A 68568-nucleotide genomic window follows, 5' to 3' on the forward strand; every position below is an offset into this window, starting at 1 on the left:
TGCTGTCCTGACTGATGTGACCACTGGAGTCAGCTAAGATATTTGGGTATGAACAAGGGAAAAGGATTAATAATCTGGGCTAGAGTGACATTTCCTCATACACACACACACACACAAGCCACAGACAGTGCCCTTGGGGGCTGGGACTTTGAAAGCTAGCCAAAAATTTCAGGTGCCCCACCTGCCTCTCACAGAGGTGGGTGTCCTGTTCTCACATCCTCATATCTACATGGCACACTGACACCAGCAGTTTGTGTCTTCCTCTCTCACACAGTTACCGGATCTGTTCCTCTCTCTCACAGACACATTTAAAAGCACAAATTTTCTTAAAACCAATACTGCTAATCCCTGAATGTCTCTGTCATGGGCCCAAACAAGGACAGACTCCAGCTCTGTCTTTCTTGATTCATGTCTTCACAAACAAGCGTATGTGCAACCCCTTTCCAAAGAGCATTCCACATGTTCCAGCTTTGCTTTTGTACAACAGTGTCCTTTTTCCCCATGCATCTCTTCCCCTTGCATGGTAGAAAGTCAGCAGATCCATATTACACTAAGACCTGTGCATCTTTGCTTCTCAATGCACCCCAAGTCAGAGAGAAAAGAGGAACAGATGAGAAAATGGGGGGGTCTGCCTACCTTTAAGAGCTCTTCTGGCAGGTCTTCTCCATTGTCAATGCCTCTGTTGATGGCTACAAACCTTTCAAAAGGGGGCTTGTCTTTCACATTGGGGTTGTGCAGGCTGGTGTTAAGCATGATGATAGAGAAGGAGAGTACATAGCAGGTATCTGGCAATGAGAAAGAAAACCAGGGTGGGTGGCACTTGTCTTAGAGTGCAGATCAGTCCACACCCTGGGCAAACATCCACATTTCCAAGTGCTTTATGAATAGAAAAGGAAGGCTTCTCTCTGTAGCAAACAGTGGAGCTGAGCTTTATAGGCCTTCTTCCCCCCATAACTACCTGTGGACTGGAATACTCCTGGGTTACACTTGCAGTACCAGTTGGCAAAGGCTTCCATCATCCGGTCAATCTTCTGTGCTTCCCCAGGCAGCCGGAAACTCCACAGGAACTGCCTATCAGGACCAGCATGCCAGAGATTTAGCCAGGTTGTGTGCAAGGGCCATTTACCCTTTGCCTCTGTCCGTGGGACACCACAAAAATAAGTCACCTCATCTCATTGGGAAGACAACACAGTGCATGAAGCAGGAGGTCTCCTTCTCTATATATAAATTGCCTGGACTCATCAGCCTCAGGCACACTAAGAGGAGGAAGCAGAGTAAAACATCCTGGAAGTCATGGCTCCTGTTCCTTAATGAATGCCCTGCAATGCAGCAGAGAACTCAAGAGAGAGTCCAGCCAGGAGGCTGGGCTATCAGAAAACAAGATGCCCTAAGGCAGAGTCACTTTGTCACTGAAGTGATGGACACTGTGGACAGACATGTTTTCTGATGCAAAAAATAACTTACCCCATACCCCCAAGCACTGAAGCCATGATGACCCACATTGCTTTCCCCATCTTCTCTGCATATGGCCAGTCCCATGAAGGGACTATGAAAGAGTTTCGTAGGAAAAGGTGTTACCACCTCATAGAGCAGCAATCTTGGAGCCAACACACCCAGCAAGACATTGGAGATCCCTATTCCAACCCAGCAGGGCTTCATAACTTTCCTGGGTGGTAAGACATAGTAGCTGAGAAGTCTTCTCCTCCATTCCCTGCATCCTGCATACTCACCTCAGTGCCTGCACCAGGTTGAGGTTGGCAAACTGGTGACATGCCACAAAGGCTTGGAGGGTCTGAATGTTTGTGGGGTCTCTGGAAGAGGACAGGGGCATAAGGTCAGAGGAGAGCTTTAACCCTGCTCAGTTTGAATGTCCTGTGTTGTGCTGACATGCACCTGGTTCCATGCCACCCTCCACATTTCCTCTGACCAACAAGAAGCCAGGATGCATGTTCTTGTCTAGGAAGACAGACCCCATTACAGGCAGGATGATAGGCAGCCCATACAGCCAGACTCAGCCACACTCCAGTGCCCCCCACCCCAGGGTTAACTACACACTCAGGCCACTGCAGTTCTATAAATGGTTAATCTCAGCACCTGACTGAAGTCTACCTGGGATCATCTAAAATGGTAGTTGAGAGGGTCCAGGCAGGACAGGGCCTCTAACAGGTCTCCTCATCCTGGTTGGGTTGCTTACCTCCCACCCAGGTAATCCCCAATGGCTGTCTTGTTCAGGCCTTCACCCTTGTGGAGAAATCTGGCAATCTCCTGCAGGTCTGAGGACAATACCTTGTGCTCAATCAAGTACTGGATCCCCTAGGGAAACAAAAGCAGGCCAGTGAAGTAAGACAGCTCTGTGGGCTGATAAGAAAGTACCCCAACCCCAAGAAAGACCCCAATCACCCTGATATCAGTCTCCTTTGTCTTTAATGAGACACCTTCTCTGTTACTCTCCAGCCTCTTCATGAGAGACCACTTTTCCACCCTTATTCCATCCCTCTTCGTCTACCATGGTGAGTCAGTCCCATTTCATCCCAAGATTTGGATAGATGTTTTGCTTGGGTGGAAACTCAAGCAAACAAAAAAGGGCAATGCAGGTTAGAAGTCCAAAAGGAAGGTAGATTTAAGGCAAAATCAAAAGAGTTCATTTTAACAGTATTAATCAAAATATCTCTATGTTCTGTTCCTAAATATCTTTTTTTCCCTTCTGAATACAGTAAAATTGAAGGAAAAAAATATTGTTTGCTTTTAAAAAGACATAATAAAAAAATGCACTCAGGCAAAAGTATGGGCTTGAGACAACTCAAAATAATTTTTTGCTAAATTTTCTTCTATGACACAGAACAGAAAAGTCTGCAATTTTTAAATTTCATGGTCCCCAGTCAATAAGAATGGAGTATGATTTTTATGGAATACAGAGGGTCTGAGTTGGGCTGTTCAAAGAGTGAACACTATTTCAGAGGGGATTTCATGATTTTCAAAGTAAGAGACAGTTGAGGTTTTGTTCAAACTCTCAGTAATATCTCAAAACACTGCAATTCTCCAGGCCACATTGCAATTTTCCTCAAAAAGTATGATAAAGAAATGAAAATTGTTGTATATCCATCAAAATGTTCTCTTTCAACAGAATGAATTCACTTTTCCTTGTAATATATAAGAAGCTATTTCTAAAATGCCCCAGAGAAAAGGGAGTTTCAAAAGAAGAAACTGAAATGTTTGTGAGATTTTTCCACATCCATTTTCCTTTCTTTTTCCCCAGACAGATTTTTGGTGAGTTCAATTTAATCTCGCGAAGAATTGCGAAGATGACAGGGCTCCATTTCCTAGAAGAAAATGTCTCTTCCAAAAGGTTTTGTTCAGGATTCCTAACACTTCCCTCCCCTAGCCTCAGGAACTTGCCCTGAGGTGGTGGAGATAGGAACTCTGGAGTATTGGCATTGCATGGATGAAGTGTAACCTTAGCAAGCAGGGTCAAAGGAAGTTCCTTGGTTTGCAGCACCTGTCAGTCAGTCTATGGCTTGTAACAAAAGGGAAGTAATAAAGAGAGCGATGCACATACTTATTCTAAAGTAAAAACAATATAGGAGCAGCATTGAACAGACAAAGCTAAACTGGTCTGGGGTCAGAACTAGTTCAGGTATTTCTGCACAGAGTGCCAGAGAGTGAGATGCCTCTGGGGCCTCAAACCAAGGTCGGGCAGAAAAAATCCAAAATGAAACCAGCTCTCCTGCAGGCTTTAAGTACTGATATCACTGCTCTGAGACAGCTCCCATTGGCAGAGGGAGGTTTAGGGGACCAGGACATACTCCAGCTCTGGCACTGGGAAAAGATATCATCTTCAGGGTCTCTGCAGGGCAGAGGAGGAGGAGGCATAAGAACTGGCATTCAGACCAGCAGCCTCCCAAGACATTGGTTGGGGTGGATAGTTATGATGAGCAATTATTCAATTGCAGCTTGTGGTTTTCCTTGCAGAGCTCAAAAAATGGTCCACTAGTGAAGAGGAAGGAAGATGAAATTATCTTTCTTACATCTTTACTTAATCGTGACAATTTTAGAGCCTTCTGCAGAGGGCTGAGGTCTGAACCCCGCTGGTCAGAGTCCCAGAAAGTAGAAAAACTGGATTCACTCCACAATCAAACTGAACACTCCACAATCCATTTCCAAAATGATTGAGGCAGCTTGTCCTCTTCCATTCTAAATGAGACAAGGAACGTGACACACTCTCAAACAGCTCATCATCTTCATGCTTCATTCTCCTCCATCACACTGTGGCCAGTTCTTAGCCTCTCACAGACAAGAACTGGACTCAAGGAGGTTTGGCTTTTTTGACATATTGGCAGTGTTAAACCATCCTCTCTTTATTTCTCTGAGTTTTGAGCTACATCTGATGGGATGGCACATGATGGGGGGAGGCACCAGAGTTTGTTCATATCAGATGGCCTTATTCAGGGACAGGAAGGATGTTGCTACTAACTGGAGCCTTTTTTCTGGTAGGAAACCAGCCCCACAGTGCTATGCCTGTAGTTCCTTTGGCATGGGTGGCTGTAAGTGGACATTAGCCATTAGAAGCTCAGTCCTCATAGGTGGAATGATTAAATCCTACCTTTGCAGGGTCCATGTTGAATTTCTTCCGTCCCAGGGTCAGAAGCTTATCCCTCTGGGGCAGTTTGCTGCAAACATGAAGAAGGAAAGGCAGACTCAGAAGAAAGGGCCATGTTTAAGTTCACTCACAAGGTAACTCAGATATCTCAAGGACAGATGTCTGACTGTCCAGAAATAAAGAGAAATATCAGAGGGGAGAAAGGTACTCGTGTCCTTATTTCCCTATCCTTGAGAAGATCCAAATCCTGTTTCTGTTTTTGTTTTCTCAACATCAGGAGAGAGTCTTTCTAAACAGAAGAATACCCATCCTGTCCCACTTGCCTGGTCTGCTCCCCAGGATTACTGTCTGCCTCTGGTCTCTCCTCTGCATTTTGGAAGCACTCAATCTCTGCAAAGACTTGAGCAATCTCTTCCTTCAGCTTCTGCAAAAGAAATATCAGGAGGATGAAGGCAATGAAGGGAAAAAAAGCAGACACATACAGAGCATGTGTTACTTCTTCCTTCAATCAAAGTAAAAGGACAAGTCAGATGTCACAACCAGCCAAGGTTGTCTATGAAATGGGCACTGCTCTTGAGTGACCTTGCTGGATTCCAGCTGAAAATAATGGGAGAGAGAGGCAGAAGGGTGTTCTCGTGTCTGTTGTTAATCAAGACTCGAAAATGAACCTTAGCTAGGGTGGAGCATCAGACAACTCACCCCAGCACTGATTTCAGTTCCTCAAACAGTGTCAGATGTGAGCCTCCTTCCACTGGGCCCATATCCTTGTAGCTTTTTCTTTGCATAGCCCTGCTACAAAGGGGAAGTGGAACCAGTAACCTGGAGGTCAGTATGACCACACTGTGAAATGCAGAGTTTTCAGTGCACCTATCATTCAAATGCCACTGAGCAGATATTTGTCTTTATGTGAAGAAAGAAGAGAGAAGGAGTAAAGGAAGAGTAATTAATGCCAAATTTAAAAATAAATAAATTAATTGTAGACTTCAGTTTCTTTTAGGACAATGACAGACCATGGGCTTCTTGACTGGATATTCTTTGTTAACAAGGAAATTATGTCTATAAGATGTCTCCATCTCCTTGCTTGTGTCCTGTTGTTGTGGTCCCCCTCAGAGCCAGAGTGTGTCAAGCTCTCTTTCAGGAATCACCCAAAATCTTCCTCATGCAAACCAGAACAAGCAGGGGAAGAAGGGTTGTTTTATGACAGATCCTGCCTCAACAAGGAGTGAGCATGTGGCCACAGAATGCACCCTCATAGGGAAACTGACATTTTCCAATATCTTCTAATGTAAAGAGGCTTCTGGATTTTGGTTTTGGTTTGGCCTTCACTGTGCTGTGCTTCATCAGTCTCCAGAGATGGAAGTGCTCCTCATTAAGCTTTTGGTATTGCATAAATGTAACAAAGCTGTGGTCTTAGCTCCTGAATTTTAAATAGTTATCAGTTTTATTATTTTCTTCCCTGCTGCCTTTTGGCAGTGTAACAGGCAAGTCTAAACCTATTCTCCCCCTCCTACCTCTGCCCCACCAGACATCCCCCCAAGTCTTTTTGTTAAAGACTATCACTAGATATTTTCTGATGAAAGCCACCAGGGAAATTTCTCTAGTTCTAGGTACCTCCACATAAATTTATCTAGCTACACTGGATAACATATATCCCAATGGATAATGGCTTTGAGATTTAGAGTATGTACCTGCATAGTTTGGCAGCTTCTCTCTGCCTTTAGTAGATAACAAATAGAGTATTTCTGTTCCTGCCTCTTACAGTGCCCATTGCCTGTTCTGAAAACTGAAGAGCTAAGAACCACAGACAAGCAAACCACATGCACATACATTCATAACATGTTGCAAGAAGAGTTGCAAGAATTGCAAGAGTTGTAATTCTGATTTTGCAGCAGGGATGATAAATATTGGAAACTGAGAAGTTAAAGATTTCTTTTATGCAAGGAAATACTGCACCTATTGCCCAGGCACCTGGACCTCTTTATATTGTGGCGAAATCATTTCAAGTCCAATGATGCTGTGCAACTCCTGAATGGGAGCCCACATTCCAACATGGTGGCAGAACAGAGTAGAAAGTGCACAGCACAACGCAGGGCTGTGATGTGGTATTACTGACTCCTTTGAATCTGCCACTTCCAGACATTTTAGGAGTCTATGGAGAAAATGTTTAGATCTGCTAAAAGAAAAGAAGAAAAAAAAGTTCAACCATAGAAAGATCAGTGGAAGGTCCTCTCGTACCTCTCTAAAGAGACAGGATCTTTTGTGGAGGACTTGTTAGAGGCCCACAAACCAAGCAAAACCTTGAAAAACACAGGGGGATGCAGCAGGTAACTAGGACTGACACGTCATTAGCAGGTAATCAGTAATTAAAAATAACCGTAAGTTCCTGACAGTATGACTTAATAAAATCATTCTAATTTCTTTAGTCCTAAACATGCTATCCCAGCTCATCCCTGCTAATGAGCTAACCAGCATTTCTCAAATATCCCATTATGGTAGCAGAGGGTATCACAGATTGTATGGACACTGGTGGCAAATATTCCAGGGCAGCTTGAAGCTCAAGAATCAAGTTGGATCGTACCAGACCAAAGGTCTCATGTTCAGGCACACTTCTGCATGGCCTGGACTGTTATGTGAAGACATCCCTTGGTGAAGACAGTTTTTGAGAAGGCTAGGCAGAAAGTAGGAACAAGATGGTCCTTACCTTAATGTCCTCCAAAAGCTCTTTTCTGTGCTGCCTGATTGCCTCTATTTCAGCCTCTTCAGCCTTGCTCAAGTCAGTTGACCCTGGAAGAACAGAGAGATATCTGTGACAATAGTACTGGGGCCAAGGTATTGCAGCAAAGGCTCCCTCAACCTCTCAGCACCTATCCTCTCCTAGGATGTTGCCACAGCAACTCTGATGTCTGTGTTCCAGCATCTATGCTCACAGAATTATAGAATAGTTTGTACTGGAAGGGATTTAAAGATCATTGTGTTCCAACCCTTCCACATGGGCAGGGACACCTTCCACTAGACCAAGTTGCTCAAAGCACCATTCAGCCTGGTCTGGTCCCTGCTGTTGTAGCCACTGCACCTCAGATTTGTCCTGAAAATAGTTTTCAGCCCAGAGTGAACAGCACAGACCTGTATACCCCTCCGAGCAGCCAGCTGCTGTGCTGATAGCCTCTGAGCTAACCCTATAGCAACCCACTCCTCCTACTCAACTGATTTTACTGCAAGCACAGCAACGAGGTCTTATCAAATGCTCTTTGGTGGGTTTTATGTCAGTCAACCTCACATACAGGACCTTTTCCTTCAGGGAAGCTGTGACCTGAATACTTCATCTACATCTAAACCTCCCATGAAGAGCCAGTGCCTTCATGGGTTGATCCACCACAGAAAGAGTTAGAAACAGCTTAAGGGAGAGTTTTTCAAGTCTGAGGGCTCTGAGGGATCTGAGGAGATAAAAGCCTTGCTGAGGAAGGAGCATCCGTGGGAGGCTGTTGTTCTGGGGACCACAGACAATACAGAAATACAAGTAGGTTTCCTTGCAATGCACAGGAAGTCAAAGAGATAGCAGCAGAGCCAAGGAGACCACAAAATGATTCATAAAAGACCTAGAAGAACTGGGGTGACAGCACTGCTGCTAAATATAATCCAGGTGAAGCACAGCCTCTCAGCAAGGAGAAAGAGTATGCTGCAGGCCTGGAGAGGCAATGCAGATGGTAAGCCCCCGCTTAAAATCAGGGTCTCACAAAAGGCTGGAAGCATTAGAGCTCCTGCAAGGTCACTGGAGAGCTTGCAGTCAGAGCCCTTGCTGCACCCAAACACTGTGAGACAAAGCTTGCCCAGAAAGCCAGTTCAGTTCATTGGCTGCCCTATTCCACTGTTTCATAAGCCAAAATCCCCCAGGCCTCTTATCTTCCTGGAAAAAGGGGAAGTGGCACCAGCTGCCTTGGAAATTATCTTAGTGTGGATCTCACATGCAAAACAACTGCTATAAATAAGAGTGGGGAAAAAAGGGGAAGGAACCAGCCAAGATAAACAAAAGGAAAAGGGGACAAGGGCAGTCATTTCAGAGCCCATGATCTTCTTTCCTGCCATGGCCACAACAGCTCAGCAAGACCTGCCTTCCCTGACCCTAATCCTTCCCCCAGCTTGCTGGCTGGTTGATCTTCCATGTGCTAAGTCTGTCCTATTACTTTTCTCATGCCGGAGCCTTTCACTCTCCCGCTGTTTTCAAGCATTGCATTCCTTGGGGAGAGGCTGCTGAGCCTTTGGGAGGAAAGTGCTGGTCAAGGAGCCAGCATGAATCCAGGGCTGGGAAGGACCCACGTCCCTTCCTGGCTCTGCAATCATCCCTCCTGAAGAGCTGAAAGAAGCTGACTGATTGCTAAAGCCCTGCTTTAGGGGAGGAAATCCTGCAGCACCCAGCAGCTTGCAATGGCCAAATCAGTGTGAGGGGGCAAAGCAATCAAACAAACAAGCAAGCAAAAAACATGAACAAACAAAAAGAAACAACAACAAAACCTCCCGTGCAGTGGCTTTGCTGCTTGTTAGGTGGTTTACTGACTTCCTGTCAGCCCTATGCATGCAAGTGCTGCCTGGGTCTTGTCGTTTTATGTCTCCTGCTGTTCTGGCATCCACAGGAGATGAGCCCAGCCTCTCAGTCTGCCCAGCTTTATCTCTCTCACCCCTACAGGGGATGGTAATTGTTGAATCACGAATCCTTGATAAATTATCACTTTTCCTCACATTTCTTTCCACAAAAGCACAGTAGGACATAACTGAGGAACCTCCCCTTCACCCACCCCAATCAGCAAAGTGTGGCTGGTTGCTTTGCTTCAGTTGTTCTGTGCCTACTGAAGCAGCCTAAAGCATCTCAAAGAGATGTGGGGCTCCCAAAGGACATCATGTCACCAACACGACCCTCACTAAGACTGTAAATAACTCAGACCCCCTTCCTTCTCAATAGCTGAAAGCCCAGCTCCCAGGTGCTGTCCATTTTGTCAGGATGAGAAAAATGGGGGAAGAACTACCTGTGTCCATGTGGAAGGCAGGGGAGAAAAAGTATACAATTCATGGAGAAGGGGAGGAAATCAAGGGACAGAAAAACAGGAAAGAGTGAAATAGCAAGGAAAAAATAAATCAGACTTCCAGAGCAATTTAGGTTGAGCTGCAGAGGGGGTCCTTGTAAAGTTTCTTATGTTTCCTAAACAGCTGAAGTCCTGGATTGGCTTAGAAAATAATTCTGAGGTCAGTATCTGCATGTACTCTGCTTCCCTAAGAGAAGGCCTAATGCCCTGCTCAAGGCTATTTTGAGGCCATTCATCGATGTTATTACACACACTGTGGTCTGCAGTTGGGGGAGGTCAGCACAAATTCTGTGTTTGGGGAACTGTCCAGAGAAAGGCACAGAAGACAAGAGAGGCAGCTGAGCAAGCAGCAATGAGCTAATGAGAGCAGACTGCTTTGCCTTTCCTTCCTTTTGCCTTTCCATGCTGAGAATGAGCTGATTCAGCAGAAGAGGGACACTCCAAGTGAAGCACCAACTGGCTTGCTCCAGACACTTGCATTGGCAGAGAGAATTAATCCCTGCATCTGGGGACTGAAAAATGGCTTCAGCCTCATCAAAGTCTTCAGTACCACCAAGTTCCACTTCCCTGTAAGGCTAGGTCAGAACACAGCTCTGGTCAGGGTTCTCTATAATGGGGGAAATTTCACACCAGTGAAGAAAAACCTTTGAAAACGCCTGCAGGTTTCAGGTGGATGTTGTCAGCCAAACCAAAGCTGAAGTCTTCCAGTTCAGATGCAAGACATAAAATACTGGTTAGCATCCTGTCAAAGAAGACATGAAGTTGCTGCTTGGAATTTATTGTCAGAGAGAAGATGCTGAAAGGAGAGAACAGCAGCACAACACTTTCAGTCTTACACCTGGAGGTTGTTTCCTCACCCTCAGGGCAGGCCCATATGGAAAGGCTTGACAGCTCTTCATGAATTGTCCAGGCTTGTATTTTTAATGCTGTCACTCCCAACAGAACACAGACTTCAATTCCAGTTGTGGTGACTTACACCTTCAGCCTCCCCATCTGGAGGCAGGTCGGAGTTACCCCAAAGTCTGGGTACTCATGTGGCCAGCAAAAAGTATTACTGGGCTTGCTGGTCTCATTTCACATTGCAAAGGGCTGTGAATAGCTTTCCAGGTGCCAAGTGAGGTTTTCAGTCCAAAGCAGAACTATAGGAATAGGAAGGTAGCTTCTGGAGCACAGAGATAAGTGGGAAGTGGCTACCCAGGAGAACTGGCAGGACAGACTGAAGAAACATCAGGGGAAGGTTATAAAGAATGGCTGCATCTGTAGCACTGTTAAATCCATGTGTTACCCACCTGGAGCAGGAGCAGAGGTTCAGCTGGTCCATTTGCAAGGCAATGTGGGGCTCCCAGTGTAGCTTCTAAAAAGTGTGGGCACCTCCACCCATAGCAGCACACAAGCAGAGCAGCCTGATGGGTACCTGAGTGAGGCTCTCTGGTAGGAAAAATTTCATCTGAAAGTCCTTTTCCTTTTTCATAAGGCTGCTGTGTCATCTTCAGTGCAGACCACCACCAACCCACCCAAATATCAGGCTGATACCAGGTAGATAATAGGAAGCCTTCCACCTAGTCAGCTCCCCCCAGCTGAGTCTGTCTCCCTCCTGCACCAACTCCTGTTCTCTTCAAGCTTGTGAAAGAAGAAATTCAACATGGACCTCACAGGGCTTTGATTTGTGCATACCAGCAATGTGTGAAGAACTTATGTTGCCTCCCAGTCCTTTTATCCCATGTGAAAACACAGAGCAATCAGGATAGCTTCCAGCCACTTTTGCCTGTGGCTCTCACTCCATACGTATTATCACATGATAGCACACTACAAAGCCTGCTTTCCCATGTCCCACGCATCCAGCTCAAGGATTTGTCACGCTGGCTTCATGGCCTCCCCTAGACAGTCACGAGAGGGTCTTGAGGGAATCTGGTAAAGGGCACTCCCTGCAGGGAGAGCAGTCTCCCCACAGACACAGCTCTCAGCTGCATCCTATGGTGGCTAACAGGGCCACTGCACCTACAGGATGGAAGAACTCCAGAAAAAGGTATATATGCACCTTTGAACTTCAGCAAAATCATGCCACAACTGCAAAACTTGAAACACATTCAAGGATCTGAAGCTCTCTGGAAACCTGTATCTGGGGGTAACCTTGAGTCCCAAGGTAGAGTCTTTTCCAACCCATCCGTGAAGTGACAGGTTGACACGGAGTGAAGACTTCAGTCAGAAACAGCATTTCTCTTCAGGCATTGCCTCTAGCCAGAGCTGAGCAAACCCATATTGTCCTTGAGCAGGATCTCATTGTGCTACTGCAGTGTCTTAACTTTTAAGATGCAATTAACTCTATAAAATATAACTTGAGTGAATGACTGTGTCAGACCATCAGTTCTGAGACCCATTGTTTTTTTTTAATACACCCTCCAAAATAAGTAGCCAAACATGAGGTACCCATGTCCTCCTGCCCATCTTGTCCTGCAGAAATTTTATTCATGGTTTGTTTCAGGTGGTGAGGGTCGGGTGATCTGCCTTCACCAACATGCATAAGCTGGGGAGAACTCAGCTCCCACAGGTCCTACTGATTTCCTCAGTAAGCAAGGCTGGTGTGAGGTTTGAGCATGTCCTTTCCTTAGCTACCCACCTGGGAGCTAAACCATGTCGCATTTATTGAAACTGGGCACTGATTTTTCCCTCCATTCCGTGCTCCTATATATATATATCCTGATATATATATATATATCCTGATATATATATCCTGATATCCTGATATATATATCCTGATATCCTGATATATATATATATCAAAAGCCTGAGAAGACAGAGAGTTAGGCACAGCAGAGCCTTTGCAAGATGATCTCTTCTCTTCCTGACCCCTGATGAGCCTATTCCTCTTCAGCTCTCCCTGCCTTTGTGCAGACATATAGAGCTTCCTCAGCCAGAGGCTAGAAAAAATATTCAGTCTGGCAGTTTGCCTTTCTCTGCTGAATCCCAACTGCTTCATCCACCACCTTCAGTGAGAGAGAGAGCCAAATGAGCTCTCTCAGTTCCTCAGATATGGCTTTTCTCCCCCCACCCACATCTGCCTTTTGAGATTATTTCAGGGCCAGCCAAGCACACCTGTAGGTCACTTGGAGTTGGTAGAACCTTAGTGCAGTCATTTGTCCTTAACATCCATACAGAAACCAGACACCCCAGTACCAAAAGCCTTGCAAGCATGTTGCACTGGGATACCAGTGCTCCACAGAGGCAATCAAGCACCTGAGGGCTGTAGGAAAACACCACTAAAGACCTTGCAAGCCATGCCAGAGCTGCATGAAGAAAAGCCAAAGCTTATAGGTGTTCATTCCAGGTGTCATATATAGCCTTGACAGGCCTGAGTCAGTTTCTAGTTCAGCTCGGGATCACCAGCAGCACTCAGCACAAAGGCCATTCAAATATATGGGGAAATTTATTCTGCTCACAGAGTCACAGAATCAGTGAGGCTGAAAAGGGCTTCTGAGATCATAAAGTCCAGCTGGTGACCTAATGGTTATATATAACATAGTTATGACATAACTACAATACTGAAGGAGTTTGTTTAGGGGAGAGCAAGTGCAAAGAAAGCCATGTCTAATGCTCAAGGCTGACAAGCAATTTCCTGCACCACCAGGGATCTTCCACCATCCCATTCGTCCAGCCACTGGCTGCAGCATCCCCTCTAGATGGTGGGATTTCATGATATGCTCTGCCCCATCAAACTAAGTTCATAGTCCTCACAGAAAACAAGGTGAAAGATGGTCAAGGCTTACCAGCAGGACAAAAGTCCATCCTGAAGAGCGCAATGTATTTTCAACAACGGGTTGTTTCTTCTTGCCTTTTGCTTCCTCAGATGCTTCACAGAACTGAAACAGATTGGAGACAGTGACAAAAAAAAAAAAAAAAAAAAAAAAAAAAAAATCGTAGCAGCTTTGAGGGTGGGGGCGGGTTGCCCTGTGGCTCCTCCCTTCCTCTCCTCGTCCCTCCGACCGCATCTCCTGGGCATGGATCAGTGAAGGGAACTGGGCACGATCTTTGTGCTGAGCTAACGGGGGCTCCTTGCCTTTTCCTGACTGCAAATCCCCATAAGCACTTCCATCTCAGTAGCTTCTGTGGGAATCTGTGTTTGAGGGGACTAAGATGAGCAGTGAGAGGCTGATAGTACCTCGGTCTTTTGTCTGAAGTATTCTGAGAAGAAAGGAGGAAAAAAAAAAAGGAAGTTCTTGATTCAGAAAACCCATCTGATTAGGGAAGTTATTTCATTTTAAAGGAAAGATTTTTTAGTGTTAATTCTGCAGCAAATAGTGGGAAAATGAACATTCTGAAACTGAAGGATGGTTAGTGAAGATGAAAGAAAGTCTTTTTCTACTTTTCCCTCCCTCATGGCCAACTAAATGGCTACTACTCTAAGTCTTGTTCCTTTTCTTTCCCCTTAGCAAACTGTTTTTCTTGGGAAACCTAAATCTGAGTAGAGAAAAAAAACTCTCTCAAGGTTTAGCAATATTCCTGCCAGTGGGAGATCTGGCATTACCAGGACAGATTTTCATCCACAAGGCAGAGAGGTGCTCTGTTTCCTCCATCCCCTCCACACAACCCCGTGAGTTAGTTGTGTGTAGTTTCCCTGTGATTTATCTGGTAGATCTCTGATGTAGGCAATGTGGGAAAAGAAGCAGCATGCAGGAGAGCACCATCTCAGAGCCAGAAGAGCTGGTGACTGTAAGTATATAGGTCAAGGTAAAATTCCAACCAGATGTCCTGACCAAACAAGGCTCTTGCCTCCTCCAGCAGGACTGAAGCTGTAAAGGGACAGTTCCTCCCCATTCTACATCCTGAGCTCCCTGAGCTGTTGCTGTACTCACACAGAAGGCCTTGAACAGGAAAACAAAACTGGTGCTGAATTCTGCCTATGATCTTTCCATAACACAAGAAGGTAGAGTTTGCAAGAACACTGCATGTGCAGAAAAATGAGAAATTCTCTGGTTGGCTCCAGCCTGTCACTTCCAGTCCTTCCATCGTTTTCCACAAAAAAAAAAATAATGTCTCCACAGTGCTGCAGCTGACATGACAACCTAAAGCACTTTCTTAAAAGACTTGATTTTGCCTGCTTCAAAGATAGGTGTTAAATAGGCAGCTTGATCAGAGCTGTTCTTATCTATCTGTCTATGGGCAGTTCAAACCACAACCACCTGGCAAATGCCAAAACTGATGCCCCTCTGCACTGCAGAAGTACTCTCAGCCACTCCAACAGAGTGATGAAAAATACGTACCTGTGTCTCTAATCCATTCTTTCTTCATCTCTTAACACCTTGATGCCTCCTTCTTCTTGCAGCTTCTCCTGGCTATCCATTGGAATTCTTGACTGTTCTGTTTTGAGACCTTTCCTACTAACTCAGTTCAGTGATCCCCTGGTTCTGTGTTTTGCATTCTGGTTGCCTTCCTTTAGCAGTGGTTAGCCTTGATACTCTTAGAATGGTTTCAGAGGACTCTGAATGGGAAAAGTACCATTTAAAAACTGCAAAAGTCTACTTCATGTAAAAATGAAACACCTGTGAGATGTACAGGGGTACACAAGAAATGAGAGAGGATCCTGAAACTCAACTAAGTGTAGAGCACCTCCCATTCCTTCTAAAGTGCAGGTATGGCTCCCTTTCCAGGTCCTTAGCTCCCTAGGAAGGAAAGGGGAAAGAAGAAGAGAAGAGAAGAGAAGAGAAGAGAAGAGAAGAGAAGAGAAGAGAAGAGAAGAGAAGAGAAGAGAAGAGAAGAGAAGAGAAGAGAAGAGAAGAGAAGAGAAGAGAAGAGAAGAGAAGAGAAGAGAAGAGAAGAGAAGAGAAGAGAAGAGAAGAGAAGAGAAGAGAAGAGAAGAGAAGAGAAAAGAGAAGAGAAGAGAGAGAAGAGAAGAGAAGAGAAGAGAAGAGAAAAGAGAAGAGAAGAGAAGAGAAGAGAAGAGAAGAGAAGAGAAGAGAAGAGAAGAGAAGAGAAGAGAAAAATCAGGAAAATGAGCAAGCACAAAACCAAGCAAGAAAGCATACATAAAAATTAATTATGCCTCAAGGGCATAGAAACATCCAGTGTATCCTAGGGGAAATGAGATTTAAATGCTGTACAATGTGGTCAGAGCTAGCCCATAGACAGTGGCTTAGAGAATATGAGTTCTTCTACTGGTGTTGTCGGCAAGGCCAGTACAGATCAATTAATTTATGCTTAAAATTACTCACATTCAGGAAACTGACTCTTATTTTGGGTACCTGTTCTGAAAACTGTGGCCTTTACATTAAAAAAACCCACTATGATGACTGCAGCAACATCTGAGAAAGGAGTAACCCAGATGAAGTCAAGGCTCTCAAATCTCATCTGAGAGAGGAGATTCATCAAGGAATGCACTCCAGGGGAAAAATGGGAGACTGAAGGAAAAATCAAAGAAATTGTTATAAAAAGGCAAAGAGTAAAGCTGAGGATGGTTAGTTCTTGCTCTAAGACATACCTGGCTCAGAAGTGCAAAGTTAGCTGTGGCAGAAGTGTCAGTATGGGAATAGGAGAACTGGGTTGGAGTGGGTGTTGAGGGAGCTACATGATGTCCAGGTAGGTAAAAGTGACTGGTACAGCTCAGTTATGTCTTTGGTTGGATTAGAGTGGGATTTGTCCCTTTTTGTCCCCTCCTATTGCTCCCCTTCACATCCACCACCTCATGGGTAGAGCAGTTCTCTTACATCTCCAGAGCTGTTGGGAACAGGGACAGAAAGAATGAGATCCCTGGAAACCAGCACTTCGGATACAGGGATGGGATTAGATCCAGTAATTGCTACTGCCACTGCACATCCTTCCCAGCTGTGTTTATCTCAGGCTGGAGCTGTGCAGGGAAGAGATGTCTCTGTGTGTAATGGTGGCATCCAGGTTGGACCAGCAGTCTTCATCTCATCAGGCACAGGCCAGCTGCTGAAAGTCAGTACTGCAAGATGCACCCCTTGTCTCCTGTGCCATGGACCCTTTTTCCTCTGAGGATGTTCCCTGACTGAATACAGAGACTTTAACTGGAGCTGGAAATATGGGTTGTTCTAGTGGTCACAAAGGGGAATATAAAACTGACAGGGTGGATGTACTTTTCTACTACTTGATTTAGCTTAAAATAATGGTGTAAGTATAAAGGAAATATAGATAATAAAGGAAATATAGATATTTTGTACTGTTTTCAAGGGGATAAAGAGATCAGCAAAGCCAATGTCAAATATTTCTCTGTGCTGAACTGTCAACTGTATTCCCACAACTATCCACAAAGTACAGGTCTGCACAAATTCAGTGCCACTTCAGGGGGTGTCAGCTGCTCTTCAGGTTGGTCTTAGGGACTGCAGTATGTCAGGAGAGAGTGTAACACTTCTTACGTGCTATTTTAGGGATTATGAGCTGCACTGGCAGCATTTTCACACAAGGTAAAACAGCGTTAGAGCAAAGACAATGACAGGATTTTTCGTATCAAAACTGGAATAAAATAATCCTTGTCCAGTGTGAGGAGCAACAGAGACTGTGACAGCCAAATCAGTAGCTCAGGATGCAAGTGTGCAGGCAGTTAGTGAAGCTTCTAGAACAGAGTTCCTGGAACAGCCACTTCTCAGCAGCATTTACTAATTCAAGGAATTGGAGTCTATTTTAGAGGCAGAAAGATGGTGATCATAAAAGGCCACAGGAAAAAAAGAAAAACAACAAACGCCATCTTCTAAAGATTACAGAAGCATCACCCAGAGTCTGATAAACTTGAATGAAGAACTGGGTTGGTTTTTTTTGTTGGACTCAGAAGTGCAGCAAGGTAGAAAATTTATACCTTTGAACAAAAAATATGGTAGAAGTCAAGAAAACTATGTTACTGTGGTAGTACTAGTCTTGTAAAACATAGAATCTATAGATTTCCTTAGTGCTCTAAAAAGCTCTTCTCTCTTCTCTGATACGGCCTTCCTAGAAGATACCACAGCTTACCAGTAAAGACATGTGTTAAGTCAGATTTTACAAAACACAGTATATCTAACATCTGATAACATATGAAGAGTTCTAGCAGGCAGAGGAGTTAAGTCAAGGACTTGACACTCAGGTTGGAATTTACATATGTCAGCTCTAGTCCCTGATACCTTCCCTCTACAACAGGCAGGTAAAAAATGTTGAACCATCTGTGCACCTCATGGGATAGTATCCACAGTCAGATATTTATCTGTATTCATCACCCTTAAGCAAAAGAGTCAGTATCAGCAAGATGGAGGTTGTCGCTGGCTGAAAGTAAACTGTCTGTAAGAATGAAAACCCATATCAGAGTCATCGGGGACTTGCATAAGTACAGAGATCCAGATAAGGCCAAGCCATTAAAAAAAAAAAAAAAAAAAAAAAAAAAAAGCCAACCCCCCCCCCCAAAAAAAAAACCAAAACCAAAACCAAAAAACAAACCCAGCATGATTTGGAATCTGCAAACAACTTCTCAGATGAGGGAAATGTAAGTATGAATCATCCATCACAAAGAACTTGATACCCAAAGGTCTGTGCCATGGTCTTCTGCGTACCCAGGTTCGTAGTAGAGAAGTGGTGGAGGAGGTGGATCTCTTTCAGCACTCCAGACAGGAGGGTGACCTGCTGTCTCTCCAAAACCAGAAAAGGCTGAGAGCAGTCACAGTCTGAAGATAAAGGAGCCTCCAAGACACAGAGTCTAAGGAATTTACAGCCTGCCCCTGATTTCAATAGGGCTCCAGAAAAACCCATGAGTAAGACGGGTCTGAAACTCAGTAAACACCATTTACAAGTGGTGTTGCTTACGAGTTACTTAGTAAACATGGGTAGTTCAGTGAGGCTGCCTTGAAAACCTCATCATTTTCCTCAGCTTTTGCTTGAGAGGGTATATTGCATCTTCAGAAGCCTTTGCTATGACCATGGTAGAAAACAGACCCTATGTGAAGCAGCTCCACAACCTTTCTAAGAGGGACTGCAGAATACCGTGGCCTGGAGTGCTTCAGCTCTGATCTGAGCTCTGAATTCAGGGCAGGATTCCCAGGAGAGCCCGGCAGCCACTGAGGGGCCGTGGCAGTGGGGGCAGTGTGGGGCAGCCACAGCCAGGGGGGGAGTTTTGGAGAAGAGAAGCAGCAAAGCAAGAACTAAAAGCAGGAGGCAATTGGTAGGAAGCTGCGTGGAATGGGGAAGTGGGAAGGTGCAAAAGGGGAATGTAGCAAGCCAGGACAGTTTGCAGCCCAGCCAGGATGGAGCAAATTGCTCTCCTCCCTGGTGGAGGCTCAGCACACATAGAAAAGGTCTCATGGCCACTCAGGGTTGCCTGAGCAATAGCTCACCTAAAATAAATCCTCTCTGGGCCCAGGGTAATGGGATTACCTGCTGTGACCATGCTCAGTGTGTGAAACGACCCTCACATTCCCCCTAGGAAAAGGTAGGGCCTGCTACTTTGTCTGTGCTAATGACAAGGACAAGCTGCCTGCTCAGCTTCTGCCCTCCTGTGCTGGGATGTGAAGTGCAAACATTACCTTCTGAAAGAGCCCCCTCACCATTTTCCCATCCTCCCTGAGGCAGCAGAACCCCACAGAAAGCAGGGGAGAGATGGAGTCACCCAAATTCCTTGCTGCTTTGGGTCCTTATGGGGGGAAAAAATGGTATCACTCATTTCCTCCCTTGCCTTCTGTCCCACATGGGTGCCATGCAAACCCAGCAGAGATGGGTCACTTGCAGGTGACCCAGCCCAGGACCCTGGAAGTTTCTCAGAGCAAAACCATCTCATTTAGCAATTCTTTCCCATTATCATCTTCCTCAAACCCAGCAAAGGGAACAAGACAGCCCAGATGTGTGCCTGACTTCCCTCAGCCCCACTGCACATGCAGAGGGAAACTCATGTAAAGAGCACCTCTTGGTGGTGTGAGAGGACAGCAAAGCAGCAGCAGATCTCTATGTGCTCAGTTAGGGGCTATGTTCCCTACAGTTCCCTTCCATTTCTACAATATGTACAACTGAAAGGTTTTAATGTATCAGGTGCTAGCTGTTCTCAGAGTGAATGTGTCATTTGAATGTAATATCCTTTTTTAAATAATTTAAATGTGTTGGAAAGAAACCCCCCTAAGAGCCTTTTTATAGATCCCAATTGTCCCTCTACAGAGGCACCAGTGGAGAGTGATGTTTATAGATTCACAGCACAGACTTTTGACTTGGACCAGAACTGGCCATTTGTAGCAGTAACTGGTGATTATCTTCCAAAAATAATTTGCCCAGAAGGACGATGTCCTTCTTACCAGGACATCTACAGCTCATTGTTGGCCATACAGAACTATGTTGTCTTTGACTTGGGGCTCATGTGGGCATGGGGTCTTAACAACAGTCTCTCCCTCCTGACCCTTTTTAACATGACTTCTTTGTCCTCACTCCTTTCCTCACTGCCAGCCCCATGGGCTAACATGCTGGACTACAAGGATGAAAGCACTCACTGGCAGTCATAAGGGCAATGGTCCTTGTTCAGGTCCTACTGCGCCATGGGCCACTTTTCTCTTCTTAATTCCATAGTTTGAATCTCATCCCTTCCTCCAGTGTCCTCACATGTTATTCTGACCCAGACAAGACTCAAGGTATTCTCCAGCTCTCTGCAGCTCTTTTCTCCTCAGTACTAACCCTCCTCAGTCTAGAGATGCCTGAACAACCAAAGGTTTGTGCTGTGGTCTTCTGCAAGCACTCCACCTGCAGATCCCTGGGCCCTTAATTGTTACCCAGATGTCTCCCATAGAGAGCTCTCAATGTGCCCAACTCTTCAAGGAGCCAATCTCCATTGCAGATGTCCCAAAATTTTCCAGCTGAGATTTGAGCTCTCCAAACCTTTTTGGCAAAGGGACTGGTTCAAAGCTCCGATTTTGTTGTGGATGACTGTGCCCCTTGTGCTAACAAACTGCCCATGGCTTGTGCTTTTTTGCTGTCTTGCTGTAGTTTTCTTTCTGTGGCCTGAAGACACATCTTGACACTTGCTGGGCTAGGATAAGGGGCTAGAATATGGCACAGAATGCATCATCTGAGGATTCCTGGCCTGATCCTAACTGTAGGCATTTTTTTTTCTATCCACCAGTGGCATTCTTTACAACCAGATACCCCTGCCTTCTCCTCTGACTGAGTCCCCATCCCCTGACCCACTGTATTTCTACACCTGCCTCCCCTGTCCATCTCCCGCTCTCTCTCTCACAGCCTGTGCCACTCTCCCTCCTGCCCTTCTCTGACCTGTATTTCTATGGCCTGTTCCTGCTCTTGCTTGCAGAGGAATCAGTGGGTTTTCTTTTTCCCCCTTCCCTGCCACCCACAGAGGGAACACCTAGTACAGCTGCTTGCTTTTTGCTTCTGAAATAGCCGCAAGACTTGGCAACATTCCACAGCTGAAGGTTTCTGGGTTGCTGCCAGCACTGAGGGATGGATGGGAGAGCCCTCCTCCTGAGCAGGTCAGGCACAACAGCCTCCTGTGGCTGCAGCCATGCAAAGGTCACCAACCTTTGGTGAAAACACTTTTCCTCAGAGTTCCTTCCTTCAGGAGCATCCCAGCTTAAACCCACCCTTCTTGACCTAACTGCCCTTCTGACACAGCCTGGAAAGTCTAATTGATTTTGTCTCACAACATGACTTCTGCTATAAGATGCATCTCCAGCCCATCCACCTACCAGTTCAGGCTGGAGCCATGCACATATATGCACTTTTCCAGGCTTAGCATTGCATGGGAGGAGAGAGAAGGCATATCCTTATTTTTAGAAGAGAACAGAAGGAGTAGAACCTCCTGGAATCTTTCTGTGTTTTCTCTCTTAGGGTGACTGCTTCCTTCTTCTTCTTGCCGCTTAGGTGTAAAACTCCTTTAACTTTTGAAGACAGGATGGAAGAGGTCTGTTAGCTGCTTCACTGGCTGCTTTTGCATGGACATAGGGGAAAGTGAACAGGGAGAATCTGGATTGCAGGGGCTCCTTGTCCATCACAGTAAAGGCAGGAGAGAGAAAACTGTTCATTGCTTTCCTTGATATATTGGCTCCACTTTATGGTCAACACACACATTCTCACAAAGCTTCTTCATACTAGTAACCCGAGCAAGTGGGGAACAGCAGTGGGACTTTATCACCAGACAAGAGGAGGGACGGAGCAGACATGGGGTGGTTGCTGCTTCCTAGAGGCTGCTTAACTTCTCTATTCAACCTTCAAAATTTTTCCTTCTGATATTTTGACATTGATGCTCAGGGACACTGAGAAGACCTGAAAAATCTTCATTGCCCTTTATCACCCCCCCAGTCTCACTTCAGATACCCTTGCCTGTTTACACGTCCTACAAAGTTTGGGAGATAAAGAAGGGAGGGGTAAATCCACCCCTTCACTTCCTCACCCCCTCTTCTAAACCACTCCCTCTAAAAGCAGTTAGGTGCCCCCACACATCCACTGGGATAGGGTGGAAGAGGAGAGGGTGAGATACCCAGAGGAAGACCAAAAAAAAAAAAAAATTACAGCAATCATCATCCCAACCATAAAGTCACACACGCCCCGCCTTCAGCTAACGGCCTTGGCCACAGAGCTGCTGCTGTGGTGAGGAGGAGGAGGAGGGACCAGAGGGTGATCTGTCAAGTAAAGTTCCCTCTTCCACTTCCCCCCTCCCTGCAACCTGCTGCTCACTGCAGTGTAAGGGCCAATACCCAAATCTGCCCCTCTCCTCTGCTTGGTCCTCCGCCACGGGTCCAGAGACATGCAAGCCATCAAGTGTGTCGTGGTGGGAGATGGGTAGGTACCCCGCTGGTTTGCTGGGGATGAGGGGTGGGAGGTGTGGTTGCAAGGGGAAGAAGACAAGGTGGCTGCTTGGTGAAACTTCCACAGCTTTGCTTTTGACCTTGGTCGCTCTCCCCAAGGGCAAGGGACTTTCCTCTGGATAGGGTGTGGAAGAGGGCTTTTTGAAGGGCACCTGTAAAAGGGGAATAGAAGGTGGAGCAGGTCTGTCCCCCACACAGGAGAGGATGGTGTTGCTGCCAGATTCAACCTATAGAGAAGAGTCAGATTTAAATCCAAGAGGTGCAAGACCCTCCTGCAGGGAAATGGCTCCTCGAAAGCTATCTGGGGCTGACAGAGAGGGCATGGCGCTGAGATGTCCCCTGATATCTCTGAGTTCAGCTTCTCTCAGTACATTATCTCTGTATCAGGGTGTGGGGAAGACTGACAAGGGGGTTCTGTGGGCACAAGGAGGAGATCTTTCCACTGAGATAGGCACGAGTATGCACTTCTTTGGGAGTGGGAGGTAACACAACCTTGCCTTCACAGCATGATGGTGCCAGTGCCTATGTCCTGTGATCCCTGGAAATGTCCCTATCTCAGCTGTCAATAAGTGAAGCAGTCAGTACTGCTGTGGGTGGGAGGGATGGGGTGGACGTGGCCTCTTCTTCCCCCTGGGTTGAGTAGGTGTAGGGAAGGGAGGGGAGGAGAGTCCACATTCAGCAGAGAGTAGGTTAATTTCTTTGCCAGCTAGAAGCTGGCCAGACTGTAATCTGGGGCAGCTATCAGGTAGCAGATGAAGAGACATTTGTAGCAGCCCTTCTCCCCACAGTCACTTCCTCATCCAAAACTCACCCAGGGAAGAAGATGGCTGCAAACATAACAATACATGTCAGACATATTTACCGGGGTAAGGGGATGGGGAGAGGGGATGAGGAAGGACAGAGCCTGAAAAAGAAACCATTACATTAGAGAAAAGTTCCCTGAAGGCTGCAAGCTAGAGCCACTAAGCATTTTTCTATTGCCGTGTTAACCCTTCAGTTTCCTCATCACACATTGCACCAACTCTGTAATCGTCCCTCAAGGCAGCATTCCCCTCATATCAGGACTAATCCCAAAACTTGTCCTGCTCTCAACTGCTCTGACAGCAATTCCTCTTAAATGTCTTCTGTCCTGCCATTCTGCTTCTCTGTGCACTGCACCCCCCCTCACTATCTTGCAACACATCATCAGCCCTGTCATCAACATCCATGGCACTGAGCTCTTGGTTCACCCCCTTTCATGTCCCTCTTGGCAGTATCAGCCATGTCACCCTGTGTCTACTGAGGCTTACAGACCACAGGAACTCCTGCTGTTGCTCCTCTAAGCCCGCCACATCCCCTCATAGCTGTTCTGACCCCATAGCCTCCTCCCTCATGCAGCACTGACCTCTTCAGTCCCAGGAACCTCCAGCTGTCACTATCTTCACCCCATTTCTCAATAGCTTTGTTGTAACCTTTACTCCTTCTCTGACCCTTTGTGCATCTTCCTGTTTAACCACACCAGTTCAGAACTATCCCTCCTTCCATGACTTGACCCCTCCTCAGCCCCATAGTTATCCTGAGCTCTCCGTAGAACTTCAGGAAGCTTCCATGGCCCTCCTGCAATGCCTCCATGATAAGAGGGAAGCAAGTGAGCTGGGCAAAGAGAAGGGTCTCAGATAGGAGGATCTAGGAAAGGGAGGTGGTAGAAGGAAGAAACAAGTGTCAAACCACACTAAAGTGCTCAGTTTCCTCCTCAACTTCCCCACAGTGCAGATACTGAGGCAGGTGCCTCATGACCCGTGCAAAGATGCCAGCTGTGCCTGTCAAGGGCACACAAAAAGGCAGGGCTGCAGCTCTGCACCAGGGGACTTTGCAGATACAGCTGAGATGTTCAGAACATCCCCAGCAGCAGGACTCCAGCCTTCCCCCCAGGAAAGGCATCTCCCTCATCTTGCTGCTGTGTTCACAGGCTGAGCAGGCAGGCTGCTCTCATCACCTCCATCTCACACATGCTGTGCCTGAAGCAGGGCTAGACTTTCCCAGGCCATACAGATCTAAGAAACAGCAGTCCAGCAGGAGGATTCTCCTTTTCACACCTGTCCTGGCTGTTTTTTCTTCTCCCATCTTCTTTTCCTCATCCCAGCCTTCACCTTGCCCATGACATCTTCTCCTCCTTTCAACAGCCTTACTCGACAGCCTTTCCCTCCTTCCTCACACCAATGCTCTCACCCAGTCTGGGCTCTGCTGCTAGCTTGGCTTACTTGTGCTCCACCCTGCAGCAGCGTGGCTGTGGGGGAGGCTGAAGGAGAGAGGAAGCACCAGCATTTAGCTCAGAAACACCCCCAGCAGCCTCTGTCAACCACAGGGAGAGGTACCTGGCTGACTGTTTACATACAGCTCTCTGCAGGTGATGCTGCAGCATATTTATCACAGACAGGCATGAGACGATGCACTTCCTGGAGAAGGCTCCAGAGAGACCTTGTAGCAGCCTTCCATTACCTGAAGGGGCTACAGGAGAGCTGGGAAAAGACTTTTTACAAGGGCGTGTAGTGATAGGGGGGATGATTTCCAGATGGAAGAGGTTAGATTGTGTTAGATGTTAGGAAAAAAATCTTCATGATGAGTGTGGTGAGACCCTGGAAGAGGCTGGCCAGGAAAGCTGTGGCTGCCCCATCTCTGGAAGTGTTCAAGGCCAGGTTGGATGGGGCTTGGAGCAACCTGGTGTTGTGCAAGGTTTCCCTGCCCATGGCAGGGGGTTTAGAACTGTTTGACCTTTAATTTTATTTCCACCCCAAGCCATTCTATGATTCTATGATCTGGGAGTGGATGCATTTTTGGTGAGTAATCTCTGTAACAGATCATAAAACCAAGTTTTCTTGCTCAAAGAAGACAAATATTTATGGGTGACATCCTGTCTTCCTTCCTGGTTGTTTTCTAACCTATGGTTACATGCTCTCTGGTCCTGCAAATGGTTTTCTGCTTCCAAGGGTCTCCTGACAGGGCTGGCTTAGAAGTGTGGAAGGATTGCCTCACCCCAATCTTACTCTATCAGGATGTTCTCCACTACCATGACTTCTTTCTACTTTCTCTTCCAGAGCTGTGGGGAAAACCTGTCTCCTTATCAGCTATACTACCAATGCCTTCCCAGGAGAGTACATCCCCACTGTGTGAGTAATGCATAAACAGCTTCTGGGATGGGAGAGGGGCATGGAGATCAGGATGCACAAGGGTGCAGAACCCCACAGTTCTGCAGACGTGCAGACTGTTGGAATAAGGAGCAAGCTTAGGGTTGCTCTAGTTTGAGTGCTCAGATGCATGTGACTCCCCAGAATGCATGGGGAGATATGTTTGGGGATGCACACCACATGTGCTTGTACAACATCACTGGAGTGTGGAGTATGGCTACATGCTCCCAGAAGTGGGAAAAGGAGCTGGGCACAATGTGTCAGACTGCCAGCTCATGTCCAGGTTTATTGGGAAGGACAGGTGCAGGAAAACCTTAGAGCCTCACTTTTTTCCCCATTTCAGTCTGCAACGTTTGGTGCAAAAAAATGGTTGTGTCAACAGGAACCCATCTCTTCTCAAAAGCTAGAGTGTTGCCCATGTCAGGGAGGGTGGAGCTAGATGATCTTTAAGGTCCTTTCCAACTCTAGCTATTCTATGATTCCATGATTCCATGATTCCTTCCTAGCACATAGCCATGAAATGGCCATTTCTCCTCCAATATGAAGTTTGTGTCAGAGAGGCCATTTTGTGCTCAGCAGCATGTGCTGAGATCACATTCGTAAGATCTTTGTGTTCCTTCCTTCCTACCACTGGTTTTCCTCACCCAAGCCTGAAAAACAAAGTACAGCAAAAGGGACAGGAAATAAAGTTTTCTAGGATGAATGGAGGAACACTTCTAGTGACTTAATAGTATTTTTTCCAACAAGTCTCTGCTTCCAAGCATACAATGCTGATAGGTGTTCTAAAAAAATTTCAAAGGTTTTCACAGAGTAAAAGGACACACTTTGGCATATTGGTCTCAGTGGAGAGGTATTGAGTGGAAGTATTGAGAAGTGCAGGGCTTTGGGGGAGCTGCAGACACATGGGTTCTCAACTTTGAAGAGAAAGCTGGGGTTTAGAGTGCTAAAGATGGGGCTTGGCTAGAGCAGACACAGTTCTGGAAAGGATACTAAGAGTGGAAGGGGGAAACTGAAGGATTTATGGATCTACATGCAAGGTGTCAAAGGTGGAGCTGCAGCCAGACACCTGCCCAGGATAGCTGGGTGATGGGTAGGAGGTTAATACTGAGCTGGCAGTCTGTGTGACAGAGGTTCAAAGAAAAACAGCATCACCCAGCTCAGCTGAGAGGACGTATTCCTACCCTTTGCTTTGGGATGCACCCAGTGAAATCCACCTACAATGCTGGAAGAGTTCACTCCTCTCCTGTTTGAGCCACAGCCTGTGTCTCTGTGTTTCAGATTTGATAACTATTCTGCCAATGTGATGGTTGACAGCAAGCCTGTAAACCTGGGGCTATGGGATACTGCTGGACAAGAGGACTATGACAGGCTGAGGCCCCTCTCTTACCCACAGACGGTGGGTGGCTGCTTCTTCCTCCTCCTTCCCCTGCTACAAAATCAACATTTGCCATAAGGCAGTGACAGGACAGTTCCCATCTCTGATTTTACTTTTCTGGGAATAACTCTGTTGATACACAAGTGCTTTGAAACCCTAAAGATAAAAGATATCTCAGGGTATTTTTGACCTTTTTCTGAACTTAGTTACTGGTATAATAATATACATATATATTTCAGTGTGGAACAGATGCCTTACACACTCCTGCTACTAAAACCCAAACTCTTGTGAAGATGGAGTGGCTAAGGGAATTTAGAAACTGAGGCAGGAGCTATTCTGGCTTCTGCCTTTAAAAGAAATATGATGTGTGGACACATGTATTTGATGCCTCAACTAAGCCCAAGCCTCTAATGGAACAAATGGATGCCTCTCTGCAGATAGTGTATTTACCAGTTTTTCACCACCCTGACAATGCGATTTCAGGGTTTCAGGATCACCTTTCCTGGAGGACAGCTGTTCCAAGCAGCCTCTTGGCAAGCTCTGAAAGACCCTGCTGTCTCTCAGCATTGGTCTGAAGTGTGCCATTGCAACCACAAGGGCTAGGAATTGAGGGCACTCCTTGTTCAGAGAGGTTCAGTCACCTAGACCTGGTGTAAGCTGGTTGCCCAGACTCCTTCCGGAGACTGTGTGAGCAAGGGTGTTTCTCAACAGCATGTTTACAGCTACTCTGGGAAACATCCCAAAGACAAAAGGGAGAACTCTTCTCCAAGGTACGCGGATGTACTCCAAAGTACTTTCCTCCAACACTTGTAGAAGTATGGCAATGGATAGGTTGGGCCTGACACCTTTCTTTTAGCTAGGCGAAGTTGCATGAAATAAATACAATCTTGAAGAGCTGTTTTGGTTTGGTTTTGTTCTGTTTTGTTTTGTTTCTGATGGAAGTCTAAAGTCCACCATGCCCAGGAGAATTGCTTATATGGATAATCTCATTTGCATCCTACGTGTGCACTTTTTTGGGCTGAGCCTAACACTTTCTCAACAGCAGACAAAATTATTCTGGCCTGAAAGCTCCCTGGTGCTCTGTAAGAAATGAGCAGGACAAGGGCAGGCCATTTCCCATGAGGATGAGTGTGCCTACCACAAAAACCCCATCCTCGTCGTTAAACATGTGGCTCTTCTGATAATGGTGGCTATGGTTACCATGAGTCAGGGCAGCAAATAGACTTCTCTCCTCTAGAGGCAATTAGCAGCAGTCAGGACTTTGTTACATTGCAAGAAACAGCTTTCCCTAGCATGACCCTCTGCTGCAGAGGGAGGATGCTGCCCACCCACCTCTTCTTTGCTCTCCTTGCCTCCCATCATGCAATCCCATGCTCTCATCCTAACTCTGCTCCATGGTTGTATGCCTACAGGATGTCTTCCTGATCTGCTTCTCTCTTGTCAGCCCAGCATCTTATGAAAACGTCCGTGCTAAGGTGAGAAAGTATCCTGGTCCATAAGGGGTTATGAAGGGGGAGATTGGTGGTGGTCTGTAGGTGGAGACTGCTAATAAGGCATCATAGAGTAACTGTGAGTTACTGCTGATAAGATGTCTGGATTCAGAGAGGTAATATCTTTTTTGTGTCAGTCAGGAGGAACTAAAATATAAGCCTCCTTCAGAAGTCTTTCTGGGTCATGTCAAAGAAAGTGGTAAACGCTGCTGAAGGACTAATATCCATCTTGCTGGGCTATTCAGCTGTGAGACAGCTGTGAGGATCATCATCTTTCAGACAAGACTGTCCCAGCACAGGCATACAGGGACAGTCCATAGGGCATGAGAAGCAGGTACCCACAGCCTTTGGATGATGTGTGAGGGAAGAAGGGAGAGATGGATGGGGAGGGAAACAATATAATATTTCCTTCCTACCACTTTCAGGTCCTCCCTGGGTTTTAGGGAGACAGGAAGGTTGAGGGGCAGTTTGTCCCTTCACTTAACAGAATTTGAGCTCTGTGACAGGGACTTGGCCTGTGGATCCAGCAACAGGGGCTTGTCTGGGCCAGGCTACAGTGCCCAACACTAGATGGAAGGGCTGTGAGGAAGGACAGGATGTTAGTTATCTTGCTGACATTTGTTCAGAGGTGCCTCTTCCGTTTTTCTTTTGCATGCCCATATGGGTGACTTTTCACATTTATGCCTTTTTGCTCCTTTGCTAGTGGTTCCCCGAGGTGCGGCACCATTGTCCTAACACACCCATCATCCTGGTGGGCACAAAGCTGGATCTTCGTGATGACAAGGATACCATCGAGAAGCTGAAGGAGAAGAAGCTATCGCCCATTACATATCCTCAGGGCCTTGCTCTGGCCAAGGAAATCGGTAGGCGCTTGCGGCAACATCTTGCACCTACTGAAAAGAGAGAGGAAGAAGATAAAGGCTTTCCCTCAACCTAATGAGTCTTCCTTAGAGGTATCTCACTGTGGTATCTCCAAGGGACACAGGGAAACACATCACGGGTCATTACAGAAGACTCAGGAAGGAGACCTGTTCCTTGAGAAATCTTCAGCCTCCTCTGTTTTCTGCGTCTCTCTGTCCACTGTCCTACACGCACACACAAATGACACATTCACACATTCCCCTCCCCTTTTACTCTGCTATTTCTATCTGGGCCAATGTTTTTCTGTGAAAAACACAGCTGCTGCGTGGGTAGAGGCCTCTCCTTCATATGCAGGAAGAGGCAACAGAGTGTTTTCTAACATCTCGCAGGAAGAGTTGCAGCTGCAGCTTCCTGCCCCTGGTTATTGCGGGGCACACACGTAACCCTCAGTGCTTGTCAGACCACACCTGGAGTATTGTGTTCAGTTTTGGTTCTCCACTCCACAAAAATCATAGAATCATACAATATGCTGAGTTGGAAGAGATCCATCTGGATCACTGAGTCCAACTCCTGTTCCAGTGTATCCATGTCTTTGTCTTGGCTCCACCTTTGAGTTGAGTTTTGAGAGCTCTCTGCTCCAGCAGCAGTCTGCATCTGCCTCCCCAGGAGATGCGAGATTTCCTTTCCTTAGGATATTTTAACCTTTTAAAAAGTTAATTCCAAATGTTCTGTTTGCATTTTTGTGTCAAGGATGCAGAGAAGGGCCACAAGGATGATCAGAGGACTGGAGCTTTGCCATATGAGGAGAAGTTGAGAAAACTGGGTCTGTTCAGCCTTGAGAAGAGAAGGTTTAGGGGACACCTTATTATGATCTTCCAGTACTTAAAGGAAGGTGGAGACTCCCTATTTACAACGAGTCACGTGGACAAGACAAGGGGCGATGGTCACACGTTGCTCCTGCAGAGGTTCTGTTTGAACACATGAGGAAAATTTTTCACTCTGAGGACAGTCAGATATTGGAGTGGTCTCCCAGGGGAAGTGATGCATTCCCCCACTTTGGAAAGTTTTAAGTTTCAGCTCAGAGGGGTGCTGAGACATAGCATATAAAACATTAATATTAGAAGGCCTGTTCCAGGTGATCCTTGAGGTCTCTTCCAACCTGACATTCTGTGATTCTATATGTGTCTCACCCCACCATTTATCTCAGGGGCATCAGTGCTCTCCTGTCTTTTGGGACAAGCACAAACTCCTGTTCCAGATAAACTCTCTTCTCAGATGAAGCACACAGGATCAGCAAAGAGGGTGCAAAAAACAGCTTTAGGGAAAAGTTTCCACCCAGGAGTTCAGAGGAGAGGGTGTCCACCCAGGATGGCACAGCCAGCCTCATGGCTTTTTTCTGCCTACAAGGGTGGAGAATAGACAAACCTTGGCAAGCTTTGCCATGAAGTCAAGGATGCCTGAATGAGTGAAGTGTGTCCTGAAAATGCTTAATCACTTTGAATACCTGAGCTGTGTTTATTCAGTTCAGGCAAAGTCCAGGTTCCTTAGACTCCAGCACAAGGTCTCTAAGAATCTGGGGATACAGACTCCCAAAAGGGAGGTGCCATGTGATTTGTGATGCCACCAGAAATGCTTGACACTTAAAACCTTGAGACAACTTGAGACCTCATCTCAAGATGACATTCAGAGTGTTTAGGTGATGGGTACATGCCTCAGGATACTGTAAAATGGGCACTGAGGGAGGAGGGTGTTGTGACTCTGAGGTGATGGGAGCCAGGAGTGTACTGGTGTTCCAGGCACATGCATCTCCTTCTGCCTGATGCAATCTGTGGTATTCCTCCCGTGTGTTTCTTTTCTGAGGACTCTTTGCAGCAGATTCCTGGGTACTCCCATTCCCTTCCTCCACATTACAGCACTTGCTTTCCTCCTGACAGACTCCGTGAAATACCTCGAATGCTCAGCTTTGACGCAGCGTGGTCTCAAGACGGTGTTTGATGAGGCCATCCGAGCAGTCCTCTGTCCACAGCCCACCAGGACAAAGAAACGAGCATGCAGCCTCCTCTAAACGAGTAAGTCTGATCCCTCAGAGTGGCACCAGTGATCCTTTCCTGCTCCTGAAAGGCTGGGGGCACGGCGTTCCTGTGTCCTGCTGTGGGATGGGTCCCCCTCAGAGAAGGAGACAGCCTGGGGAAAGGACAGGACACGGTATGACAGAGCACACAGACCCCCAAACCACTGCCCATAGGCAGGATTTCCCCCATCTCCTGGTGGATGGCAGCCCAGGATTTTTCATCTCAGTCATTACAGAGTCTTTTACCTTCTGACACAGAGGGAACTGAGTCCAGACTGCCCAGCAGATGACCTGCTGAGAGAACTGGGAAGCCACAGGAATTGCCTATAGAAAAAATACCAAAACTGTTCTGTTTTCATGGCAGTTGCCCAATGGCCTTTCCTCTTACCAGGCCCTACCCACCTCAAGCAGGGTTTTGTGTTGAAGTTCATTGGAAAGCAGCAGCTTCTCCCCCAGGGCTCCTTTACTCCTATTGTCTCCATGTCCCCCTTCAGCTCAAGGCAGGAGAGGGAGGAGAGGGGCTTCAGGATGAAAAGCAAAGCTGGCCAGAGCCTGAGGAGATAAAGAGTGAGACCTTTTTAGCTAGGATACTGCCCCTTTGTTCTCCCACCATCACCAGGGCAGAGGGAGGGAGAGGAGGAAAATGTGTGACTTCACAAAGTCTGTCATGTTTTTGGCTACAGATCCCAGCCCCTTCCTGATGCCAGGTTCTGCCCAGCACACAGGAGAGCAATGGCTCCATCATCCCAGAGTTCAGTATCTTATGGCAGTCACTGTGCTTTTTACTTCCTTTGAAAGACTGTTGTGGGTCTGTAGCACTGGTTTGTCCATTTGCACAACTTCCCCACACTCACCCCACCCCAGATGCCCCTTTCCTTCCTCACCAGCCCCCCAGGTTACAATGTAATGAGTAAGACCCAATAAACAGACTGTATATTGTTGCCATGTCTGATGTGTTGTAACTCAGGGGACACAGCCGTGAAGCAGTGAGCCATGGGATGGCTGGGCTGGAGGCACCTGCCAGCTGTGTCCCTCCTTTGGCTGTGATAATGTTGGAAACACCATGATGAGCTTTGTACTGGAGAGCCCTGGACACTATAGGATGAAGAGACAAGGCCTGATTCATGCACCAAGTTGCTACATTCCCAGCTGAGCCCTCTGCATTCATAGAATCATAGAATGGTTTGGGTTGGAAGGTCATCTGGTTCCAAACCCCATGCCATCTCCCACTAGACCAGGTTGCTCAGAGCCCCATCCAACTTGGCCTTGAACACTTCCAGGGAGGAGGCAGCCACAACTTCTCTGGCCAACTTCTTCCAGTGTCTGTCTCACTAACCTCACAGTGAAGGTTTTTTTCCTAATATCTAACCTAAATCTACCCTCTTACAGTTAGAAAATGTTCCCCCTCATCCTATTGCTATATGCCCTTGTAAAAAGTCACTCCCCACCTTTACTGTAGGTCTCATTCAGGTACTGGAAGGTTGCTGTAAGGTGTTCCCAGACCCTTCTGTTCTCCAGGCAGAACAACTCCAGCTCTCTCAGCCTGTATTCATAGGAGAGGTGCAACAACACCTCTGATCATCCTCATGGCCCTCCTCTGGACTTGCTGCAGCAGGTCCATGTCCATCTTATTTTGGGGGCATCTCTCTGTAAAGTGCAAATGTCATGTGCCAGCCAAAAGCAGCAGGGTGATCACAGCTCAGGTTTTGCCCTTCCCCTCCTCAGCCTCAGTACGTTCAAAGGAAAAAGCTGCCTCCCCTTGGAAGCATGCAGAGAATTAGCTGCAGGCTTTGGGAGAGGACCTGTGGTGGGTCCAGACTCCCTTCTATGGGTGCTGCCCCTGTGGCTTGCTGGGAGCACCCTTTCACCAAAAACATTTCTGCATTCAGGCTCCTAAGCTTGCGTCACAGGCGGCCACATCGGCATCAGCACTCACTCATGCTGCCAGGCACAGGCAAAGGAAGGGGGATGGCAGGGAAAAAAAAAAAAAGGGTGAGGAATGAGTCACCACACCAGGCCTGACAAATTGCCTCTAAGTCACTAAAATTAAGCTGTAAGAGAGTGGTCCCCGTGGTATTATGGATCTGGCAGCTGCGAGCGCCTGGCCTCCTGATGCATTGCAGGGACTTGAGAGTAAGGAGTGTTACAGGGTGGCTGCCACTGCCACTGCTCGTGGGTGGGAGGAGGGCTCAGGGTGCAATGATTGGCACTGCAAAATCCTGCAGTCCTAGGAGGGCATACAGAAACTGTGGAGTTGAGTCAGCTTACCACTCCCTGATGCAGCACTGCTTCTGAGTTTCAAACGCTGCTTCCTGCACTGAGGAAGTTGCATTGGTGGTGGCAGCAACAAGCCACCACAGTGAAGCCTGAGGTAGCCTGCTTATCAGGGCAGTTTCTGCAAATGCAGTTCATGGTTGGATCTGAGTAAGGCAGTTAATTTAGTGATGTGAAACATTATACACTGATAACGTCCAGAGCAATCCTGAAGGACATTCTGAGGCAGCAAATTCCACAAATGTCTGCACTGTACATGAGCTGACAGGTGAATGGCCCAAGCTCCATCTAAATACAATGTAAATTGTGTAAACACAAGTCTAGAGGATCAGAAATTATGCCTCTGGTGTGGACATATACTTGTGGAAGGGCAAGAGACACAAAATCTGGGACCTAGCTTTTCTTAACCATCCTAAACATTACTCAAATAAATGAGTTTCCAACAGGTTATGAGTTCCCTTCCAGTTTCCATGCCTTGACTTTTACATTCTCAGCCTGCCGTGTCCCTTATCACATACAGCAATTTAGAGAGGAGAGGCTCAGCATGTGCCTGAAACAAAATTCTGCCTTCCTGTGGAGGTGCACAGGCTGAGCTCCCCTTCTGATGCAATTCAAGCAGTTTGCACAACCCCGTTGGAGCTGAGGAAGAGGATGAGGCAGGACTCTGAGAATTGAGGAAGGAAGCTGAAGACCTGAAAGTTGTGATCCTATGACTGTGCTTATGCTATCAAGTCCTGCAAGGTGTAGCTGGCCTGGGTAAAGCTCTGCTGTTGCATGCCTTAGTTTCTTCTGAGGCACTGGTTCACGGGCTTTCTGCATGGTCCTGCAGGTATCTGCCCTGCCATGACAAACATAGCCACTGGGTGCTGCCCATGTCTTTCCTTCCCCATTGAGGCCTCATATCCCCCCTGTGTTCTCCAGCCAGCTTTCTGGCCAAGACCTACACTAAGGCATCCTCCTGACAGCTTTGTAAGCCCTGCACTGCCTTCACCTGTTTACTGTTCAGTAATACTGGCTGTGTATACAACTACTCAATCAGGTTTGGGAGGCCAGGTTTGAGACCACTCTGTGTCCTGCTCTCAGAGATATTCCCTGCTTCTCTAAAGTCTGGAATTGAGCCTAGGAGCTAAAATGCTCGTAACAGCAGTACCAAGTGTCAAGAGTTGTGTGACTGTACAGCACAAGGAGTCACTGATGTTGGCTGCAAGGCAGAGAAGGGGCGAAGATTACAGTGAAGAGCTTTGTGCAAGGAATGAGGTGAGAAAATCTTTATTTCTTTCCTGGGATAACTGATCACATGAGGTATCCCTGTCACAGTTCTTCTTGGCCCACTCCTTGCAGCAGAGATGAAATCTGGTGGGAGAGTTTGGAGCTGTTGAATTGTGAGTTTTTCCAAAGAATTCATAATTGTACAGTGAGCCAGTGGAGGAAGAGAGTTAAGAGAGACAGCCCTCTTTGTTTGGCCATCTGCCCTCGTTTCCATCCAGCTTGAGGTGCTCATAGGTTAGAGCAGAAAGGGTTTGTATGCTCAGCATAGAATCAGAGAATCTTTTAGTTGGAAAAAACCTTTAAGATTGCCAAGTCCAACTGTTAACTTAGAACTGTCAAGTCCACCACTCAGCCATGTCCCTAAGCATTCATAAATACATGGCTTTTAAATACGTCCAGGGATGGTGACTCCAGCACTCTCAGTGTCCGACAACCCTATTGGTGCAGACACTTTTCCTATTATCCAACCTAAACCTCCCCCGGCACAACTTGAAGCCATTTCCTCTTGTCCTATCACTTGTTACTTGGGAGAAGACACCAACCCCCACCTCCCCACAACCTCTCCCACCCAGGTATCTGAGCATCTTGCCAGCCAAAAGGCTTTGCCATGTCCCTGCACCTCTAGGACGCACCAATCCTGCCCACAAGATCCTCGGAACAGGGAATGCCCTCTCCAGTGTGCCCGTGGGCATTCACAGGGTGCTCTGCACTGCCTCGACTCCTCCAGCCCAGGAGACCCAAACCCTGCCGGGCTACCCCCCGACACACACACTTCAGCCTTGCTGTTCTCCACATCCCTCTCTTCTTTCTCTCCTTCTCTCCCCCACTCTTCCCATCTCTTTTTACCGCGCTCCCCATTCCTCCACTCTCCTCCGCGCTCCCCTTGCCCCTCTTCCTGCACCCCCCTTTTCATTCTCCATCCCGGCCTCTCCCCCCGCTCCTCTCCGTTCTCCTGTCTTATCGTCCATCCCTTCCTTCTCCTTCTTCTCCTGCCGGTGTTCCCGTGCTTGGCGCCCATTGGCTGCCGCCATCCGTTCCCACCACCCTCCCTCCTCCCCCGGTAGCCCCCGCTCCGCTCCTCTCCGTCCTCCCGAGCCCGGCAGACGAAGCCCCCTTCCCCTGCAGATGGCGAGGGGAACGGGGGGCAGAGAGCCGCTGGCTTGAGGGTGAGGGGCCAGGCAGCTCCGGAGGGTCGCCACCTGCGGGGCATGGGGGGTGGGTCCCTGTCCCACACCAGTCGTGGGAGGGGGCTATGGGCAGGTCCAGGAAGAAGGACTCGCGTCTCCGGTAGTTCACGGTGGGACTCGCTTCCCTCCTGGGACTGCTTTGTTCAATTGCTTTTTGAGAAAAGGGGAAGGGGAAAAAACATGACACGGATTCACCCGCTGAAGGAGAGGAAAATGTGCATCCCTACGACACGTAAGTACCAGGCGGCTCTTCCCAAATGTCTCCCGCGGGCATGAGTCCATGAAGAAGTTAAGTCTGCAGTCCCGGAGAAAGAAACCTGCTGACCCCATCCACCCTCCCACCCACACTTCCCCTTGTCTCCCCCACCCAGCTCCTGACCCCCCAGCCCAGCGTGGTCCTCCACCAAAGAGCTCAGCCCCGAGGTGAGGCAGGGAAGTCCTGAGCTGGAACAGGGACATGGGAAACAAGTTGGGCAGGAGGGGAAGGTGAGGTAGGTGAGGGCTGCAGGTTACTGGACTCTGTTGTCCCTCCCAGCTTTTATTTCTTTTTTGACATTAGGTCTAGGCTCAGCTTTTAGCATCCACCTCCTCCTCTCATTCAGTGCAGAAATATTTTCTTCTATTATTCTTTTTTTTTTTTTTCTTAAAGAATGTGATGGCATGATTTTAACATCTCTTCCTACCTCTTTGCCTTCCTTTTGATCTCCAGATGTATGGACCAGGTATATTCTGACAGCACCTGCTAGGGGACCTCAATCCTGTTGCAGCAGGGGCAGACCACATAGAATCATAGAATGGTTTGGGTTTGAAGACAGCTTAAAGTTCATCTGGTTCCAATGCCCCTGCATGGGCAGGAACACCTCTCACTAGACCAGGTTGCTTAAAATCACTAGAGATAGACCCCAAGCAGATGCCAACACACTTACCAGTCCGAGGCCAAGGTTCATCACCAATTTTTACTTATGGGTGTGCCACCAAAGCATCCAGCAGACTGAATCCAATCCAGATCAGGCAATGATGTCCAGTGTTTTCAATGCCAAACTGGCAAGATACCACATTTGAGCTGGTAGATGGTACTTGACATAGTTAGAATGACACAGACAGACCATGCCTGTTGAAAGACAAAGTTTCTTCACTGCAGCTGCCTCAGCAGGAGAATGAATTTACCATGAATAAGGGCTTTGTGTTGTATGCCATTTTTGATAGGGCTTTTGGATCCCTGAAGCTGTGTTCACTGGATTGCCAAATCACAGCCTGAGCAAGCAGCTTTGAGGTCTGGACCTTAGACACATATGGGTGTCCTAATATGAGTGTCCCAATCCATAATTGATATTTGTAAGGCTCTGTTTCCAAATGCTTATTTTGGAAATTCCTGTGCATTCAGGAGTAATATCCAAAGGAATTACTAACTGTGACCCCACTTTTTAGAGGATTATCTCTTTGTGAACCTCATATTTTGGTCTCTGCCATCCTTTGCAAGGACTTTTGTCCCCAGAAGAGCCTCTGACCTCCCCTTTCCTCCAAGAAGTCATTTGTGCCACTGGAACAGCACTGGAAAAAAAGTACTAGAGGAAAGATCTTTGCTCTGCCCATCCATTGCACCCACTCGTGACATGTGGGACAATCTAGTACTGCAGGACCCCAAGAAAGGGGCTTCTGCCAGTGTGTCAGCCCAAGGCACCTGCAAATAAAAAATGTCTAAACAAATTCTGTCCTTCAAAGCTCATTTAAGTATAGCAGCAAAAAATTTATGCAGTAGGCTGTAGAAATGACCTTAAGAAATATTTGCCCAACTGTGGTTGTGTGGGATGTATCAGGTGAGGTTCTCTCAGCGTAACATTTGATACATCTGTGGAGTCTGTTGGATTTGCCTATCTGCTATCCACAGAACCGTACCCCCACCCCCTCCCAAAAACTCAGATATCCCCTAAGGTTTCCAAAAGTTGGAATGACATCTACAAAAAAAAAAAGAATAAAAGCTGTAATATCAAGACCTGTGAACAAAGCTGTGATGCTACAGGGAATCACGTCTGGGAGAAGTCTCTGGAGTGTTTTTGAAAGTAGTTAAATTGGGAGTGCTTTCCTTTGAGGTCCTCAGGTTTTACTTCAGTAACTAAGAAGCTTCCAAGCTCTAAGAGCTTTGTTGGGATAGGCAAAGGTGAGCCTCAGGGTCCCTGTTCTCTTCCACCAAGTCATCCTCACTCCCAAGGAGCTTGTTCATCAAGAGAGTGACCCTGCTAGTCCAGACTTTTAGAAAATTTGGCCAAAGCCCGGGTGATCCTGAAGGCATCATGATTCTCTTCTGCATGAGGTTTGCCAGGGCATCTGTGGTCTGGGGTGTACGCTGGTATCTGCCACTCATATATTCTGGAGCCCTGACAGAAGACAAAAGGCACATATTCTTCCCTCTCCTCTCCCTGCGGCTTCTCACCCAGTGTCAGCACGGAGCTGGTGGAGAGTGGGGAGCTTGTTTGTTCAATACCATCTCTGAATAAGCTGAGTGCTGTTTCCATGCCAAACATTGACGTGATGGGCAATTGGGCACCTCAGATTAGAAGGGCTGGGACACTGCTTTGGTGTTCCAAACAGCTGGGGCAGGCAGAGGTTCCTGTATTAGCAGTGTGTTGCAGAGTACAGAAGGAGAGAGAGAAAAAAAAGAAGAGGAAGAGAACAGAGGTCTGGACTGAGCCTTCTTGGTGTCCCAAAACTAATCTGGCTCTCTTTACTCTCAGAATGCTGTAACAAAACAAGCTCCAGCTGAGGTGCTGAGTTCAGCCTCTCGGCTTGGACTGAGAGTGGAGCTGCTTTTATTTCTGCTGGTGGAACTAACAACCCCACAGTAAACTGGCCAGTCCAGAAAGAGCTTCAGCAAGCAAGAGGATACTCAGTGAATGAGAGAGCTAGAGTTGGAACTGCACTTGGTTACTGGGCACTCCTCCCTCTTTTTTAATAAGGCACCCACCTCTCATGAATGAGAATCAGGCACAGGTGACTGTCCCCAGTGTTGGAACCATTAGCAGAAAAGGAGAAAATTCACTGTCCTTGATGTGAGGATTTTTCCCTAGGGGAGAGGATCCATTTGCCATACATTGAGCCATGTCCCTGTTGATCCCTCCATGACCACTGTGCCTCCCAGGACTAGATGGGGTCAGAGTTGTCCCACATCTTCCAGTGGCTGTCAGCATCCACTAACCTGCCTCAATGTCCCATACGGTGTGTAGGTCTGCACCTGCACACCAATAATGTGGTGGTTTTATCTGTAGCTTTTTTGGCTGTGATGTCCACAGTATCAATGGATTTTTCTCCTCCTCTCACCTCCAGATTGCTAACTGATCCTGCAAGGACACTCCCCTGCCTTCTTCCCTGCCTCTGCTATGGACACTTCTGCTTTCAGCCTCCCCACGCCGGCAGTGTTAGAGGAGGGGAATGCCTCAAGCAGCTGGGCAGGCTTCATCACCCCCAACAGCTCCACCACCACCAGCCCTGGTGTTGTTGTCAGCGGTGTCCTCATCCCCTTGGTCTACGTCATTGTCTGCGTGGTGGGGCTGGTTGGGAATTCTCTGGTCATTTATGTGGTCCTGAGGCACTCTGTGAGCGAGTCGGTGACCAATGTCTACATCTTGAACCTGGCTCTAGCTGATGAGCTCTTCATGCTGGGCCTGCCCTTCCTGGCTGCACAAAATGCCCTGTCCTACTGGCCATTTGGATCTTTCATGTGCCGCCTGGTGATGGCTGTGGATGCCATTAACCAGTTCACCAGCATTTTCTGCCTGACAGTGATGAGTGTTGATCGTTACCTGGCAGTGGTCCACCCAGGGAAGTCCTCCAAGTGGAGGACAGCAAGAGTGGCCAAGGCTGTGAGTGCAACTGTGTGGGTGCTGTCTTCCGTGGTGGTGCTGCCCGTGGTGGTCTTCTCAGATGTCCCCTTAGGGATGAGCACATGCCACATTCAGTGGCCAGAGCCTGCCTCAGTGTGGAGAGCTGGCTTCATTGTCTACACTGCCACCTTGGGCTTCTTTGGGCCACTGCTGGTCATTTGCCTCTGCTATCTTCTTATAGTTGTCAAGGTTCGTTCCTCCGGAAGACGGGTGAGGGCTCTGTCCTCCAACCATAAGCTGTCAGAGCGCAGGGTGACCCGCATGGTGGTGACTGTTGTGGCTGTCTTTGTCCTTTGCTGGCTTCCTTTCTATGTCCTCAACATAATCAATGTCGTCTGCCCACTGCCAGAGGAGCCATCCCTCTTTGGTGTCTACTTCCTCGTGGTGGTGCTGCCCTATGCCAACAGCTGTGCCAACCCTATCATCTATGGCTTCCTCTCCTACCGCTTCAAGCAGGGCTTCCGAAGGGCCATCTTCAGGCCATCCCGACGAGTCCAGAGCCAGGAGGTGCCAGCAGGTCCCCCAGAGAAGGCTGATGATGAAGGGGAAGATGGTGAGATCAGCAAGATCACCCAGAATGGTAATGAGAGGCAGGAACACCCTCTAAGCAGTGGGGAAGGAGAAAGCAATGAGCAAAAAACACTCCCTGAGGAGCCTGTGGGATGTGATAAGAGCAACAAGTTGCATGTCAGTTATTTATGATGAAAGGGATAGTGCAGCCAAAAGAAACACTTGGACATGGGATCCCCTTCACCTTCTGTGCTTTTCCACCTCAAAGGTAATGGGAGACATTGATATAAGGGGATATTGAAGGCCAAGACTATGCTTGAAGATGAAAAGGGCTCCATGAACTTGTGGAAAAAGCAAAACATTGCTCTTGGCTTTGGAAGGGACACCTGAGGTTTGTGTGATACCAGATAAAGAAAGGACTACATCCAGGGAGACCGGAAGAGGTGATGGGCACTGGCAGTGTGGAAAGAGCAAAGTCAGCTCTAGGTTTCATGATCTGTCTTTAGATCATCCATCTATAAAGTACACCACCTGCCATCTGGCTGTGGCACATCAAGGAAGTCCTCAAATGGCATATACAACAAATAGGCATCCCAGTGCCTTGATTATCTTCCCTATCTACATATGAAGGAGTTTACCCTAGAAGAAAAACCCGAAAAGAAAAACAGGAAGGAAAAAGGTCTGCAGCAAAGACATACCAGCCAGTTGCATGAATGGCTGACCCTTCTCTAGCTCTCCAATAAGCTTTGGGGACAACTTTCCTACTCATTCTGGTTGTGGCTGGGGACCATTCTGACTGCTCAAGGCTTCCTCTTTCTCTCCAGGGCTCTCATGGACTCTGGAGATGACACTTAGGCTGATGAGACTTACCTAGGAGATCAAATGGGACATTAATTTCCTGAACTTCCTATTCTTCAAGGTTTTTCTGGGGCCTCTTCACCCTGGTGGGAGGTGTAACAAGGGTAGGGAAAAAGACAGGCATGGGCTGGAGGCAGGATTTCTTGTTATCTGAAGTGCCCTTTCCCTTTTCTTCTCCCTAAGCCTTCTTGTAAATAAACAAAAGCTTTCGGTTTTAAAACGCCAACTGTGCAGAATCAGTCTGCGTGTTAAGGGGACAGGGGTGCTGTAGATTTGGCTCTCCTGAGAATACACGATGTCTTATAGATAAGTCAGTCTCTGTATGGGGTAACATTTGGCTGGGATAGGAGATAAGGCCTATACCCGTAGAGAATGGGGACAGGGAGAAGATGGAGCTCGTGGGACCTGCAGTGTGTGAATTGATTTGTCTTATGGGAAATGATAGGGTATTTGGAGAAGAAATTATGTTTTTGCACATGTACAAGGGTGGCTTGTGAGAAAAAGTTTGCTCACAGGACTGTACATGAGTGAGAATGGCTGAACAGGGTCAGAGATTGAGGAGGCAGTGCTGCTGGGAGATGTACACGGGCTGGGCACTGAGGAAGTTTATGTATAAATGTGTTCATCGGGGGTATGAGTGTGATTTAAGTGTACACAGACATAGGTGAGAAAGTGTGTTTATGTCATTGTGGGCTGTCTTAAGTGTAGATGCAGTTGTGAAGACATAGAAGTTTATATAGAAGTGTGAGCACGCATGTGAATGCTTGGGCAAGCATGTGGGGGGGTGCGTGTTGCTGTGAGGGGTGGATGGGCACTTGCTTCTGAGCACCAGTTGTTGCAGAGTAGTTCTGTGCTGGCCCATCTTCAGGCAGAAGATGGGAGGAGGAGCAGTGTACAAGAGAGTGGTTGGGATGAAGGCATCTCCCTCTACTTTGGCTTCATTCCTGCAGGCTCTGCTAAATGTCTGTCACCACACCTTGAGCTTCTCCACAGATGCTGTTGCTAAGCTGCAGCCACCAAGAAGACTTTCATGCCAGATCTCCTGCCTATATCTGGGCACTTTTTTCCATGAATAATTTTGAGAAATGGAAAGAAGGGATCCACCAGGAGAAGACAAGCCTCAATGAGGTCAAGAAATGTTGGAGGAGGGTCAGTGATGACACCTGGCTGAGTGATGGAAAGGTATCTCATAGCTGGACTGTGAGAAGGCATAGGGTGGCAAAGAATGGCATGGGGCCTGGTGACCTGGGACAGAAGACAAAGTACGTGGACTAAGAAGCAAAACAAGCTGCTGCAGATGATGGGAACAGAATCACTTTATGAAGAAGCAAGAGACAAAGTCACCCAAAAGTGTTATAAGAAGAAGTGGAGGCCTCATAAGCATCAGGAGAACAGGAGTGCAGGACGTCTGTGTTCAGGAAAAAACCACAGCAGGACACCAAGTGATGAGATGTGTCCTAGGCAAGCCAGAGAGCAGAGAAAGTCTGGGAAGGGAATGCAAACATGATCAAACAAAAGACATTCAGCTGTGCTCTCAGCCAGTGGTAGAGCTATCACCTCCCTGGCAGGGGTGATGATTGTCCCTCCATACTCTTGTTTCATCTTTGAGTCTGGAATGATGATGCCAAACTGTCCATGCTGTAAGCTCAGCCTCAGGATCTGAACTACCAGGGATACCACACAGTTATTCCTTTGCTCTTTTTGCCAAGTGTCCTTGCTCCCCTGAACCTGGGCAGTCAGACATGCAGGAGCACTGGCTCATCTCATGGGGAAAAGAAAGTGCTTATTGGACAGTTTCCATCCTCTGCTACCTCTTCATATCTCCGTCTTCCGTCTATGCATCAGCTGCCCATACTGTGGGCCCCAGTAAGAAAAGCAGCCAAATTATTCATGGCTGTGAAATCTCTCTTTTTTGTTTGTTTGTTTGTGGTTTTATTGTTTTTGGTTTTTATTTTGTTTTGTGATTTTTTGGTTGAGGTTCTTTTGGGGTGAGGGGTGGGGGGGGGTGGGTTGTTTTTTTTTTGTGGTGGTGGTTTTGTTTGTGGTCTTTTTTTTTGTTTGATTTGGTTTGGTTTGGTTTGGTTTGGGGAGCTCCAGCAGCATCCACTGGAGAAGCACAGTCAAGAAATCCTAGCAGAATGAAAACGAACTGCAAAAACCTCCCACCTCTATATGGGGCAACAGGCAGTAGGAAGATTAAAAGGTTTGGCTACCAAGTGGTCAACTAGATGAACACCAGAGCACTTTAAGGGAGGGTCTGTGTTGCTTCTCTTGGAGTGAGGAGCAGGACAAGGTGAATCCTGGGCACCTGTAGGACCGAGGAGAAATGGTATTAGCTGGGGAGCACTGTTCATGGTTGATGACCAGGCAGTAAAGAAGGTATGTGACAGTGAACGAGGACCTTGCAGGAGGTAGCTCAGAAGGGTGAGGAGCAGGTATAGGAAAGGTTTTCCTTCTCCACAAAGTGGCTTATCCCCAGCTGCCATGGGGAGGCAGGGGAGTTCCCTGACTGCCAACATGCTTATCAGAGATGCTCTCCTTCACCACCAAATTGATCTGAGACTTCATCTTGGACACCTTTACAGCTCCATCTGCTGCACGTCACCACCCAAGAAACTCCACCGACTGTCTGGCTTCTTAAAATAGCTACACCTCTGAAGAGCCTGAGCATGGTGCAATACTAATGCTGAGCAAGTGCACTAAGGAGTCATAATTTTGATCCATGGAGTCTGAGCCCATTAGCAAGGCAGGTCTGCAGGGGAGCCTGCTGGGGAAAACAAAATGTTTTCCAGGGAGACCTGCAGAAAGCTGGAGATCTTTAGTTTAATCAGGAGTTTAAAAGAAAAGAGTCACAGGTATTGTATTTTTCTGTCTTGTGATTTCTTCTCCCCTCCTACGCTGCATCCTATTTTTCAGTGATAAACTGGGGGGAAAAAAGGGAGATGAACTGAAAATAAGACTGAGAGAAAGGGAAGAAAAGCTGGGGGTTTTGTCTGAAGTCATAAGGAAAAAATAAGCACTGCAAAATTCTACAAAGTCTCACCATTGATTTAAAGGCTGTTTTTCATAGGAACAGATGTTTGGAATGGCAGACGGTACCTCACTGCCTCCTGACCCCTGCTGCTGTCCTCAGCTCTGTCTTCCTCCTGGTGAACCCCCAGCTTTCTCCATGGTAATAGCATTAATCTGACTGCCCTTGTCATCCCTTTCCCTCTCCTAACTGTGATGTGGTTGACTCCGGGCAACCCAGAGGCCAGGAGGACCATGCGCAGTGGCTAAGTGAAATTCTGGCCATGCTCTGGGGGATTTGTTGCAGTCAGATACAGAAATGGATTTTTCTATTCTGGGTGCAGAGACAGGGAGATAAGGGCTCCATCAAGCCCTGTGCTGCACAGAAAGGTTTTATTCTTGTCACGTAGAGATCAGAGCTGCAAGACTAGAAAAGGCCGCAGTGATTTCAACAATGTTGTGCAATGCCTCTGCCCAGCAAATGTTTGCTCATAGAAGGGCTGTCAGAGGCACAGAGAGGCAATTCTGCCAGCTGCTCAGGGAGTTCATATGCAGACGTCAGAGTGCGCAAGAGCAGATATAGAGAGTCATATATATGTGATGTGTATGCACGCATGCAAATGAGTATTTATGTGGCTGCATGTGTGTATGTGTGGGTATATGTGACCATGCAAATGTATATAAATATATACATATATATATTCATATCTGTGGGTGCTTTGATTCAAATGTATCTATGTGTTCATGAGACCATATGTAGCCACCCACACAGATGCATGCATAACTTGGCATGAGTATTCATTCCTCTTGGCCTAAACATGAGCATAAGAACACAACACATGCAGCCCACACAGAGGCTTAAACAGGAAGATGCCAACTTGACCTTGCAACTGACACTGCCTCACCAAATGGGAACACCCAAGCACACTTCTGCCACTTCATCAGTGGCCTGGGGCAGCTTCAGACCCACCCAGTGGATCACTTCTGCTCTGCAAGGGATCTTCAGGAGAGAAACTGGAAGGACAGTGGATGGAGATTGGGAAGGGGTTCCATTGTGGGTAGGTGAGTGTGGGTTTCCAGGCTGTTACTAACACAGCTCACAATTAATGTCATTTGAAGCCGTTGTTAGGGAGCTGTTGTATTTGTCATCAGCAGGGAAACACTGCAGCTCAGCCCAGGCAACAGCAAAACCATCCAGACCACATTCTGCTTCAGCTACTACAGGACCATGGAACGAGGGGGTGTGGGGAAGGGTCAGGAAGCAGTTAATCAGTTGTTGAAATTGGGTGTCCAGCAGATAAAAGAGACAAGGAGATAGATGAAAGGGAAACACCCTTGAAAAGAAAATGCTCCTGGCTCTCCTGAGGATGCAGCAGAGAACTGAAGTGCTTTATCTGCTCGAACGAGTGGAAAACATGCAAATATTTGCTCATGAAAACTTGGTGTTCTTTGCCTTCCCAAGCATAAAATATGCAAACGCCACGCACAAGGCGGACTGCTCCCTCTGATCTCACACCTAAACCACGTCATGCACAGACACACGTACACACCCGGCACGTCAGTGCCACCAGTGAAAGATGCTCGCCCGTGCTGCAGCATGTCCTCCCCTCCTAGACGTGACAAACAGGGTGGCGAGAGAAGGAAGGATTTCTGCCTTGACTCATGAAGGCAGAGACTTGTTCTCGAAGGGACTTGTTCTCTGCTCCCTTCGGGGGGCTTGAACCGCAGCCGCTGCCAAGCTGACAGCAGGGGGGGAGAAGGGGGTTGGGATTTGCAGAGAAGACAAAGGAAAGTGAACCCAACCAAGTCACCCAAGCCGCTTGGTTGTGAGGCGGCGGTGCGGGGCGCGGGTGCTGCGCCGTGCGTCCTGCAGGGGGGAGTCGACAGCCGCCGGACGGGCTCCGGGAGGGGAACCGGGATGGCATCGGGCAGGGAACCGGGATGGGAGCCGGGCAGGCTGCAGCCGAGTCGTGCCCGCTTTGACGTCACACACCCGCTCTTTTTCCACCTAGAAATGTCCTGGATTTGAGGCAATGCTGTGCCCGGCGGGGATGCTGCAGGCATGGCCGATGCCCAGCACCCCGGCACGCCCTGCGGTGTGCTGGCTGCGGGAACGAGGAATCTTGTCGGGACTTTTGTCCCCTCTATGACACCGCTACCTTCTCGGAAATCCCATGTATTCACCATGCCGGTGGGGGGGCGTGGAGGTCCATGCAGAGCCCTCTGTTGGACCCTCAGAGCCATTGTAGCGACCGCAGGGCATCGCATGGTTTCGGCAGAGGGCTTGTTGCTGAACCGAACTTTGCTGCATGAGGCATCAAAAACCACTTGAGCCCTGTGCCTTGAACGTGGAGTGATGAACATGCTCAAGCCGGATCAAATGGCCAGAAAACGTGGCAGGACTCTTTCTCTGTTGACTGGATTTAGGGCCACTCGGAACAGTGGTACCAAGCAATAGTACCAGACGCCCCTGGTGTCAGTGTGGTCCCCTTAGTGGCACTAAAAATCACAGATCCAAGAGCTTCTGTGAGCTCTGCAACACCAGCTTTCCCCCCTCTTGCCACAAAGTCCTTTTTTCTTTGATGAGAAAGCTCATGGGTACCTCTGACAAAAAAATATTGTCTTAACCACTGTACAGCTTTCTCAGCATTCCTGTTCAGAGCTAAGATTCCCCCAAAGTAGTGACCTACTGAGAATAACTGCAGGCTTGGAGTTTGTGTAGGGGGGATAGCACAAGGGTAAAAACTTCTGGGTGGATATGGCGGGTGGGAGGAGGAGGCACTTGGAGGCATTCATTCAGATGCAGAGAAGCAGAAGGCAGCAGGCTGGGCTGAAGGTTATATTTAAGAACTGTCTCAAATAGGCTACAGTATCACCTAGTATCTCCCACCCAGCCAAGCTATTGGGCCTAGATGCTCAGAAGGCAGTGAAGTCTTCCTGGTTGCAGCAGGGTTAGAGCTTGTAGTCACATGCAGAATTTAGGGTGGGTAGTAGCACAGTCTCTAGTCTGAGTAGTCTTGCAGGCAGGGTCACAAAGTGGGGGTAGGAGGTGGGACAGTCATGTTGGAAAAGCCCCCTATGGAGAGAGGGGCAGCCTGGGTGATGCTCCCTTAGGTTCAAGGCATCTCCAGCTGACACAGATATCAGCAAGTCTCTGATAGACTATTCAGTTGTGTTTGGCAGACATGAGGTGTCTTGGACTAGCTTTGGGGGCAGTGGGAAGTGGGTGACAAGTTCCCACTTTCACGCTCAGTGCTGGAAACTGCCAAGTCTAGCAACACCTTGACTCTAGCAATGAGCACAGGTGAATGGCTCTTCCAGCTGCTCCTCAGCCACGTGGCATTTCGGCGATGTACAGAAAAAAATGTAGTGTCATTGCCAGGCCTTGATCTCTGTGTGACACAGTCCAGGCTACTGAGCTGCCTGCAGCAGAAATCCCTGCTGGCAGAAGTGCCCTCAAACTTGGCAGCAGCCTGCGGAAAGAGTTGTTCCTGGTTGGTCCAAGCCCCACATGGGCAGAAGTTATGAGAGAAATGTAGCCGTGCAGATGACATCCAATGGGCCTGCCCATGCTCAGAGACGTACGGCATATTCTAAGCCAGTAATTTCATACTGTGTTGGTGCTCTTGGGTAACAAGGGCTGGCTATTACACAAACTTTGTGCAAAGCTGCAGAGTGCACAGGCTGGAAAAGATCTGACTTCCCCGATTTGACTGCATCCTGATGCCCAGCAGTCCCCATGCAGACCCACTGGTGTTACAGAGTAACCTGGGGTCACCCCAAAATACCAAAGCATAAAAAACACACCGCCACCTTTCCATGTCCCAGGTGTCCCCCTCTTTGTCTGCAGGCAGAAAGAGCAAGCTGGAGGGACCCAGAGCAGTGACAGAGAAGAGGTGAGTGCGGAGCAGTGCTGCTCACCACTTCCCAGCAGTTGAAACTTGTGTGAGCTGTCTTTTCAAGAGCATCAACGGCAGTAGCTGCAAGCCTGAACTTTGCTTCCAGAAGGAATCAGCTGTTGAGCTAAGCAAATGCTGATGCTGTTCAGGGTGGGTGGAAGGAGGAAGGGAAGGAGGGAAGGAGAGCCAAGCTGACACGGGCCAGAGCAGAGGGGGGAGGCACTCACAAAGGCCTTCAGAGGCAGGATGGAAAAGACAGTAATTACATAAGAGCACTTGGCCAGCATCTGTCTGGAGTCAGCTGGGCCCCACCAGCCCTCCCTCCCCGTGCTGCTAACCAGGAGCAGCTGAGGATACAGATAACCCAGCGCTGGACCCCTCCAGAAGGGAGCGGAGGTAAGAGGTCCTCCACTTTCTTCTCACCCCCCCCTAACCCCCCCTCCCTGGCTTTCGATGTTTTTGGAGAGTGGGAGCAGAGGGGTGGGAAGAGAGGAAAGGGAAAGCAGCTGTGGTTGAGGAGAAGGAGCCAGGAAGGGAAGAGAAGGGGCTGTTTCTCTGCCTCTTGGTGGGGAGAATACCTTGGCTTGGGAGTATTTGGTGAGGGAGGAGGAGTGAAGAATGAGTACGTGGGTGCTAATGGGTGGGTGAGAGCATGTGCTGCAGAGCAGGGGGTCAGTATGTGCTGCAGGGGAGCTGAGCTGTACACAGGAGGTTGAAAGGGGAGGAAACATCAAAGTAATTTCCTTCCTTCAGTACCTGTGGCAGAAAGGGTTAATCGGATGGAGGTAGTCACTAGGGGACAGCCAGGCTTTGTCCTGCTACTATGCCCTGCAGGGGGGAGGGGGATGGGGAGGTGCAGGAGAAGGGAGGAAATGTAGAAGGAGGATGAAGCAGCTGCTTTTGAGCAGGGATTGTTGCAGTACAATCTGGCCAGAGCTTCCCTGGGCTGCCTCCAAGGCAGAGTATGCAACGAGGGAGAGGAAAGATTGCTAAGCATACGAGGTGCCTTCAGGCTTGGGTTACCCTTAAAAGCGTGGCTGGCACAGGTTTTTTTGGATAACATTCTCAAAACTTCTGCCTTTGAGCTTCTGGCCATGTGAGCCAAAATCTCTTGTTAATGGGGCTGTCCTGGCAAAATGCTGCTGGTACAGCCAGTCCCCTTCAAGGAGCGGGGAGATATTACCCTGCCAAAAGTGTCTTTATTGGCATAATCTGCTGCCCAGCTGGGCAATGCCACCAGCACAAGGCTTTGTTGGCTGGCTCCCCGTGGGTCCCTGTTCAGCTTAAACAAGACATTAAATACAAAGTTCTGCTCACTGTCCACTGTGGGCTGTTCTTGCAGTCAGATGAGAAAAAGGCAAAGGTCCCAGCCGACGAGGTTCTCTACAGAGTGCTTGTTTGGTTGTCAGCAGCTCAGGACTCCAGATGGAAAGGTGAGATGGAAATGAGGGCAATGACCTTCCCTGCTACCTGTTTCCCTTGGAGAGGCTGAGGAGGCCAGATGTAGGGCACAGAGCTGCAAAAGAGGGTAATGTCATGCTTGGAAATAAGCCAGACAGGAAAATCCGAGGGAGTGAGCCAGTGCAATAGCTTTGATGAGACAAAGAAGAACTCTGCCTTCACTGTTGGTCTCTGAGTTTTCATCCACCTCAGAAAATGTGTTGGTTTTCAACAATAGTACTGTCAACTGTCAACATCCCCAGAAGCAGCACGAAGGAGAAGAGAAGACAACACAACTGATCACGAAACCCCCTTGCTGTCAGCTGGCTCAATTAGCAAGAAGTGCTGCCCTAACCCTTCCCTCTCTCACTGTCCAAAAGGAGGAACTGAGGCACAGGCAGATGCAGGAGACTTGAGGTGGGTTTCATTGCACATCAGTGATGGAGCACAGCAAGAAAGTCACAGGCACAGCAGCTAATTTCTTGGTCTCTCTCCCACCCTGTCTGGGAGGCATGTTCACTCCAGATTCATTGAGCTGCAGCCTGACAGGCAGCCTGAGAATCTCTCCAGACCTCCCAGCCCCCTTTCCTCCCTTCCCCCCAGCTTGCAGCACATATTTTCCCAGAGTTTTCCGCTTGCTTCTCCAGTGGTGCTGGGGTCCTGCCAAACGCCAGCCACTTGCTGGGAAACGGGGCCTCCCATTCCCAAACCAAACAAACGGGAGAAGGAAAACAGAAAGAAAAAAGTCTCAAGCACACGTAGACATGCACAAAACCCTTTTCCCCTCAGAAGCCTTGGAGCCTTCTTGCAGCTTCTCCTAGAAATTGCAGGCACAGCGCTGACTCGGCACTTCTGGCCCCCCCAGAGCAGGAGAGCTGTTGACCATTCTTGCTTCAGCCTCCCAAAGATTCAGATGTGCACCCCACCGTGTGTAAGTTCCCAAAGCTGGTTTGATGAAGGATAAGACCCCCCCCCCCAAATCCTATAGTGTAAGAAAAGTCTTCTGTGTGTGCCCTCCACATGCCTTCCCACCGCAATGCCCTCATTGAGGGCACGTTGTACTCACTCCAACAGCCCAAGTACAACGTCAGCTTGGCGCCAGGCTGAGGCCAAAGATCATGGCCAGGGTTTGCTCCAGATCCTCAGCTTTGCTGCCGGGCAGCTTTCCAGGCACACCCCTCCTGTGCAAATTGATCAGCTGGGGACCTGACCTGGGGATGTGACCAGAGAATGACACAGACCTGACCTTAGGATGTGACCGGGGTTGATGACCATGTGCTGGAGTGTAAGGCTTGGGGCTCTGCCCAGGGAAAGGGGATGACCAGAGAGGGAAAAAATTATTCCTTTCCCACTTGGCAGATAAGTCTGCTAGGAATAGCGTGCCTGAAGCAAGAGCCTGCAATGAACTGCAGAAGAAACAATGCAGGAGAGAATGGAAAGTGAAGAAATTTGGGGAGTAAGAGTGGGACTGGCACACGTAGGGAGAGAGCATGGCTGTGCACGGGACAAGGAAGGGAGGGCAGAATTCTGCCCCATCCCACCTGAAGAAAGCCTCACCCTTCACCCATCCTGAGATGCTTGGGGTGGGACACTGCCCTGCTGCCTGCTCACGCTTTGTACAGTGCACAAACTGCTGCCTGCAGTTTTCTGAGCAGGGATAGGCTGTTAGGAAGCGAAAAGGCTTCCATCAACAACAAAAAAACCCACACCATAAAACGAACACAAAAACATACAGAAGGAAAAGGCACTACCTAGGAAAGAGTTAAAAAGGCGCTGAGGAAAACCAAGCCCGTTTGCAAGGGAGAGCGCCCAAAGCCAGGGAGAGAAAGGGAGGGAGAGAGGAGGGAGCAGGTCCAGCCCCGCTTTGCTGCGCCCAGCCAGCACTCAGCAGTGCCTGTGCCAAGAACCAGCTTTCTTAAAGCCATGGGCCCGGGGGCCGGCTGTGCAGGCGGAGGGGAGCCCGGCAGCAGCGGCTGGGAAGCAGGGAGGGGAGCCCGCAGCCTCCGGGGTGAGCTGCCGTGATGTGACGGGATGCAGGCGTAGGGAACGGGGAGCCGAGGAAGGGGCTTTCTCAGCTTGTTTGCTTGTCTGTCTTTCTGTAAGCGTCCTTCTCGGCAGGCTGCCTGCTCCCAGCTTCCCTTCCTTCACCCTCTGCGGTGGAGCAGCTCCCCTCCTGTCTGTCTGCAAAAGGCCTGGTGCTCCTCTAGGAGGAGAGGGACAGCCCTTTGGGAAGGAGTTGGGGTTTGGTTGAGAATACAGCTGGGCATTGGGAGGGGGGGGAGAGGGGCTGAGGCACAGAGAAGGGTTTGGTAGGGGGGAAGGAGAGGGATGAAGTTTGTAGCTGGAGGGTTGTTGGGTCAAACTCCTGTAAGAAGTTGATACCTAGTGGTATCTGGACTGGAGAAGTTTTTTACAGCTCTCCCTGCAGATTCAGCAGCCTACAAGAGTCTGCATTTTTTGCTAAAGGGGCTGTGTGGTTCACCATGTCTCCTTCTTCAATCCCAGACTGGGGACTGAATGCTCTAGTGGCTCCAGCGGTTTGCCTAGGGAAGGTCAAGCCCTCTTGGTCTGGGCAGAAGGACACAGAGCATCCTCTTGGGCCATGTGGTTGGTACTCAGATTGCAGCCCTGAGACTCCAGAGACTTCAAGCATCTAAACTCCCTCCACAGCACAATGCAATTTCACTCCACCCTTGGCTCCAAGCATAGAAAGCTGTTTTGTGGTGATCTCTGCACCATTCCGTGTCCTCCCCTTCTTATACCTCACTTGGTACTTCCTTGTATCTTCTCAGGTCACCATGGGCATAATTCACCTGTGCACACCCCTGGCCTTCCTCCTTCTCACTCTTGTTGTGCTTGGGGCACCCACTGATGAAGCCAGCCTCACAGAACCAGCCCGTGGTGCTTGCAAACGCTGCTGTGACCCACTGGACCCTTCCACAGATGCCCCACCACTCCCTCCCAGCCACCACCACTTGCCCTACCCAATGCCAGAGGTCCGTCCATATATCAACATCACTATACTGAAGGGTAAGTGTTTGTCTTGGCCCCAGGATGCCAAGGCCTGCTCAGGGACTGACTGGTAACACTGCAGTGAAGGTGACAGCTGGGCTGCTGGCATGATGGTTATGCTGACTGCAAGATGCCACCCTGAAGGGTATGTGCCCACACACACTGTGTTCAGAGCTTCAGCGTTTTGTGCTGTGACCAAGAGTAGCCTAGGGAGAAGGGAAGTCAGTCCATATTCATGATGTGACCTCAGTGTCTCAGGATGTTGCCTGCTACCAGCTCTTTCTCCCTGATAGCACAGGAGTGGCAGTAGGAGCCTCTTGCCATGCCAGGAGGGCACCTTCCTCACCTCAGACTTCCAGAGCCTGCAGTGCCCGAGTTCCAGAAGAAGCAGTTCTATCCAGCTGCAAAATAAGCAGGTTTGGAGGGTAGGCACTGGCATCTGTTAAGGCTCCATGGGTCACATGCATTTTGGAGCAGGAGGAGAACAAGGGAAGGCAGCAGTTATTGCAAGCACCTCCAGGCTCGTTCCACCCTGCTGGCTTGGATAACTGGAAAAGGCTCCCTATTTTAGACCAGCTCCTCCCTTCAGGGCTCTCCTTTTAACCTTTGCTGTGGGCAAAAGCCTGTTCCCAGCTGGATCCTACTCCAGTCCTTTATCGTTGTGGTTCCTCTGGGCTAGCTGGGCAGATGCTCCGCCTTCCCTGCCCAGCCTGGAAATAGCTGCAACCCATCAAAGCTCAGCAGTGTGCCTGGGAGAGACACAGGCCTGGACTGGAGTGGGCTGTTTCAGGGGGACCTGCAATCCTACACAGGGGGTGGAAACAGAGGGAAAGAGCACGGCACAGATTTGGGATGCTGTAGGTTGCGTTGGAGGCTGCTCTGGCCCCATCTCTTCTCTCTGTACACAAAGTACATTCTGCTGCTGCTCTCTCTCTGTATTGATGAATATTCCAGTGTGTGACAGGCAACATGCACAAACCCCAGGGCAGAACTGTAGTATTAATTATACAGTATGCCCAAAGGATGCCAATATTGTAAAAGTATCACTCCTCTAACTTGCATTTCACTATTTGCTTAGTCCAGCTTGGATCTTTTGCCTCTGGCCCATCCAGTTATCCCTCTCTAGTCATGTTCACCCACAGACATTTAGCACTTCTCCTTCTCCAGCCTACAGCAAAACAGTGTGCACACTACATAGAGAATTAGGTCAAAGAAGAGGGGTGTAGGATACACATGGTCTGTGGTGGAGGTAAAGGAATGTGGAAAGGGAGGAAGAAGTCAAGGGTCTCAGTGGTACTTTGCACTGCTGGACTCCCACTCAGGCTGAGGTCTCCAAGGGACAGGTCCTAGTGCTTCCAGCAAGGCCATAACATGTGAGGAGCAGAAGGTTCATAAAAGATCCCAGTTGTACTCAGAGCTATGTTAACTCCTTTCCCATGAAACACAATGATTTTGTGACCTTCAGGAACTTTCCTTCTTCTGGCATTGCCCCATCCTTGTACAATCCTTTGCTTCCTTATTAGGCTTTCTCACCACCAACTCCACCTCTCTGGTGTCACACAGGAGTTTTGTCCTCTGCTTTGTCTTGTAGGAGAGAAAGGAGACCGGGGAGAGCCTGGAATGCCAGGGAAATGGGGCAAAGAAGGACCACGAGGCGAACGAGGTGCCCAGGGCCAGAAAGGCAGTAAAGGACAGATGGGCACAGCTGGAGAACCCTGCAAGCATCAGTATGCTGCATTCTCTGTTGGTCGCAAGAAAGCACTGCACAGCAGTGAGGGCTTCCAGGTCTTGATCTTTGACACTGTCTTTGTCAACCTCTATAGCCACTTCGACATGTTCAATGGTAAATTCTACTGCTATGTAGGTGGACTTTACTATTTCAGTCTCAATGTCCACACCTGGAACTTCAAGGAGACCTACATGCACATCATGCACAATGAAGAAGAGGCAGTCATCTTATATGCCCAACCCAGTGACCGTAGCATCATGCAGAGCCAGAGCCTCATGCTGGAGCTCCAGGAAAAGGATGAGATCTGGGTGAGGCTCTACAAGCGGGAGCGGGAGAATGCCATTTACAGTGATGATGTTGATGTGTACATCACCTTCAATGGGTACCTGATCAAGCCCAGCCTTGACTAACTCCACACCTCCCCCCTGGGGCCTCTTTGGCCTTTTCCTTCTTCCTCTCTCTCTCTTTACTGCCCGCAACCACTGCAAATCACTTGGAAATGGACCTGTGAAATCTCAGGCACTGAGTGTGAAAATTGCCACGCTGGCTCCCACCTCACGCTCTCTTGTAGCCAGGCCTATATCTGTCCACTTACAGCATGACACTACCATCTCTTGGCCCCTCACCTCATGACCCCAGCATAGGTTATTGGCTTCTTCTAAATCTAAATCTAAATGAGCTGTGTCTGGAATTTAGGGTCCTAGAGCAGGAGAAAAGCCAAAGTGCTGCTCTTGGAGGTGTGTCCCTCCTTGGCAATTTATACCCAAAGGACTCCTGTAGAAAGGGCTAGAAAATCCCAACTGCCCAGGTGCATCCTGGTTCCTCTTCCTCCCAATGAGACGTGCCAGCTTTGCAGCCTGCAACATGCCATTAATGTCACCTCTCAAACGGGTAGTCTGGAGAGTAGACTGGAGTCTGATGGCTTCCAGTGGCATAAGGAAGATGGAGGATGGTGAGAGACAATACTGCCTTTCCAAAAAGGGAGCTGTTGACCTCATGAATTATATCATTGACTTTCCTTAGACACTTTCCTGGGTCATAGTGACCAAGTTGGCTGTAAAATTTAGGCCTGGTGAGACTGACCTCTTCTCTCACAGCTCTAGCTCTTTGAAGACATGAAAGGCCAGACACTCAGTGAGTATCTCCAGAGGCATCTTCCATTGAATCAGTAGAGCCCACCAGTCTATTCCCACTATGAGGTATAAATTCAGAATGAGAGAGAGAGAGACGCCTCCCAAACCTCCCCTGGGGTGCTACTCAGTCTCAGTCCCCCAGCTGTGGGAAACCAGTCCAGATAGTGACCCTGAATCTGCTCTCCTCTTTGGCCCTTCCACTGGTATCAGCAGTTATCCCTAGCATTAGCTGATGTGAGGGGGGAGCCAGACCCTGGCTCCTGCTTGCCATTACCTTGTCCTCCTGAAGGTGGTTCTCCCACATTGGTATTGAGAGACCACTATGTCAGGACCTGAGCGGGAAGCTGTAAGGGCAGTCAGTCACAGTTTTGTCAGTTCCAGCTCTGGGCAAGTTGGCATCTCTTTGCCTCTGTGAAAAGACATAGAGGTGTGTCGCAGTTCGGTGCTGACAGTCTGAGGCTGTACTGCCTCAGAGGTGACACTGCCCCAGGCTTACAAGCTTCCCTGCCATGTGGTCTGTGCCTTTTTCTGGCAAACTCACCAGAGCAACTGAGAAATGCATGTGGCTAAAACAAATCCTTGCTCTTCTTGACAGGTTGGAGATGTCACGGTGGGAAAGGAATGCCAGTGGTAGGGTTTTTAGTACCATTTGTACTGGGCTCACACCGCTCTTGCTCACATCCCTCTGGGATTCCAACAGTCCTGAGAGGAGCAGATGAGGCTGACTCAGTACTTTGGGAAATCTACTTCCACATGTTGTGATGCTCGCAGAAAGAACAGTGCCAGGAGTTGTCTCTTTTTTGAGTCTCAGGACAGGACAAGCAGGAGAAATTCTATTTCTCCTCTGCCCATCACTGTTAATGAAGTCTTCTAATTTACAGAACTTCTGAGGTCCCATAATTAGCCATGGTCTCTGCCTATAGCATCTGGGACTATTAGAGCTCTCTAACAGGAGATACACATCATTTCACAGGACTAGGCCCAGTACACTCAGCACAGGATAGCAAAGGCACAGGGACCCAGGCTAAATATTAAAAAAAAAGAACTTGAGAGAATTGCAGGACAGTTTCTCTCTGTTTACTCACCTGCTCTGCTTTACTAAGGAAGCTGTACAGACTGGAATGAGTTTCAGGTACTTTCCGGGTGGACCTGGATCCTCCTCACCATTGTCACTGAGGCAATGGGTATAAAAACGAAGTTTTACAGAGGCAAAGCTGGGTTTTTCCCAGGGAAATATTTGATGATGGCATCATGGGAACTAAAGGAGACTGTGAAAGTCTTCCCCTCCCTTAGCAGGTCAAGCATGTGGAATTGCTCAGAGGAACAATTTCAAGCAGTAGAGAGGAAGCAGCATTCTGGAGGTGATGCTCAGGAACTGAATCCCTTTCTCTCTTCCTCAACAGGCTGCAAATCCAGATAGTGTCTATTTGCAGTGTAGAGTGCCCCTGCACCTCCCTGAAGATAAGCAAGCATCTCTAACACTAAATATCTCCAGAAAAAAATTTCCTTCTTCCTTCTTTTCCATTTGGTGTTTGAATGCACCAATGGGTAAGCAGCCAGACAGTGCCTGATGCACATGAGAGAGGAGGGCAGGGAGAACCAAAGGGTATGTTCAACAGGCTTCTTGGTGCTAAAAAAGAGGGCAATCCCTTGGTGCTAAATCAGATTTCAGGAGTTTGGGTGCTTTCTGGAAGGTGTAGTAGGCTGAGTTGCAATGTACTGTGGAATTAATGGTGCTCTATGTTACAAAACCAAACAAACTCTGAAAACTTTTGTATATATATTATTTTCAGTGGTATTAAACTTTTTCCCTGGTTGTTTTGCACTTAGGTTTGTTTTTTCCTCCCAACTCATTCCTTTTAGCTCTTGTTATTGCCAAATAGTGCAATAGAAAAGACACTGACTCAAAAAGAAACGGGTCCAAACTCAGGTCTGAAACTTTGCTGGGCAATCTTCTGCAGTCTTCTATCGGTTTCCTTTGTGGAGAACCACAACCTTAAAGTTTTATAATACTTTGACACACTTCTAATTAGAACAATTCTGTATTCTGGTAAAGCCTTAAGCAAATTCAAGGAAGTATTCTTTGGAAATCACAAAAAAACAGAAATAAACAAAAAACCCAGGACAACACAATGCCTTGTAAGATTAGGATTTAACTACATAACCAATTCTGTTGAAGAAGGCTGGGCTAATGCTGGACTTCTCTTAAGGGGGATCAGACCCTTTATCTTGTGAAATATTTGGCAAAGCCTTTGGTCAGGTGTTCAATAAGCATGTGTGTTTTCTGTTATCCTCATGTCTCTTTTCTTTCTCTGACAAGAGGTAAAAGCCAGGATTACAGATTTAAGAGGGACACTGTTGACTTGACACTTGAGCTTGCTAACTACAGGGTGGTCAGCAGTTCCAGCATTAATATGGACATACCTTTTGGAAGTCTTGTGTATGAAAGACTTCATGTTCACTTCAGAGGTGAAAAGACAAGTGATGGTAGACCATAAAGCTGGGGAAATGCCATGAAAGGGGAGCAGTGACATGGAGGCTTGAATGGAAGATCTAGGAAGGGTAGAGTCCTAAGGTCAAGGAGGTGTCTATCGAGATCTCACTGTAGGTCAAAATGTAAGTGGGGATGTTTTGGTTTTTTAGCATCTCTGAGCTTTGGACTGAGGGGACTCCTGTTAAGTGGAGGAATGGACAAGAAAATAAGAGGAGATGGCCATATAGGACCTTCTGTTTTTAGTTAAATGTATCTTCACATAACTTCTCCTGTGGTTTGACATGTACCAGATGCTTCATTTGGCAAGGGATGGAAAACATAATCATACACATCCTTGCAGGCCTCTTTGGTCCTGTGACAGGCACAGGGTTAGGGCTATATATATCCAAGTACATACAATACTCTGTCAGATCAGGATTGCAGATTTATTCATGTTTTTTATTTACCTCTTAGGAAGCAGATGCAAATGTGTCCCCATGAAATTCAGGGGTTGTGTTTGTATGTGCTTTTGGCCCCTTGAGGTGAGATGCTGGTAGATTGGAGGTGCCTCCATCACACTCAGAAAGGTGAGGAGGGAGGGAGGAGGGAGGAGTGGAAATGTGGGGCCAGACCTTCCAGAAAAGTATTTTATGATTCAATCCTTCAGCCTGACCACTTTGAGGGGAAAGTGCCACCTGAAGAATCTCTTCAGGCAAATCCCTTGCAGCTAAGATGTACACATGACAAATGGACTCTGTAGCTGGTGCCACCCATCACACCATGGATGCCTCTCTGGAGAGTTGCCATTAAGTGAGGCTCAACTCAGGCAAGGTGTACTCTGCAATGCTCTTGAAGAAATGAGAGCTAAACTGGCACAGAGCAATGCTACTGCCCTGCCAGCAGGTGCAGCCATGCCCTGACAGCCACAAGACCTCCATTCACCTCATCCATCCCAGAGCTGGGTCCTTTTCCATGCAATGGGGCTGCTGTGGGGTATGTGAGCTGCGGGAGACAGCACCTCTCTCCTGGGCAAATCAATAAGCACTAACCGTGAGGCCATGCCTCTCTTTTTCCCCAGAAAGACAGGTCCAAGCTCTGCTGCAAAGGGCTGTGTGGCCACATCTGAAGTTTGTTCAAGTGATTGGCCAAGGGGCTGGCTCTTTAAACTGGCTTCCTGCAGACTTGTGGTCTTGAAGGTATGAAAGAGAGGGGTGGGAGAGGAGGCAAAGGGCAGGATATGGTGGGGTCTCTGGGGAAGGAAGCACATGTCAGGGACAGCTCAGGGGAAAGCAAAGGCCTTGCAATATCTTCTTACTCCATGACATCTGTGGGAACGGTGACAAGAGAAGCAGAACAAGGAAAAGAGTATAAAATTAAAGCTGTGACCCTGCTGCAGGCATTTAGGGGGACATGGATGCATTTGTCTGTACCCAAAGCACAGGAAGGGCAGGAGTGCATCACGGCGGGACCTGGCTCAGCATCTCCTCTGACCATTTAAGGGTGAGCCCAGCAGATGCCAGCAGAGCCCCCATCTCCCACCATCATTTGCATTGCAACTGGATACCATCAATATGTTGAACCTGCCCCAGATCCTCTGTTTCTCACCTTTTCTTTCCAGTTCTCTTCAGAAGCAGCTGTTGGGCCCAAAGGGCTGGATGCAGACCTTGGCCATGGCTATGTGGGCAATGGGCCACAGATGCATTGCAAAGGGCTATCATTCCACTGCCTTATGGCATGGCCCTTCTCTGACCACAATGGGAAAACAAACATTTTCCAAGCCACGCTGGGCTTCAGAGGCCAGCTCGGTGCTGCACTCTGCTGTGACACACACACACGTACCTATGTACACATGTGTATCACTGCTGTATGGACATCTCTCACCTTCCTGCCAATGGAAACTGCTGCCCTTTGCAAGACTGGTTAGGATCTAAAGATACCATCAGGAGGTGAGTAGAGGGAAGCTGAGGCCTCAGGCCTCTTTGATACAAGCACAACTCCCTCATCTCATGACATCCCCCTCAACTTCTCCCACAAGCCTCTGGGATCTCTCTCCCTGCAGTTGTACCACAGTGAATGCAAGGGGAGAAGGTTTAAACTGAAGACTGCTGACAGTTTCTCAACCCACAGAGCAGTCCCATCTCTTGAGTTTGTGTCACTTAACTCACAAATGACCGTGACATTATCACAAAATCTCACATCTTTCCCAGTTGCTGTTTGCAGTGACTGAAGTGGGGAGGAGCAGGTCAAAGAGGTCTTGGGCTGGAGAAGCTAAGGAGTAGAGGGCTCCCCATCCACCTGAGAAGTCTGGGAATCCAGCCTCAGGTGAGTGGGAGGAGACAGGCTGCAGTTTCTTGATTTACTTTATCCTACTTGTCTCCACATTTTTGAGAAACAAGGTTGACCTGCATCAACCTCAAAGCTGCTGAGGTGCCTCAGCTGCCAGGGAGACCAAGTAACACAAACTGCAATGCACATCTGAGGTTGGAGATGTGACCAAGCCTCATTGGTTGCTTCTGAGGAGAGTTACAGTGCTTCAAAGTAGCCACAGGAAGGAAATACCCAGGAAGAGGAAGGAGGACATCAGGTCTCCTGTCTAACTCTCATCCATCCTGTAGGCATCATTTCCACAGCTCTGGTCCCTTGGTCTAAAGTCCCAACCACTCTCCAGGTGTTTGCCATAACAAAGTTCTAGCACCAGACTTGAGCAAACATCTTCCAAAAGGTGCCTGAGGTTCACTGGGCTCTCCTGCTTGCCTCACACATGATTTTCTGGGCTCATGGCATTCTCCCATTTGCCCTTACACACATACCTTTTTCCCAAATGTGTCCTTAGTTCTTTCCTTAAAGTAGTGGAATGAAACACAGCACTAGAAAGGACTTTCCAGGTAACCAAGCCCCATTCCCTGCAGCCACAGACAGCAATTCAACAGATCTTTTGAGCCAAGGACCCACAGAATTACCACTACCATAATCCAAACCACCTTCCAAGCCCTTGCATTGCCTGGCTCCACCTCTCTGCATGGTATGCTGGTGGCATTGTTTGAAGACTTAATGCAGCCTTTTATAACTGAACCACATTTCAAGCCTTGTCCTGCAAGGCTTTGAGATTTTTGTTTTTGGTTTTGGGCTTTTTTTTTTTTAAATTCCATTTGTTCACGATTTCATAGAATCATAGAATATACAAATTCTATGGAATATGGAAGGGACCCATTAGGATCATTAAGTCCAACTCCTGTCCCTGTGTAGGGCACCCCAAAAATTACACCATGTGCCTAAGAGCATCATCCAAATGCTTCATGAACTAAGGCAGACTTGGTGCTCTGAGCACTTGCATGGGGAGCTTCTTCCAACACTTGACCATCCCCTGACTGAAAAAACTTTTTCTTGACACCTAACCTGAACTTCTCCTGATTCAGCTTTCTGCCACGTCCTGTCTTTAGCCGCAGGAGTGAAGAAATCAATACCTGCCCCATCTCTCCCCCCGCCACCTGTGAGGAAGCAGTAGACTGCAATGAGGTCACCCTTCCACCTCCTTTTCTCCAACTTTAACAATTCTAGTGACCAGATTTGTCAGACTTTGAAGCCCTCCCCTGACCCTAGGACAGGCGGGCTTCTCCTCCCCCCCACCCCTACCCTGCCACTTCTGCCTTCACTGCGATGCCCACAGCAGGCAGGTCCGATGCTGCGTTTGTTCAGCCCGCGGCTCTCCTTGTCCTGCAACCTGAGCCCTGAGGAAATAGAGAGAGGACCACAGCGCTGCCTTCTCTTCGCTGGTGTTTTGGGTTTTTTTGTTTTGCTGTGTTGTGGTTTGTTTTGCTTTTCACTCCCTCGCTCCTTTAAACTCCCGTGCCTGCCATCCTCAGCATCGCGAAGCCCCGGGCAGAGAAGCTCTCCGGTCGCAAAGCGGAGGGGAAGGGGTGGGAGGGTCAGGTGAGGACCCAGCAAGGCGAGAGGAAAAGGTCAGTGACGCAAACCCAAAGCGATGGCTCTGGGCTCTGGGCTGAGCCGCTCGGCTGTTTGTCCGTACTGCGCTGTTTCTCCTCGGCAACAATTCACACATCTGGGGACCACAACTCCTTCCACCGCCCACGCTCTTCCTCCCCCCCTGACGGGGGCTGAGGCAGGGGAGGGGGGGAAGGAGGGAGAGAGACCGCACCGGGCTGCAGGCATCATTTCCAAGACCGAAGGGGGGAAAAAAAAAAAAAAAAAAAAAAAAAAAAAAGGGGGGAAAAAAAAAAAGAAAAAGAAAAAAAAAGGAAAAAGAAAAAAAAACAAAAACAAAACAAAACAAAACGAGCATTCCCGCTCAACAGGAGATTGAGCAAAGCTGATAAAGAAGCCTGCTGCCTACAGAGGAGGTGAAAAGAAGAGAAAGAAACAGGGGATCCTTTCTTTTGGGGGTACAGGAAGGGTCAGCTGACAGGTCAGCACTGACACGATTGTCCTTGAAACATGAAAATGACAGTTCAAGTTTCCCCTTAGAATTAATTGTAGAATCATAGAATGGTTTGGGTTGGAAGGACCTTATATTTTATATCATTCCAAGCCTGTTGCATGAGCAGGGATCATGCAGGGCCAGGCCAGGTTTATCCAACCCCCATCCAACCTGGCCTTGAAAACTTTCAGGGAGGGGCCGTCCAGAGCTTCCCTGGGCAACCTGTGCCAGTGTCTCACCTGGGCAGACTGTAGCTGAGGAAAGGGACTCCGGTGCCTGCATGTTGTCTGTCCTTGGTCCACTTCCTGGGTAAGCATGCAAGTGGAGCTAGGCTCCTTACCTTCTCCTTGTTTCCCCACTTGACTGCAGCTGTGTGTGCATTCCCGTGTGTGTTCCTGTGCTCCAGTGTGGGCACAGGTGCAGGGGGAAGGTATTCCCTCCCTTCCCTCCCTTCTCCACAGCCTGCTCCTTACTTTGAGCAATCACCCTAACAAAGTCCACTGAGCCCTGTGCAGGCTGTGGTTGCTCTTTTCGGCTTCAGGGAGAGGGAAGATGAAATGATGAACTGTTTCAATGCTCTGTGCCCATTCCTGTTTCTTATTCAGGAGGTGCTGGAGGAATAGGGAATGGTGATAATCAAGAGCATTCCCTTCTTGTCCATGGATGCCACTCTTAGGAATGAAACAGGAGCTGAGTGACACTCTGTTCTTGCCTTTCTGTCAAGGAACCGAGTCCCATTTTCCCTGAAACCTCCACATCCCATTTCCCAAATACAGGCACAGTCAGTGTGGCAGATGTGGTGAGATGTGGCTTGGGCTTTGTGTTTATAGGAACAAACCTGAAATATCTCACATATAATGGGCTCTGTGTCATGTCTCTCAAGGACCACCTTCAGGCTCCTCAGAGGCCACAGTTGGGAAAACAGGCATTTCCACGCTGCTTTTTTTTTTCTCCAGCTGGCGGCTTTGCACTATTCACCAGGATCAGTCTAGTAGTCTTCTCTACTCCAACTCTCCCACCCAAAAAACAGGCTCTTAATTGCATGCAGCCATACCAAAAACCTTATCAAGCTACAGAGCTGGTCACCTCAGGGGAAGGTTCCCGAGGAGGAAAAGTCCTTAGAGAAGCAAGTCCAGAACTGAAACCCTGTCAGAGGTGGGCTCTCAAGAGGGATGAAAAGCCCTTTGGGATAACCTGTTTCACCAGGCAGTACATCACTTGGGGGAGTGAAGTGCTCTGAAGTCATTGGGTGAAGTTGTGAAGCTGGACTTCACCTTTCCCTTCCTTTCCTTCCATCCAGGGACACTGTGCGGAAGGCTGAGCCTGAGAGACCACAGAGCAGAGGAAAAAATGTTTCTCCTGACTGAGCCCAGGAGAGAGGCAGGAGCATAATTCCTGAGCATTGAGCTGTGGGGAGACAGGCAGCTGCATCCAAACAAGTAATTTCTGCTCAGACATTTTAATGACATGGAAGATAATAATTGCCATAGTCACAAATCAGTAACCCCTGGAGGGCTGAAGAGGGAGGAGGAGGTTGGCATTTCAATAAGAATGACATCATAAAAAATATTTTAAAATAAAATCAACAATCCAATTAACTCCCTTTCTAGAAACCGCTCAGGCAAAGAGATTAAGGAAAAGGAGAAGGAGCAAGGAGAGCTTGGAGCAGAATGGGGGTGGTAGTTGTAGTGACTTTTTTCCTCTAGAGAAGGAAAATGTGATTAAATTAGGAGCAAGCCTCAATAAGCAAAGCACTGGAGGGGTTTCCTCAGAATCTCCTTGCAGTATCATGTCTTGCCTTCAAGCAGTTTTGAATGTACAATAAATCTCTGAATTCTTTTCAATTTATTAGGTCTGCAAGCCATCATTGCTTCCCATTAGGCTTGTCAAGCATTTGCATACAAGCCCCTCTAACTTTAAATAGAAAGAGATGTAACCCATTTGCAGGCTGGAAAACAGAGCTGGGCTTTATCTTTCCAAGACTGCCCAGGTAACAAAGTAATCATTTCCCTCAAGGACACGAGCAGTCACTGGTGCTGAATAGAAAAATTGGCCAGTGTTCAGTTCATTATCTTGCTCTGGCAGAGGTTTGGTGTAAGGCTGGTCCCTGGATCCAATGTAGATCATGTGACTTGCTCAGGCACTCCCTCTTCAGCACAGGTCTGTGAGCAAGTTCTGTGAGCACTCTGGCCATGGATCTTCAGCATTCAGCACCAGAGGAACCTCCAGGGACTTGCATAGGCACATTTTAATACTAGATATCAATAATGTCCCTACAGATGTGAGCAGTGGGCATCCTGTGTGACACAGGAGCTGGTGCCTGGTCTATGAATCTCAGCCGTTGAAGAAGATGTGAAAAAGTCCTTCGCTCCCCTTTCTCTGCTGTGGAAATCGAGACACAGAGGATGTGAGAGCTGTGCAAATACGTCAATGGTCCCATGGGTACATCACCCCCCCTTCCAGTTCATGCTGGTGAGTTTTCCATTGCAGGTGTGCCAGGCTAAGATCATCTGCCTACCCAGGCACCACAATTCAGCTGACAGGGATCAGTTGCCATTCTCCTTTGGCTCAGATGTGTGCTGTGCTTAGAATAGAATCATAGAATTGGCTGGGTTGGAAGGGACCTCTGTGATCAAGTCCAACCCTTGATCCATAGCTTCACCTGCTATGTCAACAGGCTCAGACAATGGCATAGGTATTTGCTTTCCTTCGTGTTGCTCAGAGTGTTGAGGCACACAGAGTGACATGCCCAGCATGAGAAATCAGGTCTTCCCACATCCAAGCACCTCTTGTGGCACAACAAGCATCCACTGGGGGAGCAGGCATCCATGCCTAGGAGGTCTCTTAAGCCATGAGTCTGCTGTGTGAGCTCCATCCCTTCAGACCAAAGTCCTCACACTGTCTAGTTCTACTCAATCATAAAGCAGAGCCAGCACTCAGATCCTGAGTGGGAGCATCTCATGACTGTCCCGTGCTCGTGCTCATGCTCATGAGTTCATAACTGTGTGTTCCCAGACAGCCAGGCTAAGTGTGAAACTGCTTGAAAACATCATGCTTCCCCTCCCACCCTTGTTTCCCCACTTGTTTTGGCCTGTGGCCATCCCTGGTGGGGAGTGAAAGTGAACACCTCCTCCATCCCCTCCCACCTGTGGCCCCAGACTTGCCACAGGAGAGAGTGCCTGCAAATGTCTCAGCTTCCTACCATGCTCTGCCATAGCCTGCAGAGCTAGGGAACTCCTGCTTTTGAACATTTCTGTACTCCTGTGCTCATCTGATCTCTTCTGCTTTTATCAGGCTGATCTATCAGGACAATATCCATTGGACAGGAGTTGGCTGGGAGAGATGAAACAGGGTAATGTCATCTGCTGTGTAGATGAGCTTAATGTTTGCTGCCCAGTGTAGTTACCATTGCTTAAATGTCTCTCCATTTAAACATGGTCATGGAGATTAACCTGGGGGCAGCGTTTAGCCTATAGCAGCAATATCCCAAGGGATGATGGAGCAGGAAGAAAAAACTTAGCTCTTTAATGTCTCCACAAGGCTCCTATTTTGAAACAAAGAAAAGCCTCTTCTAGACTAATAATGTGAACACATGCAATAAAGAACACATTGATACACTAAAGAGTGGCTCCCCATGGGACCATTTTAACAGACCTTTTTCAGAGTAGAACCACAATTTAAGGGGAGAATAATGGCAGATGTAGAGAAACATTGTAGTTTTGAGAAGCATCTGTAGTTTTGAATACGAATGGCAGGAAATTCAATGTAAAGGTTATAGTCAAAATAACATTATTTGGAAAGTACCAAAAATAACCTACAGGACGTTTAGAGATCTGTACAGTGTATCCTGTCAAGAAGCAGAATTTGATGGTCATCAGGGCATCTCTGCCCTCATCCCCTCAACCTCCTGATGGTTCTGCACTGCTTCACTCCAGAGTAACACAACACCATGATGGAACTACTGAGTCCTTCACTGAGTTTGTCCCTTGTGAGCTGGATGGCTTGTAAACTACAGACAAGACATCCCTGTTAGCCTGGAACTCCAGGTCCAGCTGAGAGCCAGCAAAGGGAAGGGATGAACCTAGCCTAACAGCAGCTACATAGCTGATGGATCACAGGCTAATTCAACACCATGCAATACTTTAGCCCACACTTCACCCTCTCTGTTCTCCTATTTACCTCTGCCTTTCTGCTGTCAGCGGGCACACAACTGAAAATTTGATGTTTCAGCAGTGCTGCTCTTCTCTAATGGAAACAATTGGGGGTGGGAGGGGTGAAGAGAGGAGAACCCAGCCTTGAGGATTTTAAAAGATTATATTTCTTCTGAATCACCAGTCTGGCCCAAACAGTGCCTTGAAACAAACCTCCAACATCATCCTTTAACACTGCTGCAAAACACTTTAAACCTGGTGCTTTGACATGGAACAAGAGTGCTGGGTAGTGAGATCACCCATCTTGGTCACCATTATGGGGACAGGAAGGTAATCACAAGAACACCTCACATGTATTGCTGAGTATGTGGTTTAGTTTGGCTTCTCACGTTACAAATGGCACCATTTTTCACAATGTTGGTGTTAAGGAGATACAACATGCCAAATTCTCATCAGCACAACATCCAGGGCCATCAAGTCTGAAAAGCAACTGTGTTTATCTGTATCAGATGGAGTCTGGACACAATCATGGTATTCTGTGTAGGAAACTCTTTCTTACTTATTCTACTCACTTGCTGTTTTAATACATTTTAAACAGTGTTTCCAAAGAAAATCAAAGATTCTGAGGCAGCCTGAAACATTTGACTGTCTGAAACATGTGAAATGTCACCGTCTTTCAAACGTCTTTCAAAAAAACACAGCCCCAGACTAACCCAGGGCAACACTCTTGGATGTACCTTCACCATCATTCTGAAACAATTCTCATGGCAACTGCTTAGGAAAAGCAAAGACATGGGGGAGCAGAAAGCCTGGGGCTTGAATTGAAACTATTCATCAGGTAATTCCCCCTCCCTCCACAATTCTGGAAGATCAATCAATCAGTTCCAGTCACATTTGACAAAGAGATGCATCCCTTAGTTCTGTCAAGCAAAGGACAGAGGATAGCTGGCTCTGTGCTAGGGCCCTCATTGGGAAAGTCTTAGATGGGATATCAGTCCTTACCCGGTATCAAAAAAAAGCTGAAAAAGAATCTATTGTAGAGACCCAGATCTATTAAAAACATTCTCCAGTGAACTGGCTGACCAGATAAATCCTTGTTTTTAACTGCAGCAGCTGTTCATCTTCTCTAGGGACTAACTACGTGTTAAGTTTTTCTTTTCTACTATTTCAGGTTTTACAGCGAACAACCAAGCTACCTGATTCTTACATATTAAAAACAGGAAAAGAGAAGGAAAACAAAATGAAAAAAGAAAAAAAATGGATCAATGGGTTGGTTTTTTATCTTCCTTGATAAGCTGAAAAATATATGGATCCTTTGGGGTCTTACTTTCCCCCAAATGATCCCTGTTTTAAAGAAAGATGCAGTTTCCTCAGTCTGAAGGACAAACAGGAAAAGAGATGGTTAACATGAATACTGCATTGCAGCTGGAGGGCTGGTGATACCAAGAAGTTACTCACAGAGCACTTGATTGCTTCAGCTGAGGATTTCTGCACCAGAGTAAGCTGCATGCATTTTAAGAGTTTCGGGGAAAGGTGGACTGTGCCCTGCTCTTAGACTCTGTTACAGTTCCACTCTGGTGGGAGCTTCCAAAATACAGCTACCACAGTCAGTGATTACCAGAGCAGGAGAGCACACAGCCCATCCTCTCCCCTGCTCCTTTTCAACAGAGGCTGTGTGGTCAGATTATCCCAGTTGCCCTGCCAAAAGGTGGCCAGAACAGGAGTCTTCAGGTGATGGGCAAGAGTGTCTAAATGACATCTCTCAGACTCCTGGTCCCTGTCGTGCATGATGAGGAAAAGGTTGATGCACTTCAGAACTCTGGCTACGTGTGCTTGATGCTGGGATGGAGTTTGAGCTGAAATGTTCTGAGAGAAGCTCTGTGGGGTATGACTTGAGGGGTTCTGGTGGAT

General features: G+C 48.0%; 4 protein-coding genes across 7 annotated transcripts in view; 3 read left to right on the forward strand and 1 right to left on the reverse strand.

Annotated features, from left to right (window-relative positions):
* CYTH4 (cytohesin 4) overlaps positions 1 to 13470 on the reverse strand; it is a 17822-nt gene extending 4352 nt beyond the window's left edge. Inside the window, exons 1-8 of the mRNA XM_008495885.2 lie at positions 13437 to 13470; positions 7299 to 7381; positions 4921 to 5021; positions 4601 to 4667; positions 2195 to 2313; positions 1731 to 1811; positions 959 to 1071; positions 637 to 785 (exon numbers count right to left, since the gene is read on the reverse strand). Coding sequence (XP_008494107.2) covers positions 637 to 785; positions 959 to 1071; positions 1731 to 1811; positions 2195 to 2313; positions 4601 to 4667; positions 4921 to 5021; positions 7299 to 7381; positions 13437 to 13455 — 732 coding nt within the window. The 5' untranslated portion in view covers positions 13456 to 13470. The remainder of the gene's footprint in view (positions 1 to 636; positions 786 to 958; positions 1072 to 1730; positions 1812 to 2194; positions 2314 to 4600; positions 4668 to 4920; positions 5022 to 7298; positions 7382 to 13436) is intronic.
* Positions 13471 to 22274: 8804 nt separating this feature from the next.
* On the forward strand, positions 22275 to 32325 carry RAC2 (Rac family small GTPase 2). Of its 2 annotated transcripts, XM_008495866.2 has the most exons (7): positions 22275 to 22413; positions 25514 to 25585; positions 26882 to 26999; positions 28391 to 28453; positions 29172 to 29331; positions 31264 to 31398; positions 32084 to 32325. In XM_008495866.2, exons 1-6 carry the CDS (start codon positions 22379 to 22381, stop codon positions 31392 to 31394), a joined length of 579 nt encoding a protein of 192 aa, XP_008494088.1. In that variant the 5' UTR covers positions 22275 to 22378; the 3' UTR covers positions 31395 to 31398; positions 32084 to 32325. The 2 variants fall into 2 exon arrangements, with proteins under 2 accessions (XP_008494088.1, XP_030302679.1); XM_030446819.1 differs by lacking the exon at positions 25514 to 25585.
* Positions 32326 to 36310: 3985 nt separating this feature from the next.
* On the forward strand, positions 36311 to 40710 carry SSTR3 (somatostatin receptor 3). The gene is made up of 2 exons (XM_008495856.1): positions 36311 to 36362; positions 39452 to 40710. The coding sequence occupies exon 2, from the start codon at positions 39505 to 39507 to the stop codon at positions 40708 to 40710; it is 1206 nt and encodes a 401-aa protein (XP_008494078.1). The 5' UTR covers positions 36311 to 36362; positions 39452 to 39504.
* A 7878-nt stretch (positions 40711 to 48588) lies between these two features.
* Positions 48589 to 56510, forward strand: C1QTNF6 (C1q and TNF related 6). Of its 3 annotated transcripts, none has more exons than XM_030469309.1 (3): positions 48589 to 48680; positions 52517 to 52754; positions 54328 to 56510. In XM_030469309.1, exons 2-3 carry the CDS (start codon positions 52523 to 52525, stop codon positions 54873 to 54875), a joined length of 780 nt encoding a protein of 259 aa, XP_030325169.1. In that variant the 5' UTR covers positions 48589 to 48680; positions 52517 to 52522; the 3' UTR covers positions 54876 to 56510. The 3 variants fall into 3 exon arrangements, with proteins under 3 accessions (XP_030325169.1, XP_030325171.1, XP_008494067.1); XM_030469311.1 differs by lacking the exon at positions 48589 to 48680 and adding an exon at positions 50036 to 50141; XM_008495845.2 differs by lacking the exon at positions 48589 to 48680 and adding an exon at positions 51559 to 51732.
* Positions 56511 to 68568: the final 12058 nt, after the last annotated feature.

The sequence above is a fragment of the Calypte anna genome, chromosome 1 (genome assembly GCF_003957555.1).
Source record: "Calypte anna isolate BGI_N300 chromosome 1, bCalAnn1_v1.p, whole genome shotgun sequence".
Classification (NCBI taxonomy): domain Eukaryota; kingdom Metazoa; phylum Chordata; class Aves; order Apodiformes; family Trochilidae; genus Calypte; species Calypte anna.

Excerpts from the sequence above, each read along its gene's own strand:
- SSTR3 (XM_008495856.1), top strand. The coding sequence starts at position 39,505 with ATGGACACTTCTGCTTTCAGCCTCCCCACGCCGGCAGTGTTAGAGGAG.
- C1QTNF6 (XM_030469309.1), top strand. The coding sequence starts at position 52,523 with ATGGGCATAATTCACCTGTGCACACCCCTGGCCTTCCTCCTTCTCACT. Across the intron at positions 52,755-54,327 it reads CAACATCACTATACTGAAGG|GAGAGAAAGGAGACCGGGGA; the intron begins GTAAGTGTTTGT and ends TTTGTCTTGTAG.
- RAC2 (XM_008495866.2), top strand. The coding sequence starts at position 22,379 with ATGCAAGCCATCAAGTGTGTCGTGGTGGGAGATGG. Across the intron at positions 27,000-28,390 it reads CCCTCTCTTACCCACAGACG|GATGTCTTCCTGATCTGCTT; the intron begins GTGGGTGGCTGC and ends GTATGCCTACAG. Across the intron at positions 28,454-29,171 it reads ATGAAAACGTCCGTGCTAAG|TGGTTCCCCGAGGTGCGGCA; the intron begins GTGAGAAAGTAT and ends CTCCTTTGCTAG.